This window comes from Schistocerca cancellata, chromosome 5 (assembly GCF_023864275.1).
Source record: "Schistocerca cancellata isolate TAMUIC-IGC-003103 chromosome 5, iqSchCanc2.1, whole genome shotgun sequence".
NCBI classification, from domain to species: domain Eukaryota; kingdom Metazoa; phylum Arthropoda; class Insecta; order Orthoptera; family Acrididae; genus Schistocerca; species Schistocerca cancellata.
This window is the reverse complement of record NC_064630.1, coordinates 436,836,515-436,908,603: the sequence shown is the minus strand read 5'-3', so window position 1 is coordinate 436,908,603 and position 72,089 is coordinate 436,836,515.

The following is a 72,089-nucleotide window of genomic DNA, read 5'->3' as shown; positions in this document are numbered from 1 at the left end:
ACGCAGTGGGCCCGAGAAGAGTAGTAGTTTTCAGTTCCAGTACAGTTCAGTCGGTGCTGAAGACCGTCATGCAGGAAGAGACTACATCGTACACAAAAGCACCAAGTCCGCCGCTGTAATGGAATAGCAAGCAACAGCCTCGCCGCCAGAAGACAGAAGCGAGAAGGTATTTGAAGACTGATTTTTACGCACCCAGGTGACTCGTGAGGATGGGAAGGAGACGGCCTCACATCAGCAGTCACCTGTGAGCTGGGACGAAGATCGGACAGCCAAAGACTGGCAAGCTGGAGTCTGTTGTTCGAGTCCGGGACACTGGCCTTACCCCGCCGTGCTGCTCCACTGGCCGACGCACTACACTGACACACGCGGCCGCATAGAGAAGAGAGACACTGGGATGCCACATCCAAGGTATCACCATACGATGCACGACTTCGTTCTCAATAATTAAACGGGCCACCGCACGAGCCGCGTCTCCAGTCAACTGGACGAGACGGCGACACGAGATACACACCGCCAGGCACAATCAGACGCCGCCGCTGCCGCAGCAGAGGCTTCGCAAACGACACAGCTGCCGCTCTCCCAGCCAGAACATCCAGGAAGGAAACAGTTGTAGAAAACTTTCAATAAAAGTTATCTTATGTAAAAATGCTGTTTCATTCTACCTCATACCTGAGCCAAGGAAGAACCCACCCTGCCCACATGTTGTTAAGAGAGAAAAAGTAATTTATTTAGTGTTTTCACTGCCCTTTGCAGTAATGCTCATCCTGACATTTGACTAGCATAAAAAGAGAAAACCCAGTTACACATGCTTCAACTCGCCGTCGACTGTCCAGGGCTCCTGCCTCACTGGAAATTGGCGTTGACCATCCAGAGCTCTCCCCTCTCTGTAAATCCTCTCCTACCATCCAGGGTCCCTGCCTCGCTGGGCATCACTATTGACTACCCAGATCTCCAGATATTCAGGACCGCCGTCTTGTTCAAAAAATGTTCAAATGTGTGTGAAATCTTATGGGACTTAACTGCTAAGGTAATCAGTCCCTAAGCTTACACACTACTTAACCTAAATTATCCTAAGGACAAACACACACACCCATGCCCGAGGGAGGACTCGAATCTCCGCCGGGACCAGCCGCACAGTCCATGACTGCAGCGCCTTAGTCCGGCGTCTCACTAGACGCCATCTCTGACCATCTATGACTACCATTTTGTGGAGCGCCACTTCTGATCATCACGGGACGACCTCGATGGACCTTGACTGCCATTCGTTCTGGAGCAGCTATTCCTCTCACCCAAATGTGGCTTCATAGTCTGCAATGAAAGTACATTTGTTCTCTGCTGACTGTGAACCTCATTTGTAGCACATCGCTGCCTCCTGTCATAAACACAAAAATATGGATCCAGAATATATGAAACTGTGGCAGCAACAGCAGCAACTACACATGCAACAACAGGCACAGCTGGCGCTACGGCTGCAACAGCAAGCACAACAAAAAGCTCAGCGAATGGATACAGCTGCAGCAGTAAGCATAACAACACACACATAGCGTATAATTTCTGCATCAACAACCACAACAACAACCACAGCAGATGTAATAGTTGCGACAGCAAGCACAGTAATAAACACAGTGACTGTAATTGCAGGTTGAGAAGCGCCCTCAGCAGCGTGCTCAACTACGGACCATCCCCGAACGGCAAGATAAATACAATAGCTCTAAAGCTAAATTCACGTGAGAAATTTCTAAAACATTTGATATAAATACTGGTGCTAAACAGGGAGATAGGCTCTCCCCATTACTGTTTAACAATGTTCTGGAGAAGGTAAGCCGGCCGCGGTGGTCTCGCGGTTCTAGGTGCTCAGTCCGGAGCCGCGCGACTGCTACGGTCGCAGGTTCGAATCCTGCCTCCTGCATGGGTGTGTGTGATGTCCTTAGGTTAGTTAGGTTTAAGTAGTTCTAAGTTCTAGGGGACTGATGACCACAGATGTTAAGTCCCATAGTGCTCAGAGCCATTTGAACCATTTTTTGAGAAGGTAATGGCAAACAGGGCGAAGCAAAAGTCGAGTCAAAATATAGATCAATCAAGCAAATTAAGTAGAAGTAACATTAGAGTAGACTGCCTCGCCTTTGCAGATGATCTGGCAATTTTAATTATGGATATTACACAGCTCAAAAAAAATAGAAATTCTTAAAGAAGTTTATTATTCGAAAAACGAAATATGACATGCAACAAACAGGCAACAAAGTTTTTGAACACGAAATATGGAAAAATAATGAATCTCCGAAATTAAATACTTGGGTGCAATCATACATGAAAACCGTCAGGAAAAATCTGCATACGAAGTTAGCTTTCAAAAAATGACAACTGCATCCAGAGTAACACAAAATATTTATAACAAAAAATCACTTTCTCAATTCAGTAAACTTAGACATTATAGTACTGTAATCAAACCTCATTGTCTTTATGGAGCAGAAACTTTAATTTTAAATAAAAGAGGGATATTGAAGAAATTCAAAAGAAGGAAAGAAAGATTATTAGGAAAATATTAGGTCCCAAAATTACTTATTACAGACTGAAAAGTAACAAGTAAATAGAAGAATACACAGACATACATAGTGACATGAGAAAAGGAAGACTTAGATTTTATGCGCACATTAAAAGAAAGGCATGCATTAGGTTGACAAAACAAATAGTAGACTTCTATGAAAACAGGAGTAAGATAAAAATAAAATCAAAACGGAGCCAATTAAATGGATCTTAAACTACCCGGTGCAACTCAGGGAGACGTTACAAATAGAAAATCATCCAGACAAAAGATATTTGATTGGAAAGTTGATCAGAGGGAAATTAGAAAACGGACTGGAGCACCGTGGTCTGACGAAAGAAAGAGACTTCTTTCTGAAAGAATTAAACAAATTTGGCCACAAAGAAAGGCCAACTATCAAAAGTGACATTGATTGATTGTACCTGGCATGGTCCTGTTGAGCCCATACGTGAATAATAATAACAGTAGCTCTTCGTACCAGCACAGCAGTCGCCAGCTCCATTCACACCATTTCATCCAGAACATGAAGAGTGGGACCCATATTACGAAGGCCAGCAGCTTCACTTCTAGGCTACATATAGTAATACTATCGACATTCCACGGCAGTACAGTTTTACGTTAGCGAAAAACCTGCAGTCCGGTACTTCGATGTTTCCGGATGACACGGTAATTCTGAATTAGAGACAATATAAAAAACAGGTTGGCAACTGCAGGAAAACCGTTATAGAAAAAGATGGATATGTTAGCATTGAATATAAAATTACGTGTAAAGAACTTTTTTCTGAAGGTACTTGTGTGGAATGTAGCGTTATATGGAAGTGTAACGTGATCAATAAACAGCACATAAAAGAAGAGAACAGAAGCTTTTGAAATGTGGTACTGCAGAAGAATGTTGCAGATTAAATGGGTAGATTGCGTAATTAATACCGAGGCACCGAATCGAAAGGGGGAAGAAAGACATTTACGCCACAACTTTATCATAAAAAGGAACTGGTTCTTAGCACACATCCTTAACCATAAACGAATGGTTAATTTACTAAAGGAGAAAAGTGTGGAGGGGGGGGAGGGAACCAGGGAATTTTATAGGGAGGCCGAGTCTGGACTAGATTTAGCAGGTACAGTTGGATGTAGATTGTAGTATTTAAGCAGAAATGAAAGGCTTGTACAGGACAGACTAGCAAGGAGAGGTGCATCTATCAGTTAACGAAATGAAAACAAAAATATATTTTCCAAACAAAATGCGCCAGCTCACTAACCATGAATGTTTAGAATGACCAGAAATACATAGGATGCTCACTGCATTACGAGCAGCGGCCTCACGTCGTAGCAGACATGCTAGTTTCTTTCGTTGATATCAGAAATAAAACAGTCTTATACTCCATGGGCATCTAATTGCAATGGTCTGACGCCAAAGTATAAACTAGTATGTAGAAATGGAACTCATAAACAATGTAATACGAGGAATATTATTTCGGTACACGTTCTGTGGGGAAGATTGTACATAGGCTCTTAACACTCTGCCGTCCAGCGACACCACAGTGGTGTCGTGAGCATAGTATCGCGCAGTGGCCGGCGACAGCACTTAGTATCTTTTGGTGTTGTGTTTACGTTAGAAAAGTTTTATTTTTATAGGTACTTGTGCCCTTTCATCATGGTGGACGAAAGAGACGATACGATTATTTACGATGAATACGCGGAGCAAATCTTGGAGGTTGCCACTACATCACGTACGTCTCATCATGATCCGGTTGACAGATTTTCCGCTCACATAAAATAACACCAACTTATAGGCCTACGTATTTCCGAAACGAAGAAACTGCCAAGTATGTTCCAAAAACAAAACAAAAAAACAATAAATTAATGTGCAAGTCTTGTGGACTTGCGTTACATCTTGGAGCCTGTTTTGCTGCATATCGTATGAAACAGAAACACTAAGTACCAAAGGCAAGCCGGCCGCTGTGACCGAGCGGTTCTAGGCGCTTCAGTCTGGAACCGCGCTGCTGCTACGGTCGCAGGTTTGAAGGTACTGAATTTGCTTCTCGCTTGTTTCAGCTATTTTGCACAAGGAACTGCGTAGCTCATTTTACTTCAGCACCACTCCCTACACCCCGCAGTGTGGAGGCCAAACGGTTCGTCCCCACATTCGAGATACAGATGTGCAAAACGATCGTGGTCGCTTAAAAACAAACGTTCTGTCCCATTTCTGCACCCCGTAAAGGACCACACTGAGCCAGTAGTGGGCACCATCGTATGGGCTACACAGCTGCGGTCACAGGACGCTCCTGGCGATCCAGCCCACTCTCTGTCCTTACTACTGTGTTGGTATAAAGGTTGAAGCCTACTGCTTTGACCGAGACCCAGCTTGGCTACCTGGCGTCATCAAAGCCGCCTGAGGCCAACAGATGTTCGTAGACAAAGCTGATGATGTCAGGCTGTTGTGGCACGTAATTCTGTGATTACAGCTGCCCAGCGCCTGTAGGCATCACCAAGAACTCTAGAACTGACCCGTTATTACTTTTTACGACACAGCAGAAAGTGAAACCAATGATCATAGGCTCAGTGGCCACTCAAGGACACCAATGACTGAGACCGCATATCACTTCCTGCAGCGTGTGCTTCCAGCGAAGAGGAGGAGGTCTGGACACCACTAACAGCCGACTCCAGTCCCAAGATGCCACCCCCACGACATACTGAATACTGTGAGATCGCTGAGTCTCAACCACGGACACCATGAGACTTCTAGATGGTTCACCGAGACCTGTCACTGACCAGCTAACCCACACCTGTCCTTTCCTCCTTGTTTTGCAATGCCACTACTGGTAGACACACTTCCAGTCCTAAGGATGAATTGAAGGGGGAAGGGATACTACATGTCTATCTCTGGACAGCGAAGTTGATAACATAAGATCATAACTGTCACAGTCTGCAGCGACTGCCGCGAGGTAGATAAAAAGACGATTTGGGCGATGGAACCACTGATGGCGCAGGTAATATAACTTGCGATCCAGCGGAGTACTTTTGCTATGACGACGATAAGATTTAGAACTACACTACTGGACATTAAAATTGCTACACCAAGAACAAAAGCAGATGATAAACTGATATTCATTCGACAAATATATTATTCTAGAACTGACATGTGATTAGATCTTCACGCAATTTTGGTGCATAGATCCTGAAAAATCAGTACGCAGAACAACCACCTCTGGCCGTAATAACGGCCTTGGTACGCCTGGGCATTGAGTCAAACAGAGCTTGGATGGCGTGTACAGGTACAGCTGCCCATGCAGCTTCAACACGATATCACAGTTCATCAACAGTAGTGACTGGCGTATTGTGACGAGCCAGTTGCTCGGCCACCATTGGCCAGACGTTTTCAGTTGGTGAGAGATCTGGAGAATGTGATGGCCAGGGTAGCAGTCGAACATTATCCTGCTGAAATGTAGGGTTTCGCAGGGATCGAGTGAAGGGTAAAGCCAAGGGTCGTAACACATCGGAAATGTAATGTCCACTGTTGAAAGTGCCATCAATGCGAACAAGGAGTGACCGAGACGTGTAACCAATGGCACCCCATACAATCACGTCGGGTGATACGCCAGTATGGAGATGACGAATACACGCTTCCAATGTGCGTTCACCGCGATGTCGCCAAACACGGATGCGACCATCATGATTCTGTAAACAGAACCTGGATTCATCAGAAAAAATGGCGTTTTGCCATTCGTGCACCCAGGGTCGTCGTTGAGTACACCGTCGCAGGCGCTCCCGTCTGTGATGCATCGTCAAGGGTAACCGCAGCCATGGTCTCCGAGCTGATAGTGCGTGCTGCTGCAAACGTCGTCTAACTGTTCGTGCAGATGGTTGTTATCTTGCAAACGTCCCCATCTGTTGACTCAGGGATCGAGACGTGCTGCACGATCCGTTACAGCGATGCGGATAAGATGCCTGTCATCTCGATTGCTAGTGATACGAGGCAGTTGGGATCGAGCACGGCGTTCCGTGTTACCCTCCTAAACCCACCGATTCCATATTCTGCTAACAGTCATTGGATCTCGACGAACGCTTGCAGCAATGTCGCAATACGATAAACTGCAATCGCGATAGGCTACAATCCGACCTTTATCAAATTCGGAAACGTGATGGTACGCATTTCTCCTTCTTACACGAGGCATCACAACAATGTTTCACCAGGCAACGCCGGTCAACTGATGTTTGTGTATGAGAAATCGTTTGGAAACTTTCCTCATGTCAGCACTTTGTAGGTGTCGCCACCGGCGCCAAACTTGTGTGAATGCTCTGAAAAGCTAACCATTTGCATATCACAGCATCTTCTTCCTGTAGGTTAAATTTCGCGTCTGTAGCACTTCATCTTCGTGGTGTAGCAATTTTAATGGCCAGTAGTGTACTTCTTATCTACCGTTAAAGCATTATGAGTACAGCCATGCGGCCATTTCCCATATTCGCCTTCCGTCCAGAGAAACACGAAACCACTCACAGTCTGCGACATATATTTGAGTGAGGATAGCCCAGTCACATGAACGAATGGAACGAAAAACAATGAATTACCGTGATGTTAGCAGTCACTGCAAGCTTTTCGTCTATGTTATTTTGGAGAGTAAAAGGTTGCCCTAGGAGTTAGTGATTCTTGGTCAAGAAAAAGAGTGGATAAAAATAAAATTGCTATGATATTGCAGTGCGTGTGTTATTAAAAAGAACGATGTATTCGCAATTGCGAATACATACAAGAATCAGCTGCGTAATGGAATGACGACAATGTAATTTTGTGCTGGATCGGGATTGAAGCCTGATTTCCCGCTTTACGCAAGCCTTCGCCTTAACGACTTTGACTATCCGCATACGACTCACGGCCAGACCTGAACTCCCATACGGCGTCCTTCATGCGTCACAACCTGTATTCGTACAACCAGGAGGACATTTTTAATTGAATGTTATTGTCTTATAAATACGATACTGCACTGCCTATGTTGTTAAGAAGAACGATTTCATATTCCTTCGGACATGCAAGCATTTCAGAAGGAACAGGCACTGCGGCGACTACACCGTTAAGAAATTTGTGCAAAGTTCGAAATAACACTGGATCGTTCTTCATCACAGCACAAGAATTACGGTATCGTAAATACTTTGGAAGTCGATGAAAAGAGAGCTGAGAATGAGCTGCCATACGAAGGAAATTCCATTGTTAAGATTTTGCGCCAGGCATCAGTCTAGACGGCATTGTTGAATTTTAGCAGTGTAGTGTTTCGTGTCGTTGCGCAAGTATATTGAATATGGTAAAAAGTTTGCTAAGGGCGAACCTTAATTTGACAGCAAGATTCCGACAAAATTGAACCGGGAGTAGGTCCAAAACTCGAAAACCAAATTAACTTTGAATTATTTTACAAAGTATCATGAATGCTCAAAGTTCAAAATGGATACCCAAGAGGCGGTGATTAAAAGTAAAGTAGACATGCAAACCAACAAAAGAAGCCGATCAAAAGTAAAGTCAATGTGAGAACTTACGGAAGGACATTGGTCGAAGTGAAAAGAAGATGCACTAATCAGTGAAATGACATCAACAAAAAGTAAAATGTACAAATAAAAGTTTAAATTAAGTTCAACTGAAAATAAAGCTATGACAATAAACATCAGAATCGGTACTCAAGAAACAGACACGTCTGTAGTTCAGTCACAAAGCATGACAAGTAATAACCGAGTTGATTCTGAGGTACGGTAGATACAGGAGCACATCAGATTTGCCATGATACGTTTAGCAAATTGATTTCAGCAGCTCATACCAAGATTTCCGTAGCAAATGATGGAGTGAAACTGGAAAAATCTGAAGGGGTCTTAATTTTTAGAGCAGAAGTTTGAGAAGTGAGAGGTAAAGTAAAAGAAACGCGATTCTTGAGAAAAAAAGATATTGCTGTAGATGTATTAGCAGCAGTAAATATTGAACTGGAGAGTAAAATAAATTTTGATCAGAAGCTGGTCAGCTTTTAGGACGTATCATTTACTTCATATAGATATTTATTGAAGGAAGAAATTTTTGACTAACGTAAGAAGCAGGGTGGATAGTTTGTTTTTCTAGTAGAAATGATTGAGTGGGAAAATGTCAATGCCGTAATTAACTTATTGGCATAAACGTCAGGGGCTTAAAGAGTGAGATGACATGCTACGAATTCAAAGATGAATATCTGAACGAAAATTGGGTGAGAGCAAAAACAAGAAAGTGTCTGGCAAAAAACTGTTACCCCCAGAACAGCAGTATAAATAATATGGGTACAATGAAGGACTCCTGTGATGAATGGTTCTGCAGTTGGACTATTTGTTAGGCGCAAGATCCGTCTAAGACCTTAAACATGAGCTATGGAGAAAATTTCCAGATGACCGAGTGATATATAGGGTAAACATTAATAAAACCTACAAACTGCAGGGACATATTTCTAACTGGAAACGGAGGAAAAAGAGGTCCTATGAACATGTGTCCGGAAATGGATGGTGTGCGTGCGTCGACAACAAACCGTCCGGAACATTGCACAGAGCTGCACGAATCAATGTTGTAACAGACGTTCAAAGTGGCCCCCAAAGGATTGCAGGTGATAGGGATAGTAGGAGTTCTCATGGAGGATGAGAAACATAGAAGTGTAGCAAAGCAGCCTAAATCACATAAAGGCAAGGCGTCTGGTCCAGACTGTATGCCAGTCAGGTTCCTTTCAGTGTATGCTGATACAATAGCTCCAGATTTGGCAGTTATATACAACCGCTCGTTCACAGAAAGACTGGAAAATTGTTGAAGTCTCACCAATACCCAAAAAGGGAAATAAGAGTAATCCGCTGAATTACGGGCCCATATCACTAACGTCGATTTGCGGTAAAGTTTTGGAACATCTACTGTGTTCAAACGTTATGAATTACCTCGAAGAAAACTATTTATTCACACATAGCACGTATTCCGAAAATATCGTTCTTGTGAAATACAACTAGCTCTTTATATTCATGTAGTAATGAGTGCTTTCGATAGGGGATGTCAAATTGATTCCATATTTTTAGATTTCCAGAAGGCTTTCGACACCGTTTCTCACAAACGTCTTCTAACCAAACTGCGTACCTATGGAATATCGCCTCAGTTGTGCGACTGGATTCGTGATTTCCTGTCAGAAAGGTCACAGTTCGTAATAATAAACAGTCATCGAATAAAACAGAAGTAACATTCGGCGTTCGCCCTCTATTGTTCCTGATCTATATTAACGACATAGGAGATAATCTAAGTAACCCTCTTAGATTGTTTGCAGATGATGTTGTCATTTACCGTCTTTTAAAGTCATCAGATAACCAAAACGAATTACAAAATGATCTAGGTGAGATACCCGTATGGTGCGAAAAGTGGCAATTGACCCTGAATAAAGAAAAGTGTGATGTTATTCACATGAATACTAAGAGAAATCCGCTAAATTTAGATTACGCGATTAATCACACAAATCTGAAGGCTCTAAATTCAACTAAATACTTACGGATTACTATTAGAAATAACCAAAATTTAACGATCACATAATGTTGTGGTTAGGTCAACTAAAGAGACTGCTTTCACCACGCATATCCGCCCTATTCTGAAGTATTACTGTGGGGTGTGGGATCCGCATCAGGTGGGACCGACGCATGACATCTTTAGTTCAAAGAATTTGAGTGGCAATCATTAAAACAAAGGCTTTTTTTAGGGGAGGGGCAAACCATGATGAGTGGACATAAGTATATAGCAGTGTGATGGAATGTGAGTTAGAGGAGGAGATGAGGAGTGAGAATTGAAATGAAACTGTGAGGGGGGGGGGGGGGTTGTGGGAGCCTCTTCCATCCTTCACCTCCTCCCACTCTCCCACAACCCCCCGACAACGACAGAACAAAAATATCCTCAAGGTAGGGAGATAGCTTGAAGGTGGTTTATTGAACTCCCTGCCACGCACTTTATTGTAAATAGCAGAGTAATCACGTAGATATAAATGTAGATGTAGAGGGTACACATAATCGTACTTTGGCCTACGCCATGTTGGTGAGTCACTTGCCTGGAGATTGCGTTAGTGTTCGTCTCAATATTCTGTAGATCCCGGTCCTCCAAATCTGGTGTACGCACAGTCCGCAGTCACCCTGCATGTTCGTCTATCTGAAAGAAACCATGATCACACCAACGCCCAGAAAGGGATTGAAATGTTGTGTCATGTGGTTGGTGTCTGTGAGGGTGCTTGTTTTGGTATAGCCTTACTGCGTCTTGACTGTGTCCATCCGCCTGGCCGTACACAAACATCATCTTGGGTTGTTGACGACATGAGTAACAGACTATTTGAAACTTCCCCTTTGTATGTAAAGGATGACAATGCTGGAAAAACTCTTACGTTATTTGATTTTCAAACAGCTGAGTAAAACTCAACGTACTCAGACAGTTTTCTCTTTACTTATTCTGATCATCACTAAACTGACACAATATTTTTAGCGCAACGCAATCTGACTTTCAATATCCCCTACAAAAGAATGGCCGTGACTAACAATAACCTATACCTTTCATTTCACTTACCTCACAAAAATCTTCGTTACTCGAACTACTGTAATTCAGAGAGCGCCAGTACTGCCATCTGAATAAAAGATCCTAACTACTGAAGGCACTAGCTACTGATAGGCATAGTTAGCAAATGAAAGATTTTGATAGAGAACAAAAATGTATTTTCCCTAATAGTGTTCAAAAGTCATGACATATATATTCATGATATCCAGTCTTACAAATTTCCTTTTTCTGACGGACACACGTCCAGATCGTCCGCTCATAGTAACCTCTCAAAACTCTGACATCTCTCTCTCCACATCCACCACTGCTGACGGCTCACCTCCAACTGCCCAACGTTACCCGCTGTTCACATCCAACTGCCCAACGCTACAATAGCGAATATACTAACAATGAGTTACCAGCCACAAACTGCACACAGTGTAGTCAGCAATTTTCATACATGGCACTACGTGGCGTTACCAACATAAAAACCTAAGCTACTTACACATTCTGCGGTTCTGCGGTTCTAGGCGCTACAGTCTGGAACCGAGCAACCGCTATGGTCGCAGGTTCGAATCCTGCCTCGGGCATGGATGTGTGATGTCCTTAGATTTAATTAGTTCTAAGTTCTAGGCGACTGATGACCTCAGAAGTTAAGTCGCATAGTGCTCAGAGCCATTTGAACCAAAACGTAGCGTATGGTCAATGATTTCTCCTTATACATGGTGAACATTAATAAAACCGACAATCTGCAGGGATGTATTCCCGACTGGAAATTGAGGAAAAAAAGGTCCTACGAACATACATTCGCAAACACAGCGTTGCCAAGGTAGATGGCGCTGATGAATGTCGGTTCCTCTGACGGTGTCGTGTGTTCCCTGTGTGTTGCAAGCTGTGTGATTGACGCAGCGTACTGTAAGCATATTGCAACAAACGGTGTATTTCTATCGCTGCTCGTTTAGTTTTTATTGCCGTTTCAAATATACCGGTCATTTTTGAAACACCCTGTACATGGATACTCTGCAAATCACATTTAAGTGTCTGGCACAGGGTTCATCGAACCATCTTCACAATTCTCTATTATTCCAATCTCGTATAGCGCGCGGAAAAAACGAACACGTATATCTTTCCATGCGAGCTCTGATTTCCCTTATTTTATTAAGGTGGTTGTTTCTTCCTATGTAGATAGGGTTCAAGAAAACATTTTCGCATTCGGAGCAGAAAGCTGCTGATTGAAATTTGGTGAGAAGTTTCCGCCAACGAAAACCGCCTTTGTTTTAATGATATCCAACCCAAAACCTGTATCATTTCAGTGACACTATCTCCCCTATCTCGCGATAATACAAAACGTGCTACCCTTCTTTGAACGTTTTTGATTTAACCGCGTCAGTCCCATTTGGAAAGGATCCCACACCGCGCAGCAGTATTCTAAAAGAGGCCGGACAAGCGTAGTATAGGCAGTCTCTTTAGTAGAACTGTTACATTTTCTAACTGTACTGCCAATAAAACGCAGTCTTTGGTTAGCCTTCCCCACAACATTTTCTATGTGTTCTTTTCAATTTAAGTTGTTCGTATTTGTAACTCCTAGGTGTTTTGTTGAATTACGGCTTTGAGATTAGACTGATTTATCGTGTAAGCGAAGTTTAACGTATTCCTTTTAACACTCATATGGATGACCTCACACTTATCGTTATTTAGGCTCAATTGTCAATTTTCGCACCATCGAGATATCTTTTATTAATCGTTTTGCAATTTGTTCTGATCTTATGATGGCTTTACTAGAAGATAAACGACAGTGTCATCTGCAAACTACCTCAGAAGGCTGGTCAGATTGTCTCCCAAATAGTTGATATAGGTAAGAAACAGCAAATGGGCTGTAACACTACCTTGGGAAGGCCAGAAATCACTTCTGTTTCACTCGATGTCTTTCCGTCATTTACTGCGAACTGTTATCTCTCTGACAGGAAATCACGAATCCAGCCACATAACTGAGACGATATTCCATAAGCACGCAATTTCACTACAAGCCGCTTGTGCGGTGCAGTGTCAAAAGTCTTCTGGAAATCCAGAAATACGGAATCAATTTGAAATCTCTTGTCAATAGCACTCAACACTTCACGCTACTAAAGATGTAGTTGTGTTTCACAAGAAAGATGTTTTCTAAATCCGTGTTGTCTGTGTGTCAATAGACCGTTTTCTTCGAGGTAATTCATAATGTTCGAAGACAGTATGTTTCAAAATACTGCTACATATCGACGTTAATGATAAGAGCTCTTTATTTAGTGGATCACTCCTACTACCTTTCTTGAATATTGGTGTGGCCTGTGCAACTTTCCAGTCTTTAGGTACGGATCTTTCGTCGAGCGAACGGTTGTATATGATGTTAAGTATGGAGCTATTGTATCAGGATATCTAATTGGTTTTTCAGTCCGTACCGGAAGATTCGCTTTTTTTAAAGTGATTTAAGTTGCTTCACTACTCCTTTATTGCCAACCATACCGCAGATTGAATTTCACATGCCGTCCAACCCTCGTAACTACTTCTTACTTGAAACCGGGCGGTGCGTCAGTTGTTCTAACAGGGAGCGCGGTAGTAATCCTCGACGTCGGTCTCGGCGTCGCAGTGCCTGGTGCTCCGTAGCGCTCGTGGAGTACACGCTGACCTCCTGTTGCTAACTCTTCTGTCTTCGCTCGTTTGCGCTCCGTTGTCGTTGCAATATCTGTTGCATCCGGAAAGGCTGTCTTGATCCGATCGAGTGCGACCGTGGTCGGTGTACCGTTGATCAATATGCGGGAAGTATTGCTGCCGCTACTGCCTACAGGATTCAGTCCATCGTACTTACTGTAGCTGCCATGTTGCACTGTATCGTTACGTAAGAACACATGCGTGCACTTATCTAGCTCCGCAAAGATGAACCAGTATCTTTCCAACTGGTTTATTGGCATTGTCGGTCTTAACTGGCGTATATGTTCTCTTAAACGGATGGCGAAGTCTGAGGCAGTGATTGAATCATCTGCCATGCTGCGCTAAAACTCTCCAGATAGGTGTCCATATACTAGCTCCGCTGATGTTCAGAATGGTTCAAATGGCCAGCATTATGGGACTTAACATCTGAGGTCATCAGTCATCTAGAACTTAGAGCTACTTGAACTTAACTAACCTAGGGACATCACACACATCTATGCCCGAAGCAGGATTCAAACCTGCGACCGTAGCGGTCGCGCGGTTCCAGACTGAAGCGCCTAGAACCACTCGGCCACGCCGGCCGACTCCGCTGATGTGCTCTTTACATCGCTCTTAAGGGGGATAGGACGTCAAACGGGCCAACTTGGTGCAGGAGACGCACCACAGGACATTTTAATTTCCGCTGTTTATACTTTTACAAACAAATTCATAAAACTTTGTCAGAATGACCACGAAGGATTCAGGACTGACACTTTTAGCAGTGGAAGTTCAAAAACATAACAATTTTTTTTCATGTGAAATTTCATCATTTTTTCATTTACTACTGGCTGAATTTTTTGCTATAAGTACACTTTTCTCCATAAGTAAGAGAGAGTACTGATTGCGCTTCAGTCTGGAACCGCGGGACCGCTACGGTCGCAGGTTCGAATCCTGCCTCGGGCATGGATGTATGTGATGTCCTTAGGTTAGTTAGGTTTAAGTGGTTCTAAGTTCTAGGGGACTGATGACCTCAGAAGTTAAGTCCCATAGTGCTCAGAGCCATTTGAACCATTTTTGATTGCGCGGACCCTCCCGCCGAAGGTTCGAGTTCTCCCTCGGGAATGGGTGTATATCGTTCTTAGCGTGAGGTACTCAGCAGTTTGGCCCCTTAGGAATTCACACACATCTGAAAATCTAAGAGAGAGTCTTCGATGAATTTTGCACATCATGTAAACCATACTTACAGCTATATGAAACTCTAAAATTTATTTAATTTATGAAAAAATGAACGAGCTGTTACATTTTAAACTTCATGTTTAGAAAAAATTCAAATTTTATCGTCAATTATCTCAATTTTTATTGCACCCTTTAAAAGATTTGGAAAATTGTAGGGTTTCATACGCCTGTAAGTATGGTTTGTACGCTGTACAAAATTCATCGAAGAACCTCTCTTACTTATGAAAAAAATGTGCCTATAGCAACAAATGCAACCAATAGTAAGTGAAAAAATTATGAAATTTCACATGTAAAAAAAATTATTTTGTTGTGTTTTTGAACTTCCACTACTATGAGTGTGAATCCTGAATCCTTCCTGGTCATGCTGACGAAGTTTTGTGAATTTATTTGTAGAAGTGTAGACAGTGTAAATTAAAATGTCCTGTGGTGCCTCTCCTGTTCCAAGTCGGCCCGTTTGACGTCCTATCCCGCTTAAATGACATTCCGGGTCCTAAAAGTATCACAGGTAGTAACTCTGTTCAGTTCGGTATTGCGTAACATCTCAGTGCTGCTTTTAACTGCCGACGAAGACGCTCAACTACATCGTTTGATGAGGGGGGGGGGGGGGGGGGGGGGTATGCCGTGGCGGGCATGCGCTTCGTACCTATTAATTAGATCAATGCTCCGAACACGTAGGCTTCAGATTTCCGCCCTTGGTCAGTGGTAATTTCAAGCAGAACTCCGAACCGGGCAATCCAGTCACGAAAACATGTTTGCGCTATAGTATCTGCCGCTATGTCCTTCATTGGAAATGCCTGAGGCCACCTGGTGAACGTTTCTACCACCGTGAGGCAATAACCCGATTACTGTACAAAATCACACTGCTCACTATCACTTTGTTGTGCTTACACCAGGACGTCGTAGTCAATAGCATTTGTCTGTCACTGCTTCCACACGTGCGGTGTCGTGTGCTACTGCGTTCACTGTTTCTACACGCGAAATTGCGCCAGCCGGAACATTTAGCAACCCTCCCACGTGTTCAATGCTAGTCGTGATCCGGGTGATATAACGTATATGTCACAGCTGCCTAGGCAATGCTTTCTCCGGCTTTACTTGAAAGGTGTAGGTAAGCTGCTTACGATTCGTGTAGATGATGAACTGTCGCCCTTATAATGCTTGTCTGAATTTTTTGACTGCAGTGAAAGCGGCGTACCGCTCACTGTCATAAGCTGCCCAGCGTTGCTGAGATGGCGACAACTTATGACTAGAATGCACCGGGCTGCCAGTACTGATCAGTCTGTTGCTGAAGTGCAGCAACACCGGCAGTGGTGAGCGTAAGAGGGGCGTGCGGCCGTGCGCGACCGCGTGTGCCAATGCGTGGCCTCTGCTACAGCTATTTTCACCGGGCTGAAACGCGGTGCCTGCCTCGGTAGTCCAGTGCACTCTGCGGTTGGGCTTCTGTGCGCCCTTGAGGAGTTCTTTCAACAGAACGGTTATCAGAACGTGATTGTGAATGACCGGTTGGTAGAAATGTACGAGGCTAATCCGGAAAGTAAGGTTACAAGAATTTTTTGAAGTACAAAAAATTAATTTATTTAAATAAAATTTACACACATTGTAGTATTGGTCTTGCATTATTTTTCCACACAATCACCATTTACTTCGATACATTTTGTCAGCTGTGGAATGAGTTTTTTGATTCCTGTATCATAAATGTCTCCCGCCGCCTTTTTCTGCCAGCTTTCACCTCGATTTTCACCTCGTCGTGGTAGGAAAATTGTTTTGTTTTTTCACGTTCCTTCAATTTAGTGAACAGACGACAGTTACTAGGTACGAGATTGGCTCTGTGAGAAGGGTAGCTTTTCCGGCCGGAGTGGCCGTGCGGTTCTAGGCGCTACAGTCTGGAACCGCGAGACCGTAACGGTCGCAGGTTCGAATCCTGCCTCGGGCATGGATGTATGTGATGTCCTTAGGTTAGTTAGGTTTAAGTAGTTCTAAGTTCTAGGGGACTCAAAAAATTGAGTCCCATAGTGCTCAGAGCCATTTGAACCATTTTGAAGGGTAGGTTAAAACAACCCAACCAAACAAAGACAACAACCCTTGTGTTGCATGACCGGTGTGCGGGCGCGCCTTGTCATGAAGAGGACAGACTCCTGTTGTCAGCATCCCGCGACGTTTCCTTTGTTTGGGTCTGCAAAGTTTCTTCATGGCGTCACAGTATCTAGCAGCATTTTTTGTTTCATCTCCTTCCAAAAAATCAACGACCAGAACACCTTTTCTGTTCTAAAACACTGACACCATGATTCTACTCGCTGTTTGCTGAGTTTTTAATTAAGTTTTAAATTTTTTACCTGAAGGAGAATGAGTAGGGCGCCACTGCACTAACTGTCGTTTGCCCTCTGGAGTATGGTGATAAGCCCAAGTTTCATCTCCTGTCACTACAGAGTTGAGAAAAGCTTCGCTTTCAGTCTCCAAACGGTTAAGAAATTAACGAGCGGTATTGACTCTGTTCATTTTGTGCGCTTTGGTAAGCATGTTAGACACCCATCGCGAACACAACTTGCGATAATTTAGTCGCTCAGTCACGATTTAATGAACAACAGTTCGTGAAACGTTTGGAAAAACTGCATGCAGGTCGCCAATTGTCGAACGGCGATCAGAGAGAAGATGTACTTAAATCTTCTGCAACATATCACCAGTCACAACAGACGGCTTCCGCTTCTGTGTTCATCGTAAATTTCCGTCCTTCCAGAATTGAAATTCTGTACCCATTTCGTCACATTCTGCCTTGACATTATGTCCTCTCCATAATCTGAAACAAATTCGCGATGAATCGCCCCCAGCATTTAGGTAGCGAATTACAGCGCGCACATGGAGGGAGCCGGAATGAGAACGCTCATTTCTAACAGTCACCACAGCACTAATGGACGAGCTACTGATTGTTGGGAATCCACGTTCCTTTCGCTGGCTTCCCGCTACCAACTTCCCCCACGGACATTCCATTCTAAAGCTACATACCTTACAACCTTAGTTTCCGGAAGATGATGATGATGTTTCGTTTGTGGGGGGCTCAACTGTGCGGTCATCAGCGCCCAGGTTTCCGAATAACCCTTGTACTATTTCTAGGAACCATCGAAGTTCTCCGACTGTGATAGTCTGGGGGTTATTTGCTTATGACCCTTACTTTTTTGTGGAGCGGTCGAAAACTTCGTACGTTCACAAAATATCCTAGAAAGTGTATCTATTTCTCACCAAGATCACACTCGGCAGGATTAACTACTAGTCCCCATGTACACTATGTGATCAGAAGTATCTGGACACTTGGCTGAAAATTACTTCCAAGTTGGGGCTCCCCCCATTGCTGAAAATGACTTACAAGTTCAGGCGCCCTCCAACGGTAATGCTGGAATTCAGTGAGGTGTTGGCCCCGCCTTGATGAGAGCTTCCACTCCCGCAAGCATACGTTCAATAAGGTTCTGTAGGGTTTCTTGGGGAATGGCAGCCTATTCTTCAAAGAGTGCTGCATTGAGGAGAGGTGTCGATGTCGGTTGGTGTGCCCTGGCACGAAGTCGCAGTTTCCAAAACATCTCAAAGGTGCTCTACAGGATTCAGGTCAAGACTCTGTGTAGGCCAGTCCGTTACAGGGATGTTATTGTAGTGTAACCACTCCGCCACAGGCCGTGCATTATGAACAGGTGATCGATTCTGTTGAAAGATGCAGTCGCCATTCCCGAATTGCTCTATATCAGTAGGAAGCAAGAAGGCGCTTAAAGCATCAATGTCGGTCTGTGCTGTGATAGTCTCACGCAAAACAACAAAGGGTGCAAGCCCCCTCCATGAAAAACACGCCTACACCATAACACCACCGCCTCCGAATTTTACTGTTAACGCTACACACGCTGGCAGATGACGTTCACAGGGCATTCGCCATACCCACTTCCTGCCATTGTATCGCCACATTGTGTACCGTCGTTCGTCACTCCACACAACGTTTTTCCACTGTTCAGTCGTCCAGTGTTCACGCTCCTTACACCAACCGAGGCGTTGTTTGGCATTTACTTGCGTGATGTGTGGTTTATGAGCAGCCGCTTGACCATAAAATTCAAGTTTTCTCACGGCCCCCCCCCCACCCACCTAACTGTTGTAGTACTTGCAGTGGATCCTGATGCAGTTTGGGATTCCTGTATGATGGTCTGGATAGATGTCTGCCTATTACACATTATGACCCTCTTTAACTGTCGACGGTGTGTATCAGTCAACAGACGAGGTCGACCTGTACGCTTTTGTGCTGTACGTGTTGTAAGTAGGCTGTTTAGGTTTTTATGTTGGTAACGCGGCCGGCCGTGGTGGCCAAGCGGTTAAAGGCGCTACAGTCTGGAACCGCGTGGCCGCTACGGTCGCAGGTTCGAATTCTGCCTTGGGCATGGATGTGTGTGATGTCCTTAGGTTAGTTAGGTTTAAGTAGTTCTAAGTTCTAGGGGACTGATGACCTTAGCAGTTAAGTCCCATAGTGCTCAGAGCCATTTGAACCATTTTTGTTGGTAACGCCATGTAGCGCTCTATATGAAAATCACTGACTGTGCTGTGTGAAGTCTGTGGCTGGTTTGCATTCTTGGAATTAGCTATTGTAGTGTTGGGCAGTTGGCTGTTAACAGCACATAGCATTGCGCAGTTGGAGGTGAGCCGCCAGCAGTGGTGGATATGGGGAGAGAGATGGCGGAGTTTTGAGTGTGGATGATCTGGACGTGTATCCATCAGAGACAGTAAATCTGTAAGACTGGATGTCATGAACTGATATATATATATTATGACTTTTGAACACTATTAAGGTAAATATATTGTTTGTTCTTTATTAAAATCTTTCATTTTCTAACTATGCCTATCAGTAGTTAGTGACTTCAGTAGTTAGAATCTTTTATTTAGCTGGTAGTATTGGCGCTCGCTGTATTGCAGTAGTTCGAGTAATGAAGATTTTTGTGAGGTAAGTGATTCATGAAAGGTATAGGTTATTGTTTGTCAGGGCCATTCTTTTGTAGGGATTATTAAAAGTCATACTGCGGGTCGCTAAAAATATTGTTTGTCAGTTTAGTGTTGATCAGAATAAGCAAAGAGAGAAATGTCTGACTACGTTCAGTTTTGCTCAGCTGTTTGAAAATTAAAAAATGTAAGAGGTTTATCAGCACAATAATTCATAAATTTTTCTAATTTGACATTGCATATGGCGACCCTGCCAGGATAACTCACTGGAATGTTCAGATTTTTTCTTGTAGTTTGTGTAATTAGTGTAGCTATTGTTTATTGCTAGCACGTAATTATAGAGAGAATTTCCTTTGTAGTTGTAGTTTTTCATTATTATACAGTAAAACAGTTATGGCATGCATGAAGATTTGCACCAAGTATTTCACAGCTGCGCTTGCAATTAACGAGATATTATTTTCAATGCTATGTTAATGTGTTTTCTTATTTTGCTCTTCAAATTGTGCTTTTCTGTGTTATCGTGTGAAATATTGTGACAATAATGGTGTGTGAAAAACGTAATACTAGGCACCAAAGAAAACTGAGAAATGACAGTGAAGACGAAAGCAGTGTGTTAGCGCCACCGAGTAATGAATTAACTAATGTTCAAAGTAGTAATTTGGTAATCATGCATAGGGAAGTGGAGCAGGCTGCAACTAATGGTGTAGACAGTGAAACAATTAGTGACCAGGGAAGCATTATCGATTTATCGGTCAGCGACAGCTCGCCTCAGGAATCCGAAATGACAGGACACAATCTTGCAAATACTGTAGATTCAGGTTTTGCGTCCTCACCATTTTCTCAAATAAGTCAATACACATTGTCTGCTTTTCAAAATGCGAATATTGCCGGTTCAAATGCTTGCAAAAACTCAGGAAAACTTAAAGGACACAGTAGATACGATTTCAACACAAATGGACGCTCTGAAACTTGGTTCAGAAAAACACACTGAGGAAATAACTTCACTATCTTAGAAATACGGAAAAGCCACAAAGTAATAACACAGGGCATTTCTGAAATTATGAAAGAAATTGGTAAGGTGCACCGAATTTTGAGATGGAATATCCGACACGACATAACAATGACCGATATGCGACTCGCCGACACGATGATTTTGACTATAAGCTGTTCATTACTACACGTAAATTCAAAACATTTAAGAATTCTGGCAACGACATTCATCCACAAGCGTGGCTTCATCAATTCTCTCATTGTTTTCCTCCCAACTGGTCATTAGAGCACAGATTAGAATTTGTGTGTGTCTACTTAGAGAAAGAACCAGCTGTAAGAATGCGATCGGTCATTCACGATTGCCACAGTGAAGGAGAATTTTATCATGCCTTCCACTCAGCATATTGCTATCAGGCTACACACGACCGAGTAAAACATAAATGATGAAACATTTCGAACAATCTGAAATTTCCAGTCTTGAGAAATATTTTGAAGACATGTTGCACAAGAATCAGTACCTGTCAAACCCATACAGCCCCTCAGAACACATCGGCATTTGCTTAATCAAATTGCCTGAACATTTGCGACACATTATTTTGGCAGGACGTTGCAAAGACGACATTGAAGCTTTTCAGGGACTCTTACAAGAACTGGAAATTGACACTGACGATCGCGGGACGCGAAAACAGGAACATAACAATTACAGGTCACATCAGTCACAATTCCGCGATGACAGAAATATGAGGTGCATTCAAGTTCTAAGGCCTCCGATTTTTTTTCTCTGGACTGGAAAGAGAGAGAAACATGTGAATTGTTTTAAAATGAGGCCGCGTTCATTGTCAATACGTCCCAGAGATGGCAGCACCGTACGGCAGATGGAATTTTACCGCTAGCGCCGAGAATGAGAACTTAAAATGGCGACGTTTTCCTTACTTGAACAGCGTGCAATCATTCGTTTTCTGAATTTGCGTGGTGTGAAACCAATTGAAATTCATCGACACTTGAAGGAGACATGTGGTGATGGAGTTATGGATGTGTCAAAAGTGCGTTCGTGGGTGCGACAGTTTAATGAAGGCAGAACATCGTGTGACAACAAACCGAAACAACCTCGGGCTTGCACAAGCTGGTCTGACGACATGATCGAGAAAGTGGAGAGAATTGTTTTGGGGTATCGCCGCATGACTGTTGAACAGATCGCCTCCAGAGTTGGCATTTCTTTGGGTTCTGTGGACACAATCCTGCATGACGACCGGAAAATGCGAAAAGTGTCATCCAGGTGGGTGCCACGAATGCTGACGTTTGACCACATGGCTGCCCGTGTGGCATGTTGCCAAGCAGCATGAATAGGACTTTCTTTTCATCGGTTGTGACAATGGATGAGACGTGAATGCCATTTTTCAATCCAGAAACAAAGCGCCAGTCAGATCAATGGAAGCACACAGATTCACTGCCACCAAAAAAAATTTCGGGTAACCGCCAGTGCTGAAAAAATGATGGTGTCCATGTTCTGGGACAGCGAGGGCGTAATCCTTACCCATTGCGTTCCAAAGGGCACTACTGTAACAGGTGCATCCTACGAAAATGTTTTGAAGAACAAATTCCTTCCTGCACTGCAACAAAAACGTCTGGGAAGGACTGCGTAAATGCTGTTTCACCAAGACAACGCACCCGCACATCGAGCTAACGTTACGCAACAGTTTCTTCGTGATAACAACTTTGAAGTGCTTCCTCATGCTAATTACTCACGTGGCCTGGCTCCTAGTGACTTTTGGCTTTTTCCAACAATGAAAGACACTCTCTGTGGCCGCACATTCACCAGCCGTGCTGCTATTGCCTCAGCGATTTTCCAGTGGTCAAAACAGACTCCTAAAGAAGCCTTCGTCACTTCCATGGAATCATGGCGTCAGCGTTGTGAAAAATGTGTACGTCTGCAGCGCGATTACGTCGAGAAGTAATGCCAGTTTCATCGATTTCGGGTGAGTAGTTAATTAGAAAAAAAATCTGAGGCCTTAGAACTTGAATGCACCTCGTAATAAATGGACACAACAAGGCTATTCTAACAATGGAAATCGTGACCAAAACAGACACCACCCGTATGACAACCGTTGGCAGGGTAGTAATAATGACAGAGAAAGATCGCATTTCCATAGAAAAGAATGTGACAGAGACAACCATAGAGGGATCTAAAACAATTATTATCAAGGGAGACAGAATAACTTCAGACACAATGGTCCTCCGCGCAGTTACGACTCAGAGAGAAGTTCTCCACCAAGTGACCAACAAGAAATTAATTATAGAAATTACCGACATGACGACAGACGATATAATCATAACGACAGACGTGAATTTCATCAGAACTGGCGAGATTCAGACAGGGCAGGGCCTTCTCATCAGGTTAATTTGTAGAAGTTAGGTCCCCTAATCCCAATAATGATGCGCACCAACAAAGAGAGAGACAATGATTCTCTCCGTAGGCAGCCACGTGCGCCAGCTGGCTCAGAGAAAAATAGCATAGACGCTAACCTTGAGAAAAAATTTAGCATTCATTACCGACGTATACAACATGATAATTGCTTTGAAGTTGAAACTCTGCGTACTAGGAAGAGTAAAGGTTTACACCACATTTCAAATGTAAAACCATTTATTGAGAGATAATCTGCTCTTTAACTTAGTCTTTGCTATAACATTTTTCACTTTACATTACTAGTATGCTTTTTCAGACTTAGAATTTGCTAACATGCAACAATGTTTGAAGTTGAATATTCAGTCAAGAACCAAGAGAACTTATTTAAACAGAAATTACGAATGCATTGTTATAGTGAACAGACGACACAGTGTTGTTATTTGTACATTTTTGCTTGTTAGTTGTACGATTACGTAACGAATATACGGCTTACATACACTCCTGGAAATGGAAAAAAGAACACATTGACACCGGTGTGTCAGACCCACCATACTTGCTCCGGACACTGCGAGAGGGCTGTACAAGCAATGATCACACGCACGGCACAGCGGACACACCAGGAACCGCGGAGTTGGCCGTCGAATGGCGCTAGCTGCGCAGCATTTGTGCACCGCCGCCGTCAGTGTCAGCCAGTTTGCCGTGGCATACGGAGCTCCATCGCAGTCTTTAACATTGGTAGCATGCCGCGACAGCGTGGACGTGAACCGTATGTGCAGCTGTCGGACTTTGAGTGAGGGCGTATAGTGGGCATGCGGGAGGCCGGGTGGACGTACCGCCGAATTGCTCAACGCGTGGGGCGTGAGGTCTCCACAGTACATCGATGTTGTCTCCAGTGGTTGGCGGAAGGTGCATGTGCCCGTCGACCTGGGACCGGACCGCAGTGACGCACGGATGCATGCCAAGACCATAGGATCCTACGCAGTGCCGTAGGGGACCGCACCGCCACTTCCCAGCAAATTAGGGACACTGTTGCTCCTGGGGTATCGGCGAGGACCATTCGCAACCGTCTCCATGAAGCTGGGCTACGGTCCCGCACACCGTTAGGCCGTCTTCCGCTCACGCCCCAACATCTTGCAGCCCGCCTCCAGTGGTGTCGCGACAGGCGTGAATGGAGGGACGAATGGAGACGTGTCGTCTTCAGCGATGAGAGTCGCTTCTGCCTTGGTGCCAATGATGGTCGTATGCGTGTTTGGCGCCGTGCAGGTGAGCACCACAATCAGGACTGCATACGACCGAGGCACACAGGGCCAACACCCGGCATCATGGTGTGGGGAGCGATCTCCTACACTGGCCGTACACCACTGGTGATCGTCGAGGGGACACTGAATAGTGCACGGTACATCCAAACCGTCATCGAACCCATCGTTCTACCATTCCTAGACCGGCAAGGGAACTTGCTGTTCCAACAGGACAATGCACGTCCGCATGTATCCCATTCCACCCAACGTGCTCTAGAAGGTGTAAGTCAACTACCCTGGCCAGCAAGATCTCCGGATCTGTCCCCCATTGAGCATGTTTGGGACTGGATGAAGCGTCGTCTCACGTGGTCTGCACGTCCAGCACGAACGCTGGTCCAACTGAGGCGCCAGGTGGAAATGGCATGGCAAGCCGTTCCACAGGACTACATCCAGCATCTCTACGATCGTCTCCATGGGAGAATAGCAGCCTGCATTGCTGCGAAAGGTGGATATACACTGTACTAGTGCCGACATTGTGCAAGCTCTGTTGCCTGTGTCTGTGTGCCTGTGGTTCTGTCAGTGTGATCATGTGATGTATCTGACCCCAGGAATGTGTCAATAAAGTTTCCCCTTCCTGGGACAATGAATTCACGGTGTTCTTATTTCAATTTCCAGGAGTGTACTTAGAACATATACTGCTAATGAGATTTTAATGCAATATTTTGGTTTACTTGAAAAGATATTCTTTATTTGAAGTACATTCTGTGAGATTAAAGATGACTTAGCATTTGGTTTCTTTGATAGCTACACGATTATATCACGGCGCTACTAATATGTGACACAATTTACAGTGTTGCTTTTGTGGCATATCTGTTTTATATCTGCACAGTTTTTCTGTATTATTCTGGAAAGTAAAACATGTTTTAGTAGTAACTTTTGTGGTATAACTACAATGAGACCGCCTCTTATACAGCACAATAATACATTACATCACAGTACTTTCTTGATCACGGTACTGTACGTAATAACTACGATATCTACACGCATAGCATTTTGCTTTTGTTTATTACGAAGTAAGTACATTGACTTCCACAGAACTTTGCTTACGGACGACGATAATTACGACACTTGGCACATTTTTTACCCTCAAGTAATGACAGAGATTATGTTACAACAAGACGCACAATTTAGCGTGGCAGCACTCGTATTTGAGTTATTAATTTTGTACTTAAAACATTTATTTTTAAAGATTTTTGAATTACAAAGATACTAAGGTTTTCCGTGATACATTTCATTCCATTTCTGTAATCTGTATCACCTGAGGGTATAATTACATCAATCCTCAGGGGGGTACACGCTTACTTTGTGTACCATGTGTTTGGCAAGCACAAGGAGCCCTAGCTAATATGGTATTTGCTTACACTACTTTACACATCGGTACCATATTTCTCTAACACATAAATTACACAGCTATCTGATCGTTTAACTGAGAAAGACAAACATTTTTTTACTACATCCGTGACAGATGTTTGCGTAATTACACAGTTAGATAACTTCACACTTACGAAATTGTATTTTGTCTGTACTGTGTGAACTGTTCATATTTTTTCGGAACCACTGTGATACTATGAGAGCTTTGAATAATGTATTCGGTATGGGAGTTTTAAAGTACGTTTGAGGTAGATTGCTTAAATAAGCAAAGAATTTTTTTTAGGTTTTGAAATTATTGCAGAAAGCTACAACGTTTTTGAGATTTGACTGAGGTGTTATGATGTTATTATTACGACGACGATGTGTATTATGCTGTTGAGGTATGTTTATGATCAATAAGCTGATGCTATATGAGGAATTTGATTATGCTACGTATTTATTATGATGAAATATTGAAGAAGTGTCGACGAATATGTGTATGTGTAATAAGGTAAGGAATAATGAGTAGTGGTTAGGGACTCTGACTTGTGAAAAAGGATGTTGGAAACCAAGAATCATACTTTAAGTGTTATGAAATGTGTGTAAATGCTTGAATGTATCACAATGCCGGCGAAAATTTTTTGGACACTGTTATATTTCTAGGATTTTGTTTCTATACATCTGTAAAGCAAATTCTCGACCTGTGCAATTTTTTATATGAGTCTGTCACTCCTGTGGTAAATATTTCGGTACAGAAGTTAAGTGACCTTCATGTAATGCGTCGTGGGCGCCCAGCTGTGCCACCTGCCTGGAGAAAAAGCCATTAGGTGGTGAAAAAAAAAAGGAGACCATTAACTTTGATATTGACATTCCTTTGTAGAAAGCATCGCAAATACGACACTATCTGATATTTACTGAAATGACTAATGAAACAATGAGTAACATTTCATGGCTATTGTCTTGCTAGTTGAGAGATTTTTTACTGCCTTATGAAATACCATGTGGCTAGTGAATGACGTTTCACCACTTGCTTTATGTATTTATTTGCTCATTTTATTTAATGTCTAGTTTCTAGTTGCACTGCAGCATTGGTTAAAATAAATTTAATAGATGTACTAATATCACTGTTTTCTGTCTACACAGCCAGTAAAGAATAATTTTATGATGTACTTTCTTAGAAAAGAGAGTACAAATAGACATTTCCCTTCACAGGAATTGCATACGTAATTTTTGTCAATGACTGGGTAACTTGTTTCGTAGAGTAAGTCAAGGTGATGCATCACTCCAGTGTTAAGATGTGACATAGTTGTTAGACATTTCCTATCTTTACTGTAATATTTTTTCTGCTTGAGCTTTGTCATGTTTAGGTATAAGTTATAGCATTTGCTGCTGTTATTTGCCAGGCATAGTTCTACTGAATTTTACATTGTATTAAGCCAGTTTTACTACTGATTTATTTTTGTTTTTGATGCACATTGGCTCATATTAGTGGTACTGTTGCATTTGATTTGCTAATGTAGATATACTGCTGCTTGCTTTGCCAATTTGCATTTTTTGTCATTGCTGTTTGTGTTAATTGTTTTGTTCTGCTGCATTGCCTCGTCCCTTAGTATATATATCTGAGCTCAGTAGATTTAAGTTAGCTTAAGAGGGGGTAGACTATATAAGAAACTAACTGTGATGAATTGGAAAAAATGCATTGAGAAGCTATAAGAAAATGGTTTGGCCAAAAAAGTAGTGTACAGAGGAGAATAACTATTTTGACAGAGGGTATGAATAGAATACAGAAAGCATGCTTGGATAGGATTTTTTTGGTGGAAACAAATGTTGAAATAAGAGGAAAGATATATGAAATGAAGGTTTGGGTTGGACTGCAGTACCAAATGTCACACTGGAAACAAACCCTGTCCTGTCCTTTTGTGTTATTCCACTATGTGTCTGTGTACCTTGTGTATTTGTGTTCTTCTTGTCTTTATGTGTTTAGCTGATAAGAGTTATGTTGTAGAATTTTTCTAATAGTATGTTATTTACTTTCTAAAGATGTTTAGAGATTATTTATTCTGTTTTGTTGCTCATGTGTGAAGTTGATGTTTCAAAAGTTATTCTGATCTTTTATATATGTACTTATGTCATAATTCCTGAAACACTGATGTATATGATATTTCGATTCTTTTGTAATGCCCATATTACTACAAATGTTATCTGTATTGTTATGTTCTTTAATGATGCATTTTGTACCTTTGTAATTGTATTCTTACATTGTAAATTTATAATTGTAATTGACACCAGTCCATCAAATTAAGTAACTTGTAAGCATTCATTTCAATGCACACATTTCTGTTGGTCTTAGTATATGTGCAATATGTGAGAAGTTGGGACTGTTATTGTTTGCACGTGTGTTAATAATTCAGCAAGGGACTGGTTTATGGCATTGCTGGTTCTAAGGACAATTCCAAAAACTTTGTGAGTGCACAAGTGGTGGTTTATGGACTTGCTATATTGTTTGCAAGACTCTTCAATGGTGATTGTGCACCCACACAGTGAAGAGATGCTAGCCATCTCTACAAGGACTGCAGTGGGTCTGTACCTCTGGTGGCCCACCAATACCATAATCTCTGCCAGGACTACAGTGGGTCTGCTCTGTGATGACCTACCTACCAATATTCTTCAAAACTTCGACTGACTCTGCTGTGGGTTTGCTCTGTTGTGGCCCATTACCTGTCTGCATGTCAAGAGTCAGCACTGTTTTTCCGTTGGAAGGACAACACTACTTCTTCAAGACTGCATGGAAATCCACTACTTCCGTGTGCATTTTCTTTTACTGCTCAGACTGTGTGCATAAAATTGTAATTAATACTGTGATGATTGATCAGGACTGTCTTTATGGACTGTGAGAAAATTTTAGCTTTTGACCAACGTTGTATCAATAAGCGTGTACATTTGATATCTTTGGTACTGTAATTATGAAAATTATTTCAAATCTGTATTGGCCACGGCCCAAAAAAATTTGAAAATTTTTTTGTGGGGAGCATGGGGGCTATGTAAGTAGGCTGTTTAGGTTTTTATGTTGGTAACGCCATGTAGCGCTCTATATGAAAATCACTGACTGTGCTGTGTGAAGGCTGTGGCTGGTTTGCATTCTTGGAATTTGCTATTGTAGTGTCGAGCAGTTGTCTGTTAACACCGCGTAGCATTGCGCAGTTGGAGGTGAGCCGCCAGCAGTGGCGGATATGGGGAGAGAGATGGCGGAGTTTTGAGAGCAGATGATCTGGACGTGTGTCCATCAGAGAGAGTAAATTTGTAAGACTGGATGTCATGAACATATATGTATATATATTATGACTTTTGAACACTATTAAGGTAAATACATTGTTTGTTCTTTATTAAAATCTTTCATTTGCTAACTATGCCTATCAGTAGTTCAAAATGGCTCTGAGCACTATGCGACTTAACTTCTGCTAAGGACATCACACACATCCATGCCCGAGGCAGGATTCGAACCTGCGACCGTAGCGGTCGCTCGGCTCCAGACTGCAGCGCCTAGAACCACACGGCTATCAGTAGTTAGTGACTTCAGTAGTTAGACTCTTTTATTTAGCTGGCAGTATTGGCGCTCGCTGTATTGCAGTAGTTCGAGTAATGAAGATTTTTGTGAGGTAAGTGATTCATGAAAGGTATAGGTTATTGTTTGTCAGGGCCATTCTTTTGTAGGGATTATTAAAAGTCATACTGCGGGTCGCTCAAAATATTGTTTGTCAGTTTAGTGTTGATCAGAATAAGTAAAGAGAGAAATGTCTGAGCACGTTCAGTTTTGCTCAGCTGTTTGAAAATCAAATAATGTAAGAGGTTTATCAGCACAGTAATTCACAAATTTTTCTAAGGGGACGTTGCAGTGTGTCCACTTCACTATTACATCGGAAACAGTGGACCTACGGATATTTAGGAGTGTGGAAATCTCACGACAGACGTATGACACAAGTGACATCCAATCACCTGACCGCCGTGCGTGATTAGCCGAGCGGTCTCAGGCGCTGCAGTCATGGACTGTGCGGCTGGTCCCGGTGGAGGTTCGAGTCCTCCCTCGGGCATGGGTATGTGTGTTTGTCTTTAGGATAATTTAGGTTAAGTAGTGTGTAAGCTTAGGGATTGATGACCTTAGCAGTTAAGTCCCATAAGATTTCACACATACAAAAAACACCTGACCACCTTCCAAGTCCGTGAGTTCCGCATAGCGCCCCATTCTACTCTCTCACGGTACCTAATGACTGTTGAGGCCACTGATGTGAAGTACCTGGCATTAAGTTACAGCACACTGCATCTAATATGAATTACGTATGTTTTTGGGGGTGTCCGGATACTTTTGATCACGTAGTGTACATAAACAGTCGAACACTTGCGTCAAGTGCTTTAGGTGTTCCTCTTCTAATGGGGACATCACCAACACATCACCTATGTACACACAGCAAAAATCTAAATCCTTTGTCACAATCCTAATGACTTCCTGGCGAGCTCAAATAAGCCGAATGGCATCGACACTGCTGTTTTGGGAATGTCTTTCTTAGCTACAGGGATCTGGTTGTATGTTCGGACTGTGTCAGTGGTTGAAGATATTGTCTCACCGTAAAAAATTGCAGAAATGTCTTCTATCTGTGGTACGGGGTACCAGTCTGGGATGGTCGTTGCATGCAGTTGGTGACGGTCGCCGCAGGGCGTCATCCATTGTTCTTTTTAGGCAAGACGTGAATCAGGGCTGCCCGACTGCTACTAGAAACTCTGCAGACACCCTGTGATGGCACGCTGCCAAATACCTCTTTTACGACTTTTAACTTTTCACCGGTCAAATGTCTAGGCCGAGCGTGGTCTGGCGGCCTTGGAGTAGTCAAAATGTGGTGAATGGTTGTGTGCTCGAGTGGTTGGAGAATAGGTGACTGCTGAGTGAGCTTCGGGTGAGACACAGCAAACTGTCCCTGGTGTATGTTGAACAAGTAAGTCGTGGAAGGGCAAGAAATCTGCTCCGAGAATAGGCTGTGATATATCTGACACTGGAAATTGCCATTCAAACACACTGCGCATCTCCAGTTTAAGGAATAATGTTACTCGCCCATGTGTTCTAATCTTGGAGTTATTAGCAACAAATAGACAGCAAGCGCCACAGTTTCGTCGTGGTAGGCGGATTGCTGGATGTACCGACACTTCTACCCATGTATCGACGAGATATTGTAGTTTTGTGTCGCGATCCGTCACAAAAAAGTGAACAGCTGTTAGCAATAGTTGTCGTTGCTACGGTGTGTTTCCACTTGCAAGGTGGTGTACGCTTTCGAGCAGCATTACCAAATTCCCTGTGGTACCAACGTAGGTACTGTGCTAAGAGAAGTCGATTACGATCTCGTGACTGTGACGGTGTGCCCGTTGACGGTTGTGCGTTGTTTGCAGTGGAGCTACCTGTACGGTGAATTCTGCCAGTTGTGATTGCAGGGACGCTAGCGTCAGCGGGGACAAATTTTCTTGTCGCGGCGTCAATGTTGAGACATTTGATGCAGGATACATTTCAATTATACTGTCAGCCGCTTTTGCCAGTGCGTTTAAATCGCCAGCACACACCATGAGAAATTTTTGGGTGTCTGACGGCAATCGGGATAAGCATTCCGTAGCACATCGTCACTTACAACGTTACTTTTCAGTATGCGAAAACGTCTTAAAGAGTTAAAACTGAGTGCGATCTCCGAGCTCCTCAATGCGCAAAAGCTTCCCTAGCCGTTTTGCTGCTGATAGCGATAAGCGTGTGATCAATGAGTTAGCATAGCATAGCGTTCTGTATCCGATGGCGTGGCTAGAATAGCCTGGATTTCTATTGATGGATCATCCTTGAGCGCTGCAACCACGTAGCTGTATTTAGTCTCGTCCGCCGATATTTTTGCGATGACGAAGTGACACTCTAGCTGGGGGGACCATAACAGAGGATTGTGTTGTCAGAATTGTGGGGGTTTTATCGTCACCCTGTTAATTGCACTGCCAACGGCCTTGCGGCAGTCGTCACACCGGCTCCCGTCAGATCACCGAAATTCAGCACTGTCGGGCTAGCACTTGGATGGGTCACCGACCGAGTATGCCGAGAGCTGCTCGCAAGTGGGGGTCCACCCAGCCCTTGTGAGGCAAATTGAGAAGCTACTTGATTGAGAAATAGTGTAACTGGCCAAGAAAACTGACATACCCTGAGTCTGTTTAGGTTACACAAACATCCTCGAGGATATGCATTTCCGGCGTTACAATACGACTGGGAGAGTGGTGTGCTGATCACATGCCCCTCCGTATCCGCATCCGGTGATGCCTAAGGGCTGAGGACGACACGGAGGTAGGTCTGTACCGTTGGGCCTCCTAGGCCTGTTCGGACGGTGTTTGTTTGTTTTTGTTAATTGCACTGCTGGCTACCGCTTCAGTTGTGACCGGTGAGTCGATCGTTCTCTTGTGGGGAAGAGTGTTGCGCGGCTGGCGCGGATGTTACAAGCGTCAATGTTGCGATACTGAGCGAAACGCTGAAGCCGGCGCCGACGTGTCGTAGTCCGTCAAAGACACCAAACATGTGGGTTTTGGAAAAAAAACTATATATTTATTCTCCGATACACTCGGTAACCTCCCCCCATGAACCATGGACCTTGCCGTTGGTGGGGAGGCTTGTGTGCCTCAACGATACAGATAGCTGTACCGTAGGTGCAACCACAATGGAGGGGTATCTGTTGAGAGGCCAGACAAACGTGTGGTTCTTGAAGAGGGGCAGCAGCCTTTTTAGTAGTTGCAGGGGCAACAGTCTGGATGACTAACTGATCTGGCCTTGTAACGCTAACCAAAACGGCCTTGCTGTGCTGATACTGCGAACGGTTGAAAGCAAGGGGAAACTACAGCCGTAATTTATCCCGAGGGCATGCAGCTATACTGCATGGTTAAATGATGATGGCGTCCTCTTGGGTAAAATATTCCGGAGCTAAAATAGTCCCCCATTCGGATCTCCGGGCGGGGACTACTCAGGAGGACGTCGTTATCAGGAGAAAGAAAACTGGCATTCTACGGATCGGAGCGTGGAATGTCAGATCCCTTAATCGGGCAGGTAGGTTAGAAAATTTAAAAAGGGAAATGGATAGATTAAAGTCAGATATATTAGGAATTAGTGAAGTTGGGTGGCAGGAGAAATACAGGTGAATACAGGGTTATAAATACAAAATCAAATAGGGGTAATGCAGGAGTAGGTTTAATAATGAATAAAAAAATAGGCAAGCGGGTAAGCTACTACAAACAGCACAGTGAACGTATTATAGTGGCCAAGATAGACACGAAGCTCATGCCTACTACAGTAGTACAAGTTTATACGCCAACTAGCTCTGCAGATGACGAAGAAAGTGAAGAAATGTATGATGAAATAAAAGAAATTATTCAGATAGTGAAGGGAGATGAAAATTTAATAGTCATGGGTGACTGGAATTCGGTAGTAGGAAAAGGGAGAGAAGGAAACGTAGTAGGTGAATATGTATTGGGGCTAAGAAATGAAAGAGGAAGCCGTCTGGTAGAATTTTGCACAGAGCACAACTTATTCATAGCTAACACTTGGTTCAAGAATCGTAAAATAAGGTTGTATACATGGGAGAATCCTGAAGATACTAAAAGGTATCAGATAGATTATATAATGGTAATACAGAGATTCAGGAACCAGGTTTTAAATTGTAGGACATTTCCAGGGGCAGATGTGGACTCTGACCACAATCTATTGGTTATGAACTGTAGATTAAAACTCAAGAAACTGCAGAAAGGTGGGAATTTAAGGAGATGGGGCCTGAATAAACTGACTAAACCAGAGGTTGTACAGAGTTTCAGGGAGAGCATAAGGGAACAATTGACAGGAATGGGGGAAAGAAATACAATAGAAGAGGAATGGGTAGCTCTGAGGGATGAAGTAGTGAAGGCATCAGAGGATCAAGTAGATAAAAAGACGAGGGCTAGTAGAAGTCCTTGGGTAACAGAAGAAATATTGAATTTAATTGATGAAAGGAGAAAATATAAAAATGCAGTAAATGAAGCAGGCAAAAAGGAATACAAAGGTCTCAAAAATGAGATCGACAGGAAGTGCAAAATGGCTAAGCAGGCATGGCTAGAGGACAAGTGTAAGGATGTAGAGGCTTATCTCACAGCCTACAGGAAAATTAGAGACCTTTGGAGAAAAGAGAGGCACTTGTACGAATATCAAGAGCTCAGATGGAAACCCAGTTCTAAGCAAAGAGGGGAAAACAGAAAGGTGGAAGGAGTATATAGAGGGTCTATACAAGGGCGATCAACTTGAGAACAATATTATGGAAATGGAAGAGGATGTAGATGAAGATGAAATGGGGGATACAATACTGCGTGAAGAGTTTGACAGAGCACTGAAAGACCTGAGTCGAAACAAGGCCCCGGGAGTAGACAACATTCCATTAGAACTACTGACGGCCTTGGGAGAGCCAGTCCTGACAAAACTCTACCATCTGGTGGGCAAGATGTACGAGACAGGCGAAATACCCTCAGACTTCAAGAAGAATATAATAATTCCAATCCCAAAGAAAGCAGGTGTTGACAGATGTGAAAATTACCGAACTATCAGTTTAATAAGCCACAGCTGCAAAATACTAACGCGAATTATTTACAGACGAATGGAAAAACTGGTAGAAGCCGACCTCGGGGAAGATCAGTTGGATTCCGTAGAAATATTGGAACACGTGAAGCAATACTGACCTTACGACTTATCTTAGAAGAAAGATTAAGGAAAGGCAAACCTACGTTTCTAGCATTTGTAGACTTAGAGAAAGCTTTTGACACTGTTGACTGGAATACTCTCTTTCAAATTCTGAAGGTGGCAGGGGTAAAATACAGGGAGCGAAAGGCTATTTATAATTTGTACAGAAACCAGATGGCGGTTACAAGAGTCGAGGGGCATGAAAGGAAGCAGTGGTTGGGAAGGGAGTGAGACAGGGTTGTAGCCTCTCCCCAATGTTATTCAATCTGTATATTGAGCAAGCAGTAAAGGAAACAAAAGAAAAATTTGGCGTAGGTATTAAAATCTAGGGAGAAGAAATAAAATCTTTGAGGTTCGCCGATGACATTGTAATTCTGTCAGAGGCGGCAAAGGACTTGGAAGAGCAGTTGAACGGAATGGACAGTGTCTTGAAAGGAGGATATAAGATGAACATCAAAAAAGTAAAACGAGGATAATGGAATGTAGTCGAATTAAGTCGGGTGATGCTGAGGGAATTAGATTAGGAAATGAGACACTTAAAGTGGAAAAGGAGTTTCGCTATTTGGGGAGCAAAATAACTGATGATGGTCGAAGTAGAGAGGATATAAAATGTAGACTGGCAATGGCAAGGAAAGCGTTTCTGAAGAAGAGAAATTTGTTAACATCGAGTATTGATTTAAGTGTCAGGAAGTCGTTTCTGAAAGTATTTGTATGCAGTGTAGCCATGTATGGAAGTGAAACATGGACAGTAAATAGTTTGGACAAGAAGAGAATAGAAGCTTTCGAAATGTGGTGCTACAAAAGAATGTTGAAGATTAAGTGGGTAGATCACGTAATTAATGAGGAGGTATTGAGTAGGATTGGGGAGAAGAGAAGTTTGTGGCCCAACTTGACTAGAAGAAGGGATCGGTTGGTAGGACATGTCCTGAGGCATCAAGGGATCACAAATTTAGCATTGGAGGGCAGCGTGGAGGGTAAAAATCGTAGAAGGATGTAGGCTGCAGTAGGTACTGGGAGATGAAGGAGCTTGCACAGGATAGATTAGCATGGAGAGCTGCATCAAACCAGCCCCAGGACTGAAGACCACAACAACAACAACAACACTCGGTAACAACTGACAGTTCTACAAATATGAATGCATGCAGTCTACAGTTATACAAACATGAATGCATGTATGGAATAACGAACAGAAAGTAAACCAACTACATTAATACAGCTTGAAACTAGGGTAACGCTCGTTTCCCAAGACTTTCCACAAACGTGACGTCATTTTGACGTCACACGTAATACCGACGACCGCATGATCGGCTCTCAACTTTCGTTAACATTCGTTGCGGACCTCTCCCGGGTCTTCATGCGCGCGTACCGTAGATCATTCTTAGAATTGTTTCTTACAATTATTGCAGTAATAAAATGTCACATACTGATTTATCGACCATTAAAACTTTGCATAAGTGTGGTCTCTCAGGAACGGGTTATTATCGTCAATAATTTACAAATTAAGCATGAAAAACGCTTGTTATATTTGTTTTATAATTTGCAGTAGCCGTTTCCCGGAAACGGAGCACTGAAAACTTATCACAAACACAACACCATTATTTTTAAATGTCAGTTAATAACGCTTCAACGACATAAACCTTCAAGAGAGAATATGATAAGCCAGACAGGAGACAAACCTCTCAAGAAAAAGTGCTAGCGTAATGGATAGCGTCCTGGTTTCTGGAGTTGAAAGTTATGTGTTCGTATTTGTTCCATTATCAAGCAGGTTTCATTAGACTATCTTACCTAACCTGAGTACACAAATAATTGCAAAAACAACTGAGAGGTTAGCATACTACAACTGACGGCAGAACAACAGTACAGTTTGATGGGACTATGGACTGGTCTCGGAGAAATGATAATGGTTTCGTTTAAAAAAACGATGTAGGGGAACAACATTAGGATGCTAGAAGTGATGTGTCGATAATATCCAGTCAACTGAAATCGACACAACTACATGAATACTCACTGTATCTCCTTCCGGTACAGTCCAACAGGCTTCACGTACTCTGTGTAAATAAAAGGTAGAACGGTGAGGGCATAAGCCAGGGTACTGTTCCCGAACATCTCGTCAAAAGTTTCGTAGTGTTCGAGTTCGCGACCTTGCGTAGGCCAATTGTAGTCCTCCTTTTCGGTGTAGCGGACATTTCCCGCCCAGAACGCAACTGCGAGGTAGAGCAAAAGAAGATATATAAAATCATCACAAATTAACGAAAACACAAAATGTCAATGAGAAGCTGATCAGAGGTATATTATAACGGACAAAAATTATTGATAAAGAAAATAAATCATTATGGTGTGAGCTGTTTTATTAATCACACAGAAGAGTAATCTGCTGTTTAAACATACATAAAAAGATAATTTTTAAAAAAATTGTTTTCTTATTAAAGACACGTCAAGCAACGATAACTCGTAATATGTACATAAGGCTGAAAGAAATGCTACTCACCCACAGGCCTCCATAATACAGTGCAGTACCAGCGCAACTGCGTTTTTACATTGTCAACAGTGTGGTGTCACCGCCAGACACCACACTTGCTAGGTGGTAGCCTTTAAATCGGCCGCGGTCCGTTAGTATACGACGGACCCGCGTGTCGCCACTGTCAGTAATTGCAGACCGAGCGCCGCCACACGGCAGGTCTAGAGACACTTCCTAGCACTCGCCCCAGTTGTACAGCCGACTTTGCTAGCGATGGTTCACTGACAAATTACGCTCTCATTTGCCGAGACGATAGCTAGCATAGCCTTCAGCTGCGTCATTTGCTACGACCTAGCAAGGCGCCATTATCATTCGCTATTTATCTTGTGATGCATGTACCGTCAGACCGATGTTCACCCAATATGGATTAAAGTTAAGTATTCCAGAAGCTCAGTACTTTTTTTTACTAGACTCAACTCCTTTAACTGTTCCAGACCTCACGCCAGCCTGCGTAAGCTTAACGCGTGCCTTTCGGCTACCAATCATAGTGGCTTGGCTGTCTTGCCAAGTCACAACAAACAGCTCTACTTCGCATGTCACCATGTCACCTTACGGGATAAGTCGGACTTCCGTCGCGTATCACTCTCATTTTCCCCTGTCCTACACAGTTGTGACTGGTGCGTCGGAAGGGCAATTATTGATAAACCTCAGTAGGAACTCTTATTTCCCTCATTTTTTCCTAGTGGTCATTTTGAGAAATATATGTGGAAGGAAGTAATATGGTGCCCCAATTAACAGTGTGCTTCTGCGTCTCCTGCCCAGTTGTTGTTCCCAATTTATGTACACTATTTTGAAGACTGATCCAATCGTCTCCTTCAGGTGCTGCGAATTTTGCTGTTGTGTTTACTCGCTGCCTGGCCTACAACCACATTGTGAACTGTCGTTCGACGAAAGCCGTCATTTGTAGCGGAGTTCGATTCTCGACACCCTCTACGCCCTTTGATGCTCTTTTGTTCCTCAGCGCTCGCACTGATATTCCGCGAAACGCACTTCCTCTGCGTCTTCCAATTCTAATGGACATGATGGCCGGAGAGATTTTAGTAAATTCAGTACGGGACCCCAAGCCACCGTCGTTGTTCGTTTGGTTTTCTGACATCTTTATATCGACAGAATCCTTATTTATGCTGTCCCACAATCCTGGCGTTGCCCAACGATCCTGGTCGTATTTCATTTCATCATCACATTAGAGGCACTGCTCGATGACAGTTGATTTACTTGGTTGCTTTAGTCGGGTAAGTCGCTGACGTTCCTCGCGTCACTCCTCTCATGATTGTGATGTTTGCCCCTCGTAAGACAAGCCACATTCGCCTGTAGTGCAATACATACCCGGCATTCGCAAACTGACATCGTATTTAACGTTACAAAGAGTACTTTTTATATTAGTTGAAGGGGGCGACATAAACTGGCTGCCACGTTCCCGTAGGAGACTGCCGGTCTTTTCGGGCGTTGGACCATCAAAAGGTAAATAAGCTATATTTGGCTTCTCTTCCACGGTCTCAGTTTCAACCACTTTCTCAGGATTCCTTGTTTTTGAGTGCACTGCCAGGTCCGTTCGATGATCTGTTCCACTGTTCATAGGTGTTATAATTCTTCGGCGAGGTTCTCCTTGCCTGAAAGTGTTCGAGCTCAAGGGATGAGGACTTTACCACAGAATTCCTTCGTAACGAATGGTGATGGCTCGAGTCCCATTGACAGTGGTCAGTGTGCGTAATTTCTATATATACGAAGTGTGATCAAAAACTAACGGGAATTTTTATTTTTCTTAATGAATCTTCAGTTATTCATCAAACCTTTACACATATGACATACTCGTGCCAGCACTTTTTCCAATCTTCTGCAACTCTCTTTCCGTTATGGTGTCCAGCTCCTTCAGCTATTCTGTTTTTATTTCATGAGTGATGGCAAAACGACGTCCTCTCACGATTGTTATCAGCCTTGGGAATAAAAAGAAGTCATGGGGAACCTTGTCTGGCGCATACGATGGCTGAGCCAACATAACACTTTTTTTTTCTTGCAAAAAAGTGCGAACAAGCATTGAGGTGTTGAGCGGGAGCGTTATCGTGATGCAACTTCCACGAGTGGTTTTGCCAAAATTCTGGTCGTTTCCTTTGGACTGCTTCACGGAAACGGCACATAACTTCCAGTTAGTATTCCTTATTGACCGTACGACCATATGGCAGGAACTATCCCTTCTAAATCCCATTAAAATAGAAGAAAACAGTGAGAAGAACCTCGGCATGTGATCGAAATTGTCGGATTTTTTTTCGGTCTTGGCTCTTCAGGCACTTTCCTTTGGGACGATTTGATCTTAGTTTTGACGTCATGCACGTATAGCCACGTTTCGTCACCTGTTAACTTTCTTCAGAAGTTCTGGATCACAGTCGACGATATTAAGCAATTCCTGAGCGATGTCTACGCGATGTCGTCTTTAGTCGGAATTCAGCAGTTTCTGAACAAACTTGGCTGCTAAACGTTTCATATTCAAAACATTCGAGAAAATTGCTTGACTTGAGCCAAAGAATGTGACGACGTTATCAGCAACTTCACTGACCAATTTCTTTACTTCTTCCACATTGTGGTCAGTATTTGATGTGCAAGGGCGTCCAGAGCGGTCGTCTCGACCCTCCTTGAAATGTTTACACCACTCGTAAACTCTTATGTCACTCGTAGTAGATTCGCCAAAGCCACAGTCAACATTCCGAATGTGGTGCTGAATTTTATGCCACTTTTCAAGCAAAGTTTAATGCATGTTCTTTGATCCATCTATTTCGAAAGTAGAAATTCGCTGAGTGCTCGCAAACACGTATAATTTTTTCGACTATCAGTGGTGAACTAGATATTAAAAACAGATGAAAACGCAAACATATAGCAGGAACGTGGGTACCAACAACACAAAAAAATTGAAAATCGGATATATAAAGCCCCCCGAAATTAAATTCCCGTTACTTTTTTGATCACACCTTGAACACTGTGACCCAGGGATCGTCCGTTCTTCTCTTAATTATCACACCGTTTTTCAAGTTTCATCGTGAATTTTTTATTATGACTAGCACCCAGGTCGACTTCGCACCGTAAGTGTTAATTTTAGGGCCAGGCGTCTTGTGTGACGTAACGTATTTGCGTGTGGGCCACTGCGTAGAGTTATGAATGAATTTCTGAGGACAACGTCACGCAGCTGAATATCATCACTTTCATATAATTTGCACGAAGTAAGCAGCGCACAGCAGCAAAGTTGTCATAAGGTAAGAATGCTGTGTGTTCGATACTGAATTGGAATTTGGAATGACATCTCATAATAAAGATGGGAGCACTTCGTGAGATAAGTAATATATTTGCAACCAATGTAAATACTGTACGTGAGTGATTGGTGTGTGCGTATGTGTGTGTGTGTGTGTGTGTGTGTGTGTGTGTGTATGATTCAATATGTATCGCACGCTAGCTCAGGTGGCACAAATGAAAGAAAACGTAAGACAAAGCACGTATGATCTGCATGTTTAGTTCGTGTGTAAGTAGGCTGTTTATATTTTCTTATTGGCAACGTTACGTAGCGCTCTGTATGAAAATCACTGGCTGTGCTGTGTGCAGCCTGTGGCTAGTTTGCATTGTTGTCTGCCATTGTAGTGTTGGGCAGCGGCAGCTAGATGTGAACAGCGCGTAGCGTTGCGCAGTTGGAGGTGAGCCGCCAGCAGTGGTGGATGTGGGAAATGAGATGGCGAATTTTTGAGTACAGAATGGATATTATGAACTGCTATGTATATTATGCTTTTTAACACTATTAAGGTAAATACATTGTTTGTTCTCTACAAAAATCTTTCATTTGCTAACTATCCCTATCAGTAGTTAGTGCCTTCTGTAGTTTGAATCTTTTATTTAGCTGGCAGTAGTGGCGCTCGCTGTATTGCAGTAGCTTGAGTAACGAAGATTTTTGTGAGGTAAGTGATTTATGAAAGGTACAGGTTAATGTTAGTCAGGGCCATTCCTTTGTAGGGATTTCTGAAAGTCAGATTGCGTTGCGCTAAAAAATATTGTGTGTCAGTTTAAGCACAGTCATGTATAAATTTTTCAAAGGGGACGTTTCATATGGGCCTTCTGTAGTTTGAATCTTTTATTTAGCTGGCAGTAGTGGCGCTCGCTGTATTGCAGTAGCTTGAGTAACGAAGATTTTTGTGAGGTAAGTGATTTGAGAAAGGTACAGGTTAATGTTAGTCAGGGCCATTCCTTTGTAGGGATTTCTGAAAGTCAGACTGCGTTGCGCTAAAAAATATTGTGTGTCAGTTTAAGCACAGTCATGTATAAATTTTTCAAAGGGGACGTTTCACGTGTTACAGCACTCCACTTGTGAGACTTAGTATGCACTGTGACGTATTATTGATAATCGCTGCCGCAAAGGCATACTTATTCGCCGTGCCACGCAAAGTATCGTGTCCACATCTACGTTTGATTCAAGGAAGGTGGAAAGCTAAAAACTGAGTCATTTGCTGCGGTGCTGAAAGGACGTACTGTAAATAAACGAAGCAAAGTTGCTGAAGTAGTTTTCCGAAATAAGGTTTACTTGTAGCGTAAAAAATAAAGCACCAGATATTTTGGATTCGTATATTTTTTCGCTGTGCAATTGTTTTCAATCGATTGCACTCAAACTATTGGTTTAAAATATTTGCGTACTTCAAGCTGTAAGTCTCACATCGCAGCCTGATGATCAAATGGTTATCTTCTCGTTATTGGTCCAATTTATCACCCTACTTCAAATGTGAATAACTGACTGCCCGTTGTTCGAAGAATTTGCAGAGAATTACAAGTGCGAATTGTGGTTGCTAACCGGAGGGAAACAGAAATTGGCAGTCTGAAGCTGTCATCATATTTCAAAGTGCGCATGTCCACATTAATGAGAGGTGAATGCTAGGTTAATAACGTTGTTGTTGTTGTTGTTGTTGTGGTCTTCAGTCCTGAGACTGGTTTGATGCAGCTCTCCATGCTACTCTATCCTGTGCAAGCTTCTTCATCTCCCAGTACCTACTGCAACCTACATCCTTCTGAATCTGCTTAGTGTATTCATCTCTTGGTCTCCCCCTACGATTTTTACCCTCCACTCTGCCCTCCAATACTAAATTGGTGATCCCTTGATGCCTCAGAACATGTCCTACCAACCGATCCCTTCTTCTGGTCAAGTTGTGCCACAAACGTCTCTTCTCCCCAATCCTATTCAATACTTCCTCATTAGTTATGTGATCTACCCATCTAATCTTCAGCATTCTTCTGTAGCACCACATTTCGAAAGCTTCTATTCTCTTCTTGTCCAAACTATTTACCGTCCGTGTTTCACTTCCATACATGGCTACACTCCATACAAATACTTTCAGAAATGACTTCCTGACACTTAAATCTATATTCGATGTTAACAAATTTCTCTTCTTCAGAAACGCTTTCCTTGCCATTGCCAGTCTACATTTTATATCCTCTCTACTTCGACCATCATCAGTTATTTTGCTCCCCAAATAGCGAAACTCCTTTACTACTTTAAGTGTCTCATTTCCTAATCGAATACCCTCAGCATCACCCGACTTAATTCGACTACATTCCATTATCCTTGTTTTGCTTTTGTTGATGTTCATCTTATATCCTCCTTTCAAGACACTGTCCATTCCTTTCAACTGTTCTTCCAAGTCCTTTGCTGTCTCTGACAGAATTACAATGTCATCGGCGAACCTCAAAGTTTTTATTTCTTCTCCATGGATTTTAATACCTACTCCGAAATTTTCTTTTGTTTCCTTTACTGCTTGCTCAATATACAGATTGATTTCTCCTGATAACGACGTCCTCTTGAGTAGTCCCCGCCCGGAGATCCGAATGGGGGACTATTTTACCTCCGGAATATTTTACCCAAGAGGACGCCATCATCATTTAATCATACAGTAAAGCTGCATGCCCTCGGGAAAAATTACGGCCGTAGTTTCCCCTTGCTTTCAGCCGTTCGCAGTACCAGCACAGCAAGGCCGTTTTGGTTATTGTTACAAGGCCAGATCAGTCAATCAACCAGACTGTTGCCCTTGCAACTACTGAAAAGGCTGCTGCCCCTCTTCAGGAACCACACGTTTGTCTGGCCTCTCAGCAGATACCCATCCGTTGTGGTTGTACCTACGGTACGGCTATCTGTATCGCTGAGGCACGCAAGCCTCCCCACCAACGGCAAGGTCCATGGTTCATGGCGGGGTGAAAGAAATGAGCCACCTGGGATTCGCTCTCTCAACCTTTCAGCTTCCAGCCACACACTCTACCACTGGAACACCACACCTGCTAATAACACTAGTCAAAAGCCATTTTACATCTGAGATGTGATACATCCACTAGCATGCATTTTGGTGTGTAGAATCGGAATATATCTTTCAAAATGTTCTAGCACGTACCATTTTTGAGTTTTTAAAGTTTTTTTTTATTTTTCGTATTCAGTATTTCGCGTTTTGCTGTCCTTCTGTTTTGATGTTTAATTGTTTGTTTTTTATTTGCAGATGAGAGCTAGAAGATCTACAGATCGTCAGTAAATGGTTGGTGTGGCAATCCATTGGTGTGAAAGAGATCCTCAGTGAGTGTTTCCTGTGAAAGAGAGTGCAAACTTTTTGTGTTTAAAACTTACACTATGAAAAATGGTAATTAGTAAATCTCGTTGCTGTCTAAACCACCACAACAACTTTTGTTCTGTGTGTGGGAAATTCATTCCAAAAGCCGAAAGAAAACCAATCACCGATTTTGCTAAGTTGGTGATCAAGATAAAAATTTTGCACTTCTGTACTACAACCTTAGCCGAGTGGTTGAAAAGGGAAACGCCTAGCCATGCCATTCGCTGTTCCGATGGTGTGGTGTGAGCCTAAAGACCATTATTCAGGTTGTTACTTCTGTCTTACAAATATTTCGGGACATCCAAGCAAAACTAGACATAAAATAAAGTATCAAAATGTATCTTCAGTGCATTTGCCTGTGCCCCATGATGGGGGGTTCCTGTTCCTCTCTATAAATTGAAAGCCACGGAACCAGATACCATATCAAGTGAAACAGAAAGTATTGAACATATAGAGCAGTATTGCCCTCAATATCGTGGCACTTCGCCTCAGCTCTTTAATCAAAAAAGAACTGAGCGATTTGGTTCGCGATCTACAACTTTCGAAACAGCAAGTTGAACTCTTGGGGTCTGATGATGCAGCTAGGTGTACAACATAATGCACAAGGGTGACGACTATTTATTGTCTCCAGTAAAACCAGCTTGAAAGCAGTACTACTGCATAATGGCAATGCATTTCCATCGGTACCTTTGTCTTACGCAGTAGACATGAAAGAAACTTATGAAACCATGGCTTTGCTGCTAGAGTCAATCAAATATAAGGATCACGAATGGCAGCTTTGCTGTGATTTAAAAGTTGTTGCACTCCTCACAGCTTTACAGGCTGGATTCAAGAAATACTGCTGCTTTTTGTGCCTATGGAACAGCCGTGACACCAAGAACAACTATACAGTCAAGGAATGGCCTATAAGGAAGTCATAATTATGTTCCTGGAAACGTAAATGTGAACAATACCCCATTGGTTGAGCCAGATAAAATCTAAGTATTTCTAAGTCCAGGGGACTGATAACCTCAGATGTTAAGTCCCATAGTGCTCAGAGCCATTTGAACCTAATTAAGTGAGGCAAAGCTGAAAGAGGGTGTATTTGATGGACCACAAATAAGAAAATTGCTGAAAGATCCAACCTTTGATACCAAATTCAAAGACATCCAATTAGCTGCTTGGTCTTCTTTTAAAGCAATTGTGAAGGGCTTTTGGATAACAGAAAAGACAAAAACTATGTTACCATTGTGAATGATCTGTTGGACCACTATAAGAACATGCGATGTAGAATGTCGCTTCAAATTCATTTTTTTCATTCCCATCTTGATTTCTTCCCGGAAAATTTGGGAGCCGTAAGCGATGAGCGTGGTGAATGCTTTCACCAAGACATTCTTACCATGGCCACTGGAACCCTTCGATGATGGGTATAATTTTTTTCCCAGCACATACTGCTTATATAGTCCTATCTAGATATTGTGGTACTTAAATAGTGGCAACTGTTCATTCACTACCGATACAAAAGAGTTACATGTTTGCACCTGTTACTGTCCTTTAAAGTAGTCACCAGCGTCGTGTATAACCTGTTGCCAGCGATGTGGAAGACGTAGTATACCGTTATCAGAGCCTGGTTCTATTGAAGGTGCGAATGGAGCGGTCTACTGCCTGTCGAATCCCTGAAACAGTTCTGAAACGAATGCCATGAAGTGGTTCCTTCATCTTCGGAATCAAATCAAAGTCACAAGGACTTAAGTCCGGGGAGTATGGTGGATGGTACGGTACTTCCCAGTCCCATCAACCGAACAGAGCAGGCACGGCATGGGCTGTACGCGGCTGCGCATTGTCGTGCAAAATGATGGGTGGGTTGCGCAGAAAGTGTCGCCGCTTCTTTCGCAAAGCTGGTCGCAGGTGATGCTCCAAAAACGAACAGTAATACGGCATCGTTTTCACAACTTAACTTAAATTTGTCATAAGTCAGACAATTTTTACGAAATATTTATAAATTATGCATGAAAACATTCCACGTCAAGTAGTGTATCTATTAGTAAAACAGGATCAAAATCCCTACGGCAGTTCCTGGGATTAGCCTGCTTATACTGACAGACGCAGGCAAGTGACTTCAGATTATATCCATGGTGAATCAATTAAAGCTTGCAACGTAGATGTTGCGGAAATTGAGAGTGCTATTGGAGTGCAGATTTCTCAGAATGGGTTGGTAATCACGGGCTCATGCTGTTAGCCAATAAACAGACTCTAATAATACTTAGAAAGTGTATTTTTTGTGCAAACATCCATTTTTTTTAAATGGAACAATGCCTGTTGATATTAACACACTGAAAGTAGCGTAGATTAGAACGTAAAAGTATTTGTTGTAGGATTCTAGTCCAAGTCGTTTACGAGATATTTTTTGAAAAGTTTCCATACACACTTTCCTGTGCCACTCAACTTGCGTAGTTGCTAAGTACGATGTTGTTATATTTGCTTACAGTGTGCTTATGTATTCTTGAGTACGCTTCGACTTTCTAGTCAATCAGTGTGTGACTGACAAAGCAGTAGGTCGTGAGTGGGCCTTGGTATTTACCAATGCAGAAAAAATCGACATGTATGGAGAGTGCAGGAAGAATGCAGTTCGTTTTGGTATCGCGTATTCCGCAAGATATTCCAGTAGACGTCAACCATATCGTCAATTATTTATGAACCTCTTCAACCATTTTACCGAGCGAGGTGGCGCAGTGGTTAGCACACTGGACTCGCATTCGGGAGGACGACGGTTCAATCTCCGCGTCCGGCCATCCTGATTTAGATTTTCCGTGATTTCCCTAAATGACCTCAGGCAAATGCCGGGATGGTTCCTTTGAAAGGGCACGGCCGACTTCCTTCCCCATCCTTCCCTATCCGATGAGACCGATGGCCTCGCAGTTTGGTCTCCTCCCCTAAATCAAATTGTTCGAATGGCTCTGAGCACTATGGGACTTAACATCTGAGGTCATCAGCCCCCTATACTTAGAACTACTTAAACCTAATTAACCCAAGGACATCACACACATTCATGCCCGAGGCAGGATTCGAACCTGCGACCGTAGCAGCGGCACGGTTCCGGACTGAAACGCCTAGAACCGCTCGGCCACAGGGCCGGCTTCCCCAAATCAACCCAACTTTTCAACCAGTTACTTGAAAGTCGCAGTGTAACAACTAGACAACGTAACGGAAAGAAACAAGTGATGACAGAAGTGAGGGAAATTAATGTTCTGACTGCTGTTGCTGTTTATCCTCCCGTTAGTTCCCACGCTATCGCACGAGGAAGTGGCGTGAGTCAGGCAAGTGTCCTACGCATTCTCCATCGAGATAGGTTCCATCGCTGCCACATCTCTCTCCATCAAGAGCTGCATGGAAACAATTATGAGAATCGTTTTAACTTCTGTACATGGGCATTATCACAAGATACTGCGGGTGTATCACGTATCCTGCTTAGTGATGAAACCACTTTCACCAATCATGGCCAGGTAAATCGCCGAAAATTGCAATATTGGTCTGTTGACAATTCCCGCTCCCTTCGTCAGGTAGAACGTCAGCGTCCTTGGAGTGTAAACATATGGTGTCGGGTAGAGAACCATCAGCTTATAGGTTCGTTTTTCACTGATTGAACACTGAACGTGCGCAAGCATCCCAGCCTCCTACCATACCATCTTCCACGGATGCTAGAGGACGTTTCTCTGCAGACTAGGGGGAACCTCCCACGGTGCACGAAGTACTACACCACGTCTTCATGAATTGTTTTCAAATCCTTGGATTGGACCTGTACTCTGGCCTGCCTGTTCTCCGGATTTGGCGCCTGTAGATTTGTTTCCGTGGGGAAAGCTGATAGACGCTGTCTGCAAGGACATACCGGCTACACCCGATGACATGCAACGTCGTATTACTGCAGCCTGCACGGCCATCTCCGCTGAAATGCTGGCACGTGTGCAGTAGTCGTTCCATACCAGACTGGAAGAATGTATTGCCGCTGCTTATGGTCGTTTTGAACACAACCTGTGATGGTCAGCGGTCTCGTTACTGGTCAGAAGCCACATAGCCAGTCTATGCACTCGTGTTGTTCTTTAGTGTGTGCTACCACAGGTATTGTACAAGCGTCGGTGTGGGATCTGTTCAAAATGTGATATCTCGTCAACGGCTCGCACTAGAATCCTGCAACGAACACCACTGACATTCGAATTTACCCTCCTTTTAGTCTGTTAACATCAGTAGGCAAAGTCCCATTTTAAAAAAGTGTATATCTGCACAAAATCCGGCGGGAGTGGCCGAAAGTACTAGGCGCTACAGTCTGGAGCCGGGCGACCGCTACGGTCGCAGGTTCGAATCCTGCCTCGGGCATGGATGTGTGTGATGTCCTTAGGTTAGTTAGGTTTAATTAGTTCTAAGTTCTAGGCGACTGATGACCTCAGAAGTTAAGTCGCATAGTGCTCAGAGCCATTTGAACCATTTTTGCACATAAAATACACTTTTTAAGTATTACTACAAACTGTTGATTGGCTAACAATACAAGCCTCTGACTACCAATCCATTCTGTGAAAGCCGCACATCAAGTACACTTGCGGGGCAAATTTTACGTGCTTCACCGTGTATATAAAGAAGAAAAGCTGGATGGAGTTTAAATTTTCCAGGAACTGTTGAAACGTTTCCGATCGATGTGGAATTGCTACAAATATGTCGTCCACGTACCAAAAGAAACATACTGGTCTGAACTTGGCAGATTTTGGGGCCATTGTTTGAAAGTGTTCCATGTACGGGTTTGCCACGACACTGATAACGGACTACCTGTAGTTACGCCATCGGTTTGTTCCTAATATAATCCGCCAAATGTCGAAGCGTGGCTTTAAGCTCTGTGGAACATCGTCGAACTTTCCTTGAGATTAGTTCGAAGGAATCAGAAAGTGGAACTCTCTCAAAAAGGGAGGCAACTTCGGTACTGGCTGTAAGAGCCGTAACCTGATACCGCAATTGACAGGCGGTGTACAAAGTCAAGAGAGTGGTGTCCGCACTTTCCTACCTATTCTCTGAGACTGCGTTTAAGATATTTTGCCAGCTGGTATGTAGATGCACCAGTATTCGTAACCATGGGTCTTTTAGAGGAGTTCTTTCATTCTGTACCTTGGGATGGCTGTATTTCATGGTGGCACTGCTGCTAGTGTTTTAAGAGCCTTAATGATGGAACGTGGGTAGCCTGACCCATAAGAAGAGTCATCATCTTCCTCTCGATTTCATTCGCAGAATCGGCGTTATCAGTATGCAACGTCATTCAAAAGATCGAAAATCTTGTCATAATATTGTACACTTGACAGCAAAAAAAGTGGGTCACTGCCGAATACAATCAACATAACGTAGCTGTGTTGCAGGTCCTCTAAACACCAAAACCCCGTGGGGTACAGTCGTTTGACTACACACAATGGGTACCGCAAGAGACTACTAGAGACCGAAGGTCTTTATGGCAGTCAGTCTAAGCGTCAACTAATATCGTCATACAAAACATATTAGAAAACACGTTCTTAGCGATGAGACACCCTATAACACTCATAAACTAACCTTAATTACAACAAGTGACATTCCAAAAGTTCTGAGATAACGGATTATTTTACATATATCGTACAGTAATCCTTAGTCAAAATTTAATACTTGAGACAATATATGGAGTTAAAAAACTATAAGGCAATTGGGAAAACGTTTTTCGCTCTCGAAAAGGTTTTCCAGCTACGTGCTGAACGTCGCTCAACGGCGAGTGACTCTGGAAACTGGATATTGGACGAACCAGGAGCGAATCATCAGTAATATCATTGTTCTCGTAACACATCAACAGCTACGTGTACACAAATTTGAACTTTAAATAACATGACCAACGTCGTCGTTCTGGACCTGGATTCAAACCAAACACCTATAGCCATTGCTAACTAAGCTAAGCTTTGTTTGTGCCTTATTGAGACCCGATCACTAGACATAAAGAGACGTGAAGTATAGACGTTTGCACCAGTATAAGTTATCAATTCATATCCTGAAAATAAATGACGAAAATGTTTGTACTTTACTGGGAATCCTGTCATAACAGTTAACTTCCTGGGAACTACCCCCAATAATATGGTTCAAATGGCTCTGAGCACTATGGGACTTAACATCTGAGGTCATCAGTCCCCTAGAACTTAGAACTACTTAAACCTAACTAACCTAAGGACATCACACACATTCATGCCCGAGGCAGGATCCGAACCTGCGACCGTAGCGGTCGCGCGGTTCCAGACTAAAGCGCCTAGAACCGCTCGGCCACACAGGGCGGCGACGTTTAATATGGCGTCATTCACAAGGAACAAGGTATGCTCATGTTTAAAATTGAAATGCCATCATGTAAAGCTTGTGACAGGGATGCGAACCCAACATCTAATCGGATTGTTAACGAAGTACGGAAAAATTAGAAGTTAAATATCAAATGTTTTCACCAACAGCGAGATGTTGGAACCTTAAATGACGATAGAATTGTTTAAGCCTGACGGATTCGAACCCAGCATCTAGCGCCGTCGTTTTATAGCCAGGAACAGAGGACAAATAGCTATTGTTGGGTCACCAGTAGTGAGATGTGCACATGTTTAGCTAGACATCAAGCGACGAAAAGTTCTGTTCAAAAAAATGTTCAAATGTGTGTGAAATCTTATGGGGCTTAACTGCTAAGGTCATCAGTCCCTAAGCTTACACACTACTTAACCTAAATTATCCTAAGGACAAACACACACACCCATGCCCGAGGGAGGACTCCAACCTCCGCCGGTATCAGCCGCACAGTCAAAAGTTCTGTGCTGAATGGAATTCAAACCCCGCGCACGTGGTCATGAAGACGCTTTAACTATCAAATTCTTTTCCAATAATAGCTAGGAGTGGCATGTTTGTACTTTCAATGATGTGATGGAAAATACTCTGCTGGCTAGTAGTTGAATCCACAACATATCGTCGTTGGTAATAACAACGAACACAACGTCAAACCCAAATCCGTTTTCGCCAGTAGGAATGAGAGGAATGTTTGAACTTGAAAAGACGTAAGGAAACGTTTAATCTTGTAATGTCGTGATAAAAAGCTCATCACGTGGCTGTATATTCAAAAGAATACCCACTTGAATTAAAAAGGCAACTCAAAGGAAAACTAACCCATATTGTATCTTTTCTGTTGCCACGCGATCTTTCACTAGCTCCCAATGAGGAAAAATGACGAAAAAGAAGGCATAACAAAACTTTTAAGGACTATAATATTTTATCCAGAATCCTTCATTATTTTGTACTTCTATCATGCGTCTTGGCATAGAATGTATAAGCCGTCGGACGTAACAGCCTGAAGAAGCAACTTCCTCTCAGGCTTCCAGGATGCAGTCCCAGAGAGCGTCCGCAGTAGTTGGTTGGTTTCGTGGCCAGTTCTCTGTTTATGTCCTGACGACCTCAGCCCTCATGTTTTGGATGGGGTTCATATCAGCCGCCCGTGGCGGCCAGTCCATGACATTGACGCCAATCGTGGAGAGCCGCTGCTGAACAAATGCAGACTTGTGAATGGGAGAATGGTCCTCTTGCAGTGTGACGTCCCCTTCTGCGTACAGCATTCGCACTGACGGAAGCATCACATTTTCCTATATGTGGGCATACTGCACGCTGTCCAGAGTTCCTTCTATCCTGTGAAGAATTCCCGCCCCTCTCGCAGAAATCCAGGTAACAGATAGCCGGCCACTTCATCTCGTCGTGGTTACATGTTCGCGTCGATGGCGAGTCCCTTGCGGCCTGTAAACGATTCGTGGACCGTCGTTACTGGTGGAAAATGACGTTGCCCCACGACGCCCTCAGATGGAACTCCACAAATGCTAGCCGGTGTAAAACGTTGTCTTCGTAAGCTCTTGTTTCACGGCGGATCATCGTGCATGCAGTCCAGCGTCCCTCAGCCTTCGGCGAATCGTGTCACTGGAACCGGGGAAGTTGGTCTCCCTCCGCAACTGCTTCGCGTTCAGAAAGGGATTTTCTCTGCTCCTAGACACTAGGTCCCTGTCTTCCTGCTGTGAGCTCACTCTCTTCCTGCTTGAGCCAGGAGCCCTGTTGGTGGTGCCTCTTTCAAGGCAGATCCTCCACCGTCTCATTGCAGTGGTATGTGGACGCCATACCGTCTGCCAGCTTCTCTGATGGAATATCCTTCTCCTTCAATGAGAGCGACGACTCTATCTCGAATAGTCCTCTCCCAGTGAGCCATTACGGCAGAGAGCCTGATGTGTATTTCTGCTTGCCGCTCTTATACTGATGCCAGGAGAGGACGTAAATATATTTACGTCAAACGGAGCGGCAGAGGCAGAGGCATGTGGCGCAGCCGTGCTGGCTCGTCCCGGGCTGTTGGCCCACCAACGCCACCTCCAGCTCGCTCACTTCCGTCTCGCCTCGGCCAGCCTGGCTGGACCGTAGCTCGCGAGCCGCGGCTAGTACAGACCGGGGCCGCAAGACCATGATCACCCCTTGAAGGATCAAAAGTTACACCTAACCTACCCAAATCTGTAGTATAAACTACCGCAGCTGCAGCTATTATGCTACAACATGTGCAGGCACACCTACAGTTGACGATTCATTCAAATATTAGACGAACAATACGTTCAAAAATACACTCAATTTAAACATAGCTACCACAAAATATTTCACCTAGCTAGCAATAGCATGACGCAGGAAACTATTCTTTCTTGTAAGCGCTCTGCATTAGATGTAGCCTTAAGAAAACGTGTATTCAACCACGACAACTAAGCGGAATGTAAAAGTAAACAGGTTTCGCGGCAACTTCTCCAAATAATAGTATATACGTAAAATACAATACACGTTTTGTGCACTTATAACATGTACTCACTGTCTCTGAAACAATACGTGCTGCACGACGGAAATTACTTTCTGCTGAGGCACTTCATTTACATCTCAATGATACACGTCTACTAGAGAACATTGCTCTTTACGGCAGTCAATCCACTTGTAAATTAACACAATGATATCGCAGATATTAGGCAACACGTTACTAGGGATGAGAAATGCCTTAAGGTTTGCAACTAAACATGCTACTTCTAGCTAGGAGCACAGCAGTGTCAACAGGAAAAACAAACATCAATAAAGGTTTTGCATCACCCCGGTTCTCAGAGCTTCTGAAAATACGCGTTGACTGTGGATATTGTATCACAGACCCTTTGACTGTTTAGAGATGTCACTAAGCCCGCCCAAAGACGTAAACGGCCATGCTTGAGCAGCGCCTATGAGACGGGGCGGGTCCGATAGCCGATCAGTTCCAGTCATTCCACCAGGAAGGAGATACACGGCTCGTATTGTCTGTAGTTCAACCATGCCTAGACGGTCAATACCGCGTTTCGATCGCGTCAGCATTGTTACCTTGTGCCAGGAAGGGCTCTCAACAAGAATTTGATTATTAACGTGTCTTCATAACCACGTGTGCGGCGTTCGACTCTCAGTCAGCATAGACGTTTTCGTCGCCTTATTTCTAGTTCAACGTGCGCACATCTCGCTAATGGTGGATCAGCATTGGACATTTCTCGTCTGTTCCTGGTTATACAACGACGTCAGTAGGCGCCCGGTTCGAATCTCGGTCAGGCAATACAACTTCAGTCGTCATTAAGATTCCAATCTCACTACTGGTGACAAACTGTGATATCTACATTCTGATTTTACATATTTATTCAACAATCCGATTAGGTGCTGGGTTCGCATCCTTGTCATCAGCATTACATGATGGCATTTCAGTTTTAAACATGTGCATCCTTTGTTCCCTGACAATGCAATAATATACAACGTCTTTCGAAGTAATTGTCGAGAAGGTAATAGTCATGTTAGGGTTCCTGGTTTCGTACAAACATTATCGTCATTTACAAAAATGGTTCAAATGGCTCTGAGCACTATAGGACTTAACATCTGAGGTCATCAGTCCCCTATAACTTTGAACTATTTAAACCTAACTAACATAAGGACATCACACACACCCATGCCCGAGGCAGGATTCGAACCTGCGACCGTAGCAATCTCGCTGTTCCGGACTGAAGCGCCTAGAACCGCTCGGCCACCGCGGCCGGCCCTTTCTTCATTTACGTTCAAGTTGAGAACTGATAACTGATACTGGTACAAACGTCAATATTTGACGTCTCTTTATGCCTAATGATCGAGTCTCGAAAAAACAAAGTTTTGCTTGGTTAACAATGACTTTACGTTAATGTGAACAATTATATTACTTGTGATTCGCTGGTAATGTTGGGATTTCCGTAGAGTGCTTGCCGCCGTTAATCATGTTTTCTTTAAATTGCTTAGTATTACATAAAGTTGATGCGAAACCACTCCCCGTTGAACGTTGAACGACTTCAAGCATGTGATGGGTAAACCTTTTAGACAGCAAAGAACTTGTTTCCAGTTGCCAAACAACTTTATAAATCCATATACTGTCTCAAATATTTAATTGTGCCTAAGTATTACTGAGCCATTTATGTGACAAAATTAGTTGTCCCATAACGTTTGAAATGTCACTTACTGTAATTAAGTTTAGTTTACAAACATTAAGGACTCTGATCTCTTCTGTACTATCGTGGTGTTACTTTGCATCTGGACGGACTGTCATAAAGACTGGTGTTCTCTTATAGTCTCTAGCAGTACCCACTGTGTATCTTACAACGACTGTACTGTGGAGTCGGCCGTCGTGACCGAGCGGTTCTAGGCGCTTCAGTCTGGAACCGCGTGACCACTACAGTCGCAGGTTCGAATCCTGCCTTGAGCATGGATGTATGTGATGTTCTTAGGTTAGTTAGGTTTCAGTAGTTCTAGGGGACTGATGACCTCAGATGTTAAATCCCATAGTGCTCAGAGCCATTTGAACCATTTGTACTGTGGAGGGTTGTGACGATATGCAACACAGATATGCTATGTTGGTTGCATACATTCAGGTGCAGCCTACACATTGGAATTCAGGCGTGACCCACTTTTTTTGCTGTCGAGTGTACATGTCGGCTGGCAGAACAACAGCTTCCTTGCGTTCCAACAGCTTTCTCGATGCTATTCGTTCTCCCTTGGAGATAGCTGATCGAAACACTGGCGCCTTAGTAAGTGCTCCACAGGTTTCGTGGCGAACCTCTTCTTCTGGTGGGAGAAAAGCTACAACAGGGTCAAGAGAGCTGGTATAATCTGCTATTGGTAACATTTTTGGAGTGGGCGCGAAATTTAGCCATTTAGCAAGAATCTTCACTGTATCATCCTCCAGATGTTTGCACGAGAGATAAATTACAGTACAGCTCCCTGCATCTTCTCTTGACTTTTTATGCAAGTGATAGAATTTTATTTCTGGCGTCGATACGTTTTCAACTGCATTGATTCTGCTTGTGAACATATCTCATTGCCATCCCGTTGCCAAGAATATGCCGAGAGTTTATCGGACATGTAAAGATGAAGAACCTCTTTCGAAGTGACAGCCGGCATACGTCGGGAGTGACGAATTCCGTCTCACACAATTCTCACTACTTGCACTGCATGTAATCCTATTTGCCGCTGGAGTGTTAATTTTGATTTTAGCGAACGTGGGTACAACTTGTTCATCTCTAACTTGTGTACATCGGGGAACGTCTCCTCTCCGTAAAGAGAAGTGAATGTGATCTCGACAACTCTGCTGAGTTTGTACACCACCTCAGTAAACTGCATCTCCATACAGTTCATTGAAACTGATCACAAAAAAAGCTCGACCATTGTTTCACGGAACTAAAAAGTTCTCACATCTGTTTATTTCCCATTCCACGAAAAATCTTATGAACAAATCGATGGTGTGACGATGGGTTGGCCGTTACCACCTGTAGTGGCTAACATATGCGTGGAACACTTTAAAGCAAAGGCCATAGAAACCGCCAAATTGAAACCGACATGTTTCTGTCAGTACGCGAACGACCATTTATATTATAGACACTTGGAGCGGAAAGCTTTAAGAGTTCCTGGAACATTTAAACTCCATCTATCGTAATATAAAATTCACGATCGAACTTGAAAAAGGAGGCCAACTACATTTACTCACACATGACAGACACAATCTAACTTTTGCCGAGTTAGGTCATCATTGGACCTTCTGTCAGTTATTGACTTAAATGAACTGGAATCACCATCACCAATTAATTTAGCATAGTGAACCCCACGTTGTTCCTGAGAGTGCCAAGAGGTATTGACAGGTGAGACACCTTCCATTCTTCCAATGAATCCCTCGTGTGTTTTCTGTCAGTTGTGTTCAAGCAATATTTCTTTTCATTATCGGTACCAACTTTTGTGCATTCATTCGAATATTCTGACAAATTTTGTTACCATTAAGCTCCTTCTCAGTATCAATACTTATGGCAGCTGTAAAAGAAATTTTGGGTTGATGGTCCCTTTCCTGCCGAGATCCGTCAAATGCTATGCCAATGTCCTTGTTACCATCATTTCCTTCAGCTGCGTCTACTGTTAAAGATTGAATTGATTCTTCTGCAACTATTTTTGCAGTCCCCCATAAAACATCTGTGTATCCTGAAATATTAGTCGGTGTACGTGACAGATTCATAAGAACGCACAAAGTTTTTCCAGCCCTAGGGCCTTCACTGATGCAGCTCAGCCAGTCGAAATAGCTCACGTTCGTCTCAAAAAGGTTATTGTTTATACATGTTTCAGAAGTCGAAAATTTTTTTAGCTTTTACAACTCGAGACTTCCAAATTAAGAAATAAACCGGTTTTTTTGCAGACATTTTCAGAAACTTATCTCTCTGTGTCACAAATTACAGCATGCAGGTTGACTAAACATTGGTTTTAGTACACTTAAACCTAATAATCTAACACTAAACTGATACCACTGGTATTGGTTTCAATATACACTTCATTACTGATCACAGGGTTCTTCTTGGAACCACTTGTTGGTGAAGAACTTCGTTCAGTGTTGCTTGTCCTAACCTCATTCTCTCGATGCAAATTTCCAACAGCATATGTTCTGTAGAATCTATTTCCTTATATCTTATCTACTTAAATATTCACATTGGTGAAGATATATTAGAGAGAGAAACACTACTCAACCAGCAGCAAGTCCAAATAAATACGACATGTGTTGTGCACCTTGCAAAATATGGATGATACCATTCATTATACCAAAAATAGGAAGTAATATCACAGCCAACAACGTAACCACCCTATGCAGCAGGATGCTTACTGTTGTAACTGAAGAAGTGCTCATGGAACCTGGAGAAATTACTTGTGCAGTAAATTATTTCAAAATAGTTTAAAAACATTTACAGTCATCAAAATTCAACGAAACATACATTAAATTAAAAAATGAAACCCAAACAACAATTTTAGATAAAAAAGTAAAAATCGACATTTTTTCCCACACCACTTTTTGAACTCCATTTAAGAAGGTTTCCAGCACCTCACAATGTCGCTCAGTGTTCACAGTCACTGTAAGGTCGTCTTGTTCAAAGAAACACGGGCCCAAATTCCCAAAATCTGAAATCGCACACCGTATAGTTGCCTTAGGATCTTATCGAGGCTTGTTCTCTGCCCAGGACCTAAAATTTCACTTATTAACTCTGCCACACGACTGAAAACATGCCTCGTTGATGAATTACACAAAACCAAATAAGTCCCTCTTCTTTCGATCCCTTGCCAAGATAATTTTGTACGGATGCATTTGCAGCTCTTTGTGGAGGTTTCTTCGTACACCGCTGTCCGAAAGCCCAAGTGCAGCGGCGTGGAGTTTGTCAAATGGACACTCTTACCACTGCCACATGTTCAGGGCTTGTGGCGGTGTAAGGTCGCCCAGATTGTTTACGTTTCAGAGTGGATCCAATACTGCGAAAGTTGTTGATCAGTAGCAGTGTAGCGTTTCGAACAGATACGGCGTCTCGTCGAGCGAGTCAAAAGTGCACTCGGAAAGCTCTCTGAGTACCGGTCGCAAATCCGTCGTTTTTAATAAATGTTTCAACAATGAAAGCGCTATATTCGTCAGTCCAGTTCATGATAGAGACTGAAAATGACATGCTTTCCCTCTCCAATGTTCGCTCCCTCTCCCTTAATCTACTGCACACCACCGTACCGCTTCTATTCACCGAGCGGTAACATTTGAAAGTGTGTCGTGAACACTTTCATTAGTATGTACGCAATGAGGAAATCAACATAACTGGCATTAAGTTTACAAAGAAGTAATTACTTAAACTAAAATGACATTTCATGTACTTAATGATGAGAATGAAATAAAACTTGTCGTTCACTTTGTTTTTAATATATTTAATCTTGAAATGTGTCACCTTCTCTTGCCGCACCGTGCATAAGAAAAAAATTAAATTCTCTAGCTGCAAATTTTGATTACGATCAAAGAAATTATTGAAGATGTCACCATAGACTTCGCTTCGATGATCGATGATGAAACTACACTGACGGAAAAACAGTCGCAACACCAATAAGGAGTTGTGCGACATAAACGATGGCTGGTAACATGTTTCTACATCTGAAGCTGTCGTCTATTCAAATTTCGCGCCAGTCGCATAAGACTAGGTCTTGTAGCGCCGCTATGAGAATGCATATCAGATTTGCTTCAAATGCACGCTATACCGATCGTGAGCGTTATTTAGCTTCGGGACTGGACGTGGTCAGTTGTTCTCAGTCAAGAATGCTTTTATGATGACAAAGACGCCATCTCACTGATTTCTAAGGAGATCGTGTAATAGGGAAACCGGAATCTGTATGTTCCTCCTGCGGTATTGCAGAAATACTTGGCACGAATGTAGCCACTATAGATGATTGCTGGCAGCGGTGGTCACGAGAAAGTACAGTCGCAAGAAGACTAGGTTGCAGACTTCCTCGTGATAGTACGAAGGGGGAATGATATCGTGTCTCGTGTGTGACTCTGGCGCACTAAACTAGAGCTACAGCTCGAAGGTGAGCAGGAGTTGGCACCACGGTGACACAATGAACTATTACAAATCGATTACTTCAACGACAGCTACGAGCCAGACACCCTGTAGCGTTTATTCCACTGACCACAAGAAAAAGTTATTGCTGCTAAAAAGGCAAGCTGGAGCGAGCTCTGTGCTGGAAAAAGCATTTAAATCTACTTCTCAACCTCTACAGAGTTTGATTCAAGAATGACAGCCATTAAGAAAAGGAGGTCGAGAAGCAAACGAAGAAGAAGAAGTAGAAGAAGAAGACAGATCAAGATGCAGAAGATGAAGGAGACGATGACATCAGGGCCAAAGAAAACAATCTACACTGACAGTAAAGAGTCTCAACACCAAGAAGGAGTTGTGCTACGTAAACAAAAATTAGTAGGCTTGTTTCAACATCTGAAAGGTGACGTCGGTTCAAATTTCGCGCAAGCCGCATAAAAGTAGCGCTAGTAGCGTCTCTATGAGGATGCACATCACGTTTGCTTTAAATACACTCTGTAACTGTCGAGAGTATTAGTTACCTCTGAGATTAGACGTGGTGAGTTGATGTCAGTGAAGAATGCCTAAAGGCGACAAAGACGCTATGAGGTCGTGTAATAGGGCTACGAGAAGCTGTATGTTCCTTCTGCAGAATTGTAGAAAGACTTCGCAGGAATTTAGCCACTGTACGCGATTGGTGGCAGCGGTGACGACCAGAAAATACAATCGCAAGAAGACTTGGCTCTGGATAGCCACTTGGCACTACTGAGAGGGAAGACCATCCACGGTTTGGCGTATGGTTCTAACATATCACACTGCATCTGTAGCTGCAATATGAGCATCAGTTGCTAGCACAGTGACACTACGAACTGTTAGAAATCGGTTCCTTCAAAGACATCTTCGAGCCAGACGCCCTGCAGTGTGCATTCCACTAACCCCAAACCACCGCCATTTGCGACATCAGTGATGTCAAGTGAGAGCTCTCTGGAGGACAGGATGGAAGCTGTTGTATTTTCTGATGGAAGCTGGTTCTGCGTCGGTGCCGGTGGTGATGGTTAGGAGGAGGCCAGGTGAGAGCCTGCAATCAATCTGCGTGGTTGCCACACTGGAGCTACACCTCGAGTTAGGGTATGGGGCGTGATTTCGTATGACAGCAGTAGCACTCTCGTCTTAAGCCAAGGAGTCTGACTGCGAATCTGTACGTCAATCTAGTGATTCGACCTGTTGTGCTGCCATTCATGAACAGCATCACAGGAGGTGTTTTCCAACAAGATAACGCTCGCCACATATGTACACGGTGCCGACACCCTTGGCCTGCTCGATCACTACATCTGTCTCCAATTGAGCACATATGGGACATTGTAGGACGACATCTCCAACGTCATCCAAAAACAGCACTATCGCTGTATAGACCGACCAAGTGCAACAGGCACGAAAATCCATCCCACAAACCGACATCCGGCGCCTGTACAGCACAATGCATGCACGTTTGCATGCTTGTATTTAACATTCTGGCAGGTACACCTGTTATTAATGTACCAGCATTTGTAGTGGCTTATCTCGTGCTTACATTATCTGTGATCTTCTAATGTTAATCATTTAAATGTGTTACCTAGGCAAACGTATTCCCGAAATCTGACTAATTTATATTACATTTCATTACTCTATATTAACCATTTTAGTGTTCTGAATTTTTTCGCCATTTTATATCATAACTGGTGGGCCGCCGTATAAGACTTTCCATTTCCGCTAGTGCAGATTTAACTTGTAACTACCGAACATGATGCATACATCAAAAAATGTTTAGCATCACCGCTGTTCCCAGAACTCCTGAAGATAGACGTTGACTGTGGGTATTGTATTATAGACACAGTCCCTTTGACTGTTCAGAGATGTCACTAAAGCCGCCCAAAGATGTAAACAACCATACATGAACACCGCCTATTAGACGGAGGGGTCCGACAGCCGATCAGCTCTAGTCATTCCACCGGGAGGGAGGTACACGGCTCGTGTTGTCTGTAGTTCAACAATGCCTAGACGGTCAATACCGCGGTTCGACATCTCCGCATTTACTTTGTGCCAGGAAGTGCTCTCAACAACGGAAGTGTCCAGGCTTCTCGGAGTGAACAAAAGCGTTGTTGATCGGACATGGAGAAGATACAGAGAGACAGGAACTGTCGATGACATGCCTCGCACAGGCCGAGCAAGGGATGACCGCTGCAGTGGATGACCGCTACCTATGGATTATGGCTCGGAGGAACCCTGACAGGAACACCACTATGTTGAACAATGTTATTCGTGCAGCCACAGGACCTCGTGTTACACTCAAACTGTGCGTAATAGGCTGCATGACGCGCAACTTCACTCCCGACGTCCATGGCGAGGTCCATCTTCGCAACCACGACACCACGCAGCGCGGTACAGATGGGCCCAACAACGTGGTCAATGGACCACTCAGGATTGGCATCACATTCTCTTCACCGATGAGTGTCGCATATGCCTTGAATCAGACAATCGTCGGAGACGTGTTTGGGGGCAATGCAGTCAGGCTTAGGCACACTGTCCAGAGGTTCCCTGCTGTTTTGGGGTGGCATTATGTGGGGCCGACGTATGTCGCTGGTGGTCATGGGAGCGCCGTAACGGCTGTACGTACGTGAATGCCTTCCTTCGACCGATAGTGCAATCATATCGGCAGCATATTGGCGAGGCATTTGTCTAGATGGATGATAATTCGCGCCCCCTTCGTGCACGTCTTGTGAATGACTTCCTTCAGGATAACGACATCGCTCGACTAGAGTGGCCAGCATGTTCTCCAGACATGATCCCTATCAAACATGCCTGGGATAGATTAAAAAGGGCTGTTTATGGTTGACTTAACCCACCAACCACTCTGAGGGATCTACGCTGAATCGTCACTGTGGTGTGGGACAATCTGGACCAACAGTGCCTTGATGAACTTGTGGATAGTATGCCACGACGAAAACAGGCATGCAGCAGTGCAAGATGACGTGCTACTGCGTATTAGAGGTACCGGTGTGTACAGCAATCTGGACCACCACCTCTGAACGTCTCGCTATATGGTAGTACAACATGCAATATGTGGATTTCATGAGCAATAAAAAGGGCGGAAATGATGTTTATGTTGATCTCTATTCCAATTTTCTGTACAGGTTCCGGAACTCTCGGAACCGAGGTAATGCTTTTTTTTTTCGACGTGTGTAGTTGTCCCATCATCTTCTGCGGTTTGGTACCCACGACAACGCTTTCACAACAAAATTCATAATTTGATAGTCATAGCGTTGGTGTTTTCTGAAAATAGAACAGTATGGCACACCACTGCTTACTGGTATGGTGATCTTCTAAGCAGAGGCTAGACGTCAGAACCGCTTTCGGGGCTACGAGGCTGCCGCTGCAGACTCGCTCCTTCTGAAAGCCGATTACCATCTGGATCATCACCAGAAATGGGTAGTCCCCCCTCTCCAGATTATGTTCCGGCTCCTCGGGCCCGAACAGCCTGCCATGGCGACTGAAATACCCGCCCTGAAAGCCAAGGACATGTAGCTGTAGTCAAGCATTAAATTACAAAGGAATTTCTTAAAAGAATACAAATGTTTCATGACAGTGATTTTGCGTACTGTCAAATTCTGACACTAAACATCGCATCTAAATTGAAAAAGATACGTGTTATTTATGCAGGTTCCATCTTTTGACGGTTATTGAAATAAGGATATTGTCGAAACCATGCTGCTAAAATGAAAACGTTGGATTTGTCCGGGTTCGCCAACAGTAGCAGCTGTCTATTCGATAATACATCCGACAGCGACAAATGTTGCAGACGGAATGTAACGACGACCTGTGCGGTCAGTGAATCTATCAAAGTATTTTTGACAACTTAGCTTTGCACTCGAACTTCGAATTACTCGAGAACTAGCTAACGAAAAAATTAATTGGATTAATCTCAACATTATCTAACGAAAAATATAGTTTCACCAGCGTTCTGAGGAACACTTCAAATAAATGTCAGCTGAGTTATAATAGCATTTCTTGACACCAGAGCGTGTTTTTGAAACTTAATGTTGAACTGTTGAGAAATTCTGACGCAGGTAACGAGTAAACGAACAGCATCAGACAGCGGCTGTCGTCAATTGACTGGATAAGAATTTTAACATCTTGCATACGTCTGTTCTTTCCTTATTACATTCTTTTGGTGAAAAGCGGAGGTGCTCGAAGTGAATTCTGTCTTGCCACACCACAAACATGATCAGTGTGTTAGTCCAAGGCATTTATTTAATATGTGTTTAAAGCTGATGCTGACAGACAAATGTAAAATAGTCGTTTGAGACTCTTAATCAAATGGTTCAAATGGCTCTGAGCACTATGGGACTTAACATCTGAGGTCATCAGTCCCCTAGAACTTCGAACGACTTAACCTAACTAACCTAAGGACATCACATACATCCATTCCCGAGGCAGGATCCAAACTTCCGACCGTAGCGGTCGCGCGGTTCCAGACTGAAGCGCCTAGAACCGCTCGGCCACAACGGCCAGCGACTCATAATCAGGACGCCTCCAGCTGAGTAGTCTTCATAAAAAAGAATGATGTTTTGAATAAACAAAATAACTCCGCAGTAATTTACTACTTCAACAGAAGTTCCACTTTGACTATCGGGCGCCTTCACCCGCTAATATATCTTCAGAAAATTTTGAATGATACAGCTGATGGTCCCTGACGTGGAAACTCCTGAAATCACGATTCGAAATCTGCCTCATGTAGTTCCAGTTATAAATTTTATCTGTCTCTGAGCAAAAGACTCGAGAAATTCATTGCATAAGTTTTTACGTTTGTGCTACTGTGTCGAAACAGTTTATAAGAACACATGTGTTTGTACGAGGGCCAATCAGAAAGGAATGCCTCCTGTTTGTTTTTATCCTTCATTAAGTTGGTGACCTGGTAGTCATGAAATTGACGCACGTCCAAAAAACTTCTACTGCAGCCCGCTCTACTAATAGCGCCCTACATCAGCAGATGGCAGCACTCTGTAAGTTCAGAAAATGGTCAACATTGACGCATGTGTAAGTAAGACAGCGTTCATGATTGAATTCCTTCCGGCAGAAGGTGAAACGTCCATTGGCATTCACGAAAGATAGAAAAATGCGTATGGAAATGCTGTATTGGACGTTATAAAAGTTAGACGTTCTGTTTATAAGGGGTCCGTAGGCCCTTACTATAACTTTGCACTCGGCACATGTCGATAGGGCGAACAATCGATTGTGACGTGTTGAGAGAGCGAGTGTCGAGATGCGCCAGTGTGGTTGGCGGGTATACGTGTGTGAAGACCATTGTTGAAATACAGGGCTTTAACGGAGAAGGGTGTCGCCATCGCCGTGGTTAGACCCCTATGTAATAGATTAATACCGGGAAAGTGAAGAAGTATCATTACGAAAGTGATCAGTGACGTTACTAGTGCCGATATTTGGTTTCGCGTCTACCGCGCCGGCCTAACTTTGGATTGCAGTGTTGGATGCAGTGATGGATTAGCGTGTGACGATAATGGAAAATGAAGAAAGCCTGTGCTGAGATTAGCCGTAATCAGATATCTATGGCGAAGGCAGTGGCTGTCTCCTTTTTTGTGTTTTGAGAAGAATATAATTTCGTAATTAGTAAAACTGTGTTGGTGTTCCTCATTATCAGACATTCAGTATTATAGTATTGAGCAGAACGAACTGGAAAGTAACAACTTCCGTAGCAGTCAATTCCGATTACCAGCCCCATTAGGTTCACGGTTGTGTTAATAATAAATATTGGACTGCTATTCGATCAGATCAGGTCGGGACGCAACGGAGGTGTCACACCTTGGCTTACCGTGAAAGGACAAGTGCTACCTTCGGACGAATAGTAAAAAAAAAAAATAGGTAATTTTATCTTGCTTAACGTGAGAAAATGTTTTCGAATTTCGGATGAAGACATAATATAAACTTTAAAATCGCGACAAGAAGCAGTGCATCTTGAACAATACGAAATAATAGCATCTTACGATTACGAATAAACTGTTTTTTCGCCATATTAGATCAGGTGTCGATAAACTGTGTTATAATGTGCAAACGCGTAGATCCGCGCGAAAAACTGTGAAAAGTGAACACGAAAGAAAGACATGTGAACATTACCACAACAAAACGAGCCAAGAATTCGTCACGAAAGCTTTTAAAGAAGTGTTTAATAGTAATGTTATGACCGAAATTGCTTTTTGAATGATGAAAATCGAGAAACTTCATGTGGACCCATAAACTGTTAAGCAGGCGACAACTTATGTGGCGACGCAATTGTTGAATGACGTCACACGGACCCGTGCAGCAGCTGCGCCAAAGAGCTTCGATCCACGAGGTGATTTCACACATCATCCCAACTACCTGTGCAAGGAGTAGGTCAGACGCAGATGCACTACACTGGACAGCGACCAGCGCGACTTCGAGACATCGAGCGCCAACCCGGTATCTAGCGGCCAAACTACAAACTACGACCACCTGCAGCACCACGGAGCGGCCAACTGAGAACTTCAACGACTCACCACAGATCTTCAGCACAACTCACACGGCTCCGGCGGCAGTACAGCAGCGCGTCACATAAGCGCCATGCCCACTTCAAACGTCAAATTCGCGACTCGTGGTAATGTCAGTTGGTGAGTGAAGACAACTGGTTAGCACAACATTAAATTGCAATATACTATCTTCACATTAAATAAACAGTTTCGAGCTGTGTTTTGCCTTAGGACAAGTATCCAATTACAGTAATTTCAGAGAATTTTACGAAACATACTCTGAAATATAGCATGCTTATTTATGCATACTGCGCTGTCTAAACGGTGATTATACAGATATGCTCATTGTTTTTGGAGATTTTATATTTATAGATTTAATGAATGGTGTGATTTGTCTTATTTAAAACATTTTACATAAACTGTGTATGTGACAATTGATATTTGAATTTATTAGGTTTTGAGAGCCATTATGTTCAGTACTCATACATATTGTATCAATTTTGGGATTAACTGAAGATACTGCAGTTACTGTTTGATTTGTTTAGCGGTAATTAGGAGTGTTTTGGGTTACAAGAGGTTATTTTATATTACTTGCTTGTGCATTAAAAATAAACCAAACATGTCTACTGAAGATAAGCAGGTTTGTGAGGCAGTAGCTGAAAGGAAAGGGATAGGACAGGAAGACAGAGATGATTCAGGAATCAGTGATTAGGGATTGTCATTAGAAAGCCCATTAGCACATTAAACTAGTTACCCCGAGACACCGCGACAAATGACGAGAGATAAGCCAGTTTCAGAGGGTGAGGATATATGGTCGATGTTAGCAGACTTGCTAAAGGAAACCAAGGCAACAAAAGAGAAATTAGAAGAAACTAGAGAAAGGGAAGAAATATTCCGCAAATCATTAAAGGAAGATTTACAAGAAACCAAAGAAAGCTTAGAAAATTATTTCAGGAAACTCTAGCACAAAAGATCAAAACATCGCAAATGAAGATAGAATATAATCTGAAGAAGGAAATGCAGGAGTTACAAGAATGACTGAAGATGGACGTCAACGAGAGAGAGAGTAAGCTACAGAAGAGCATAGACCAAGCCAGGGAGACGCGGAGAAGATGGAAGGAAAGTTAACAAAAAAGATACAAGACGATATTAAAGAAACTAAAGCCGAATTGCAAGAAAGGATCACTGAAGTGGAAACAAATTGCAATCATCAAATCGCCGAGGTGACGCAGATGCAGAAACAATGCAATGATGTGGTTAAGGGGATAGGAGATAGGCAAAATCAACTGGCTGTCAATCTGAAAAATGCTATAGCCGTGCAACGAGAAGAAGATAACAAGAGGGTCGCAATGGAGGTCAGGCAATTACGACATGGAGTGCGACAATTGGAGAGCAAGACAGAAGAAATTGATAAACGAATTAGCAATGCAACTTTAACCATTGGGGAAGGTAGAGTCATTACCTTGATGAGCAGTGATAGTAGGTATGTCCAAAACAATACAGGGCAGAAGTTTAAACGAAAAGGAGGGTTGCACCCAATGATATTTATGAAATGGTTAAAAGGAGTTTTCCCAGCACATTTCAAAGACGCAAACAAGATTCAATTTGCAATAGATAGGATGGAAGGTGAGGCCTTCACTTGGGGAGTCAGGAAGAAGGGAGGGATTACTAGTTATGATAAGTTTGAAGGGGAATTCTTGAAGAAATACTGGTCCAAAAGTCATCAGTGTGCAGCGCTTGAGGACCTACTACGCCGCAAGTCACTTAATACATGGAGAGGAACGTTGAGAGAGTTTGCCGAACATTTGTGGGAATTAAATGAGACCTTGGAACAACCCCTGAGTGATGACATAATGATATCAGCGATAAAAAGAAGATTGAGCCGGAGAATGCAAGAAACTGTATCCGGGAGCCTGATTACAGATAGGGAGGCCTTGATGGAGATACTGGAACACTTGGAATCTGTTCGATCACAGGAACACAATCAAGCTAATGATCAAAACCGAGAGGGAAGTAGTGACCAAAGGAATCATTTTAATAATTCGTCTAATTATAGAGGAAGAGTTGGTGGCCATAGGTATAGGAACCATGGTAGTGAACGGCAATGGAGGAATGATTGGAGAAGGAGTGAAGAACCGAGAGATTATGAGAGAGGAAGGGATAGGTGAATGAATGACACAGTGCATATAGAAGAAGCGGAGAGACCGGAAAACTGAATGACACTCCAGATGATGTCCGGTCAGGAGTGAGAACTACAAGGACCAGAATAAACCTACTAAGACATGCCAATGATCGACAGTTTCACCACAATCATGGGAGAGACGATGATGATAATGACAGGAATTATGAGAGGGGAGAAGATAGATGAAGGGATTATGAGGTACGAATTGAAGAAAGGTAGGTGTAGGGAGCCAGCAACTCTTTTGCTGGTATACCAAGTGGTGACTGGTACACTCCCAGCTGGGTGAGACTTTATTTCTTATTTTAAGTTTCACTCCTCTACCATCTTTCCCTATCCTTAGGTTAAGGAGTTAATGTGTAATAGTTAGAATTGGTAGTGGTCATCCAAAGAATTCAGTCAGGAACCATGTAGCAAATTTATAGTTGACTTGAAATAAGGATAAGTAGTTACTGTTGATGTAGAGTGTGAGATGTCAAAGAATCAATAAGTTAAAAATCAGTTTAGTGTCAGTACACTACAAAATTAATAGTGCCAGAAGTAATGAAATGAGAACCAGATCAGAAACCTTATGTTTATAAAATGTGGTGGGAAGCTAATTGGTCAAACAAGAGCTTGTGTAAGCTTATAGAGTTGTTTTGTGAGGCATTAAAAGATCAAACTGTTGTAAGAAAGTTGAAGTAATGTATCAGCTTGTAATTAGGATGGCATATAAAGAAACGAATGCATGAGGAGATAGTTGTTCGAATAAATGATGTGAAATATAATGAATGGAGAGGCCAAGGAGCCTGGAGTAGTATTTTTATGTAGTTATTGCAGTGAATATGGAAGATTGATGTAGGGTGAAAATATATGTCTATTTGCAGTTGAAGTTGCTGTTAAGTTGAGAGAGTTACGTGTAATGAAGCATATTGAGTATGAGATGTTTGAAGTATTGAAGTATGTCATTTAGCACATGAGCAGTATCTGTTTGCAAGTTGTTTGTAGGTATACATGTTGATCTGAGGTATGCTGATAAAACAGGAAGTGTAACTTATGAGAAATGAGTAATTCATGTATACAATTAGCTGTCAAAGTCACGTATGGTTGTATTTACATCAAGCTTTAGAAGCAGAATTCTGGCACTGTGTAATGAATAACAAATGCCCATATAACATATTTGGATTAACGTCAATATCAGAGGAAATATTGTACCTTTGATCTGAGCATTAGTGATAACAATTCACACATGGCAGTATAAAAGTTTGGCAAAATGAAATGATCAGTAATTTAAAATTTTTCATTGGTTGACCACATTACTTATAATGATGCAAATAGTTATATAAGACATATTTAATGGTATAATGGAGTATTTAATATTATTGAACCAATCTGTAGAGGTATGAGGAATTGTAAAATAATTGCATAAGCCAAGATATAAATGTTATATTTTGTCTCATTTTCAATTTTGCTTGTGTTAAAGATTCAAATAAGTTGAGATTTTTCTTCCTTAACTTTTATATGATTTGGGCAATGCCATGTTTGTGAGATGTAATAACATTTTGTAGAGTATTATTATGGAGGCAGCCCACTGCCGGAGTCAAGGGATTATTTGGTAAATTGTAATTTCATTAATTATTTACACTGTGTGTTTTGTTCAGATGTAATAATATCTAATTTCTTTGCCGATTCTTTTACGCCAGAAGCTCCAAAGAAGTTTTCTAGGGAGGGGATGTAAGGGGTCCGTAGGCCCTTACTATAACTTTGCACTCGGCACAGGTCGATAGGGCGAACAATCGATTGTGACGTGTTGAGAGAGCGAGTGTCGAGATGCGCCAGTGTGGTTGGCGGGTATATGTGTGTGAAGACCATTGTTGAAATACAGGGCTTTAATGGAGAAGGGTGTCGCCATCGCCGTGGTTAGACCCCTATGTAATAGATTAATACCGGGAAAGTGAAGAAGTATCATTACGAAAGTGATCAGTGACGTTACTAGTGCCGATATTTGGTTTCGCGTCTACCGCGCCAGCCTAACCTTGGATTGCAGTGTTGGATGCAAAGATGGATTAGCGTGTGAAGATAATGGAAAATGAAGAAAGCCTGTGCTGAGATTAGCCGTAATCAGATATCTATGGCGAAGGCAGTGGCTGTCTCCTTTTTTGTGTTTTGAGAAGAATATAATTTCGTAATTAGTAAAACTGTGTTGGTGTTCCTCATTACCAGACATTAAGTGTTATAGTATTGAGCAGAACGAACTGGAAAGTAACAACTTCCATAGCAGTCAATTCCGATTACCAGCCCCACTAGGTTCACGGTCGTGTTAATAATAAATATTGGACTGCTATTTGATCAGATCAGGTCGGGTTGCAACGGAGGTGTTACATGTTCGTGTCTAAACTGAAGGGCAAACACAGATGGCTGATGCAACGCAGAGCTGAGCGGCAGACGAGCGACTGCAATGACTTCACCCAGCATCCAGTACGTCGACCAGAATCATCTGTGATGAGATTTTTGGGTAACAAAGGATGAATTTTTAACATCTACATTAAACGCATTTCATAAGGTAGTGCAATACTGCCCAAGACCTTCAGTTTGGGCAGAAGAACAACGTGGAGTCTTGATCACGCGGATGTTGCAGCATGGCAGTCGGCTGATGAGGCACAGCCCACGTGGGAACAACGTCCTTGCTAGCTATTTGGCAACAGCGCCCGAAACACACAGGGTGTTCGAAAATTCCTCTTACAAACTTATATGACTTGTAGAAGGGAGTGAATACACAACATTTGGAATAGGCAACCCTTGTCCAGAAACGTACAGCTTCTGTTCTACGACGATTTCAACCCAGACGTTTAACTTCTGCTTGAGAAATTGAATTAGGCGGGACTCCGTACGAATATTAAGAATCAATTAGAAAGGAAACATAACGAAACATCCATTTACCACTTAAGCACATTTGTTTGTATTAAGATCTAAGCATTACGTGTTTACATTATTCCATCATACTGTAAGTACAGAAGAGTACTGATGCCACTACAACGGCAGCTCGATGTGACCATCAGCGTCCTTGTTACAGATGTTGTACCTACGAAGCATGTTGTGGTAGACCATCTCCATCCCTCCAGGTGACACTTCAGTTTCTAGTGCAGCAGGGAGAACTCGGGCCACCAGATCTTCCTTCAAATGGCTCTGAGCACTATGGGACGTAACATCTATGGTCATCAGTCCCCTAGAGCTTAGAACTACTTAAACCTAAGCACACAACACCCAGTCATCACAAGGCAGAGAAAATCCCTGATCCCGCCGGGAATCGAATCCGGGAACCCGGGGGTGGGAAGCGAGAACGCTACCCCACAACCACGAGCTGCGGACAGATCTTCCTTTGTCTCTACAGGAGTCTCGTAAATTAAACTACGCATGCGACCCCACAACAAGTAGTCCATAGGAGTTAAATCCGGCAATCACGGCGGTTACACGGTTGGATCACCTTGACCTATCATTTTTCACCATATTAGCTGTTGAGATGTCTCCAAAAGGCACATAAGAAGTGAGGTGGTGCATCATCATGCTGAAATCACATTTTCAGACGGACATTCAGTGGCACAGCTTCCAAGAATGGGTCCAGAACATTTTGTAGGATGATCAAGTGTGCAGAACCACTTAGCTTGAATGGAAGGAAGTAAGGCCCAATCACATGACCATCCAGAATATCTGGTGACACATTAGTTCCAAACCGATACTGAAATCCCTGAACATGTGTGGCACAAGGGTTTTCGTCTGCTCAGACATGGCTGTTTCGCGATTTCAGAATGCAGTCCCTAGTGAATTTACATTCATCTGTGAGCAAAACTTGACGTGAAACTGGGGTGCGTCGATGCAGCGGTACAGGAACCACATGCATGCAGCAGGCAATGCGTTGTGGAAAATAGGCTGGACCCATAGCGTGTACCCAAACTGAGCAGTACGATTGTAATTGTTGCTCACGCAGAACATCCCAGACGATACTTTGACTAACATCTGTGGCAGGCGCAATTTTAGAGACTGGTTGACGGTTTCTCTTCAACGTGAGGCGGTACATCTTCAAATTCCGGCGTGAAGCGTTGCCTTGGGGCACCTCAGTCCTGCCTGTTTCTCAGAGCTGCTGCGTAACTTGGGCAAAAAGTTCGTGTGATGGCGTGCTAGATTGAGGTAAACGTTCGTGATACAGCCGACTAGCGGCTCTTCCATTACCTCGAGATTCGTCATATCAAGAAGTATGTCTGTATATTCCGAAAACATGCACCGAAACATGTTTACTATATCGGAGCCGCACAGGCATTGAATAGGTCTCGTAGCAAGGCAGACGTTAAGTGACATCGTGTGACAGTCTGACGTAATACACTTCATCCTGTCTATCCTATTGCATTCCAAGACAAGGAACTCTGAGACTTTTCTCTTTCCCTCAGCGGACGTGGACGCGCTACACAACTGAATTCAAACCGTCGTAGAACGGAAACAGTACGTTTCTGGACATTGGTTCCTGTACAAAATATTATGAACTCGCTTCCCTCTACAAGTCCTAGAAGTTTGTAGCAGGAATTTTAGCAAATTCTGTACATGGGCATAAGAAAATCC